This window comes from Callospermophilus lateralis, chromosome 3, assembly GCF_048772815.1.
Source record: "Callospermophilus lateralis isolate mCalLat2 chromosome 3, mCalLat2.hap1, whole genome shotgun sequence".
NCBI lineage: Eukaryota > Metazoa > Chordata > Mammalia > Rodentia > Sciuridae > Callospermophilus > Callospermophilus lateralis.
The window spans coordinates 100,489,444-100,561,532 of NC_135307.1; the positions used below are offsets into that span (position 1 = coordinate 100,489,444).

At 36.9% G+C, this 72,089-nt stretch overlaps 1 protein-coding gene and 2 pseudogenes across 2 annotated transcripts; 2 read left to right on the top strand and 1 right to left on the bottom strand.

Moving 5' to 3' along the window:
* Positions 1 to 22,021: 22,021 nt before the first annotated feature.
* Positions 22,022 to 53,607, bottom strand: Pygo1 (pygopus family PHD finger 1). 2 transcript variants are annotated; one of them, XM_076850810.2, is made up of 3 exons: positions 53,539 to 53,607; positions 24,311 to 24,396; positions 22,022 to 23,227 (listed from the first exon to the last, which is right to left on the bottom strand). In XM_076850810.2, the coding sequence occupies exons 1-3, from the start codon at positions 53,585 to 53,587 to the stop codon at positions 22,103 to 22,105; spliced, it is 1,260 nt and encodes a 419-aa protein (XP_076706925.1). In that variant the 5' UTR covers positions 53,588 to 53,607; the 3' UTR covers positions 22,022 to 22,102. The 2 variants fall into 2 exon arrangements, with proteins under 2 accessions (XP_076706925.1, XP_076706924.1); XM_076850809.2 differs by lacking the exon at positions 53,539 to 53,607 and adding an exon at positions 52,580 to 53,198.
* On the top strand, positions 41,640 to 41,953 carry LOC143394077 (small nuclear ribonucleoprotein E pseudogene; annotated as a pseudogene).
* Positions 53,608 to 58,633: 5,026 nt separating the features above from the next.
* On the top strand, positions 58,634 to 59,883 carry LOC143394078 (protein tyrosine phosphatase type IVA 1-like; annotated as a pseudogene).
* The last annotated feature ends 12,206 nt before the right edge of the window (positions 59,884 to 72,089 follow it).

Below are 72,089 nucleotides of genomic sequence, written 5' to 3' on the forward strand. Positions count from 1 at the left end.
GCAGCTTTTTCTGTTTTAGGATGCCCTATACAGATTAAAACAGATAATGCTCCAGCTTATGTGAGCTCTTCTTTTCAACAATTTTGTCAAAAATTTAAAATTAATCATAAAACAGAAATTCCTTATAACCCCCAAGGTCAAGCCATTGTAAAACGAGCTCATTTATCTATTAAACTTCAATTACAAAAATTAAAAAGGGGGGATAGGCTTATGACTCCCCAAAATAGCCTTAATCATGCCTTGTTTGTTTTAAATTTTTTAAACTGTGATGCAGAAGGTCACACTGCTGCTGAGAGACAAATGTCTCCCTCAGTAAGAGGCCCTTTAGGCAGAGTTTTGTGGAAAGATTTACAGACCGGTCAATGCAAGGGCCCAGATCCGGTGCTTATATGGGGCAGAGGGCATGCTTGTATTTTCCCAGAAAATTCTTCTCGTCCTATTTGGGTGCCTGAACGTGCTATCAGACATGGAAGAGATAGAACCCAGATTCAAGCGACTGAGGATCGACCCAGAGGAGCCCCCATCCAGAAGGAGGAGATATCGGAAAAGGATGAAGAAAGACCAGACTGACCCAGCCAAAAAGCTGATTTCATGGGAAGACGTAAAGAAGCTAACAACCCAGGCTTCCCAAATACTTCGAGACCTAGGAGAAAACAGGACCCCAATGATGATGGTAGCAACAGTAATTGCCCTACTGGGCTGTCAGGTAAAGGGGGATCAAGTAGACACTTACTGGACATATTTCCCAGATCCACCCCTGGTACACCCAGCTGTGTGGACTGGAGAATCTATTCCAGTATTTACTAATGACTCATTCATGATGGGAGGATTTACAGATACTCATATTACTCCCAATCATGTGACTAGATTTAATTATTCTGGCTATAGTGCCCAATTACCCTTGTGTTGGTCCCATGATAAACATGCTGGCTGTCTGAAAGTATCATTCGAAGAAAAGACAGCAATTGGTAGACCTAGACTGACAAATAATTCTATTTATGGAGATTTAAAACCTAATACTAGATCAGTAATTAAGATGGGACTTTCCCATAATAAGCCAGTCATTACTGCAAAACCTCCACAGATACACCACTGTCCAAATAGTTCTACAATTGAGATTGGCACCTTTCCTAAATGGATGGATTGTATAAATCCCTTTCCTGTACAACATAAGGTGTCTAGAGATAGTGGGTATATTTTAGACTGGTCTCCAAAAATTGATAAGAGACAATTACGAAGAAATTCTGCAATGACACCTGCAGGATTTGTTAGTAATATTTTGACTTATAGTAAAGGTGGTGTTCAAAAAGATATTTGGCGTTTAATTGCTGCCTCAGAATTCTTACATTTTACAGACAGACCCTTACCAAGATTTATTGGCAAGAACTGTAAAGAGGGACCTTGCTATGGCTTACGAGCTTGTGTCCAATCTCCTTATGTTTTAATTATTGGAAATGTAAAAGTTAAATGGATAGATGACAGATATATTGTTACTTGTAATAAATGTAACCTAACCAATTGTATTACTAGGTACAATGGAGGAAAAGGAGTGCTGATACTTCATCAGCCCTCTTCTGTTTTATTACCTGCTGATATTTCAGAGCCATGGTATGCTGATGCTGGTTTACAAGTCTTACAACACATTCATGCCCAGCTGGCAAGACCTAAACGTGCTATTGGAGTTATAATTGTTGGTGTTTTGGTGCTAGTCTCTTTTATTGCATCAACTGTCTCTGCGTCTCTGACATTGTCTCAGAATATTCAGCATGCAAAATTTCTTAATAATTTAGCTCAAAATACTTCCAAGGCTCTGCGTAATCAAGTAATATTGATGAAAAGATTGAAACTAAATTAAACGCCTTAGAGGCAACTGTTATTGACATAGGTAATGAACTTTCAGCCTTAAAATTTAAAGAAAGGCTTAAATGCCATGCTAATTATAAGTATGTGTGTGTTACAGCTGCCAAGTACAATGCTTCTCTCTGGGATTGGGAGAAGGTTAAAAACCATTTGTTAGGTATTTGGCAAAATAGTAATAATAGCTTGGATATTCTGGAACTTCATCACCATATCCAAGACATTCAAAATAATAGAGCTGATTTTTCAGATCCTTCTTCTTTGGCTAACCAAATATTGAAGGAGTTAATGGATTCAACCCTGGAAATATTCTCAAACACTCGGCCTGGTACATTATTGGATTATTCTCTTTGCTGCTAATTCTCTATTGCATTATAATTGTAGGATGGCGAGTCTTTAGAACAAGAATGCAGAAACTCCGGAGAGTGAACCGCCGCCTCATTTTTGCGAAAAGAAAGGGCGAATATGTCGGAAGCCATTCTCACACGTGACTGGGTGACTCCCGGTTAGGGTCTGAGGCGCTCTGGCTGTGTCGGAGCTTTCCCGGCCCTCTCCTGTTGAGAGAACCTGTCCGTGTGGGGGTGTAACTGACCACTGACCCCGGAGGCCCAATCACTGACCCTGACCTTGAAGTGCGGCCCCCCTTCAACCTTGCTCCCCAATAAAAGGCTACTCCCTGGCGTGCTCGCTCTCTCTCTCTCCTGCTAGCCCTGAGTAATCCTTGCTGCCCTGCCGGGCGGTTAGTGGAGGGAACCAGAGAGGGGAGCCGTCTCGGACCTGGTCATAGAAAAAGGTAACTGAGTCTGTGTGTTTATTTCGATCTCGCTAGCTAACTTTTATGCCAAGAACCTCATTAATGAAACCATTGCACTGGCCGCATGGTAGAATTCCTACAATTACAACGCCTGAATTTCTTGCTCCCCAATAAAAGGCTACTCCCTGGCGTGCTCGCTCTCTCTCTCTCTCCTGCTAGCCCTGAGTAATCCTTGCTGCCCTGCCGGGCGGTTAGTGGAGGGAACCAGAGAGGGGAGCCGTCTCGGACCTGGTCATAGAAAAAGGTAACTGAGTCTGTGTGTTTATTTCAATCTCACTAGCTAACTTTTATGCCAAGAACCTCATTAATGAAACCATTGCGCTGGCCGCATGGTAGAACCGGCTTCCCACAAGCCACACACCCCAACAACCTCTTCCTCCCACAATCCTCCTGCTCTTGAGGCCGATTGGCTGGGTCGCATGGGCGGAGCCAAAAAAGTCCCCCAATGAGCAGCTCCGTGGTCTGAAAGGGCAGGGAAACAGCCCAATGAGCATCACCGCAGAGGAGCCAATCAGCTAGATGTTGCTGGGGCCGCTGTGAGCCAATCATCAGCTGGCAGTCTGAAAGTTTGCTGGAGCCCATTCGGCTGTGGCTCTCAACAGTTCTTGATATATCATATTTCACACTTTGATTCAAGTGGAATATGAACTCCCATTTTTACCCTGTATACAGATTGCAGAATCACATCAGTTGCACATCCATTGATTTACATATTGCCATACTAGTGTCTGTTGTATTCTGCTGCCTTTCCTATCCTCTACTATCCCCCCTCCCCCCTCCCCTCCCCTCTTCTCTGTCTACCCCCTCTACTGTAATTCATTTCTCCCCCTTATATTTTTCCCCCTTTCCCCTCACTTCCTCTTGTATGTACTTTTGTATACCCCTGAGGGTCTCCTTCCATTTCCATGCAATTTCCCTTCTCTCTCCCTTTCCCTCCCACCTCTCATCCCTATTTAATGTTAATCTTCTTCTCATGCTCTTCGTCCCTACTCTGTTCTTACTCTCCTTGTATCAAAGAAGACATTTGGCATTTGTTTTTTAGGGATTGGCTAGCTTCACTTAGCATAATCTGCTCTAATGCCATCCATTTCCCTGCAAATTCTATGATGTTGTCATTTTTTAATGCAGAGTAATACTCCATTGTGTATAAATGCCACATTTTTTTTTATCCATTCGTCTATTGAAGGGCATCTAGGTTGGTTCCACAGTCTTGCTATTGTGAATTGTGCTGCTATGAACATGGATGTAGCAGTGTCCCTATAGTGTGCTTTTTTTAGGTCTTTAGGGAATAGACCGAGTAGGGGAATAGCTGGGTCAAATGGTGGTTCCATTCCGAGCTTTCCAAGAAATCTCCATACTGCTTTCCAAATTGGCCGCACCAATTTGCAGTCCCACCAGCAATGTATAAGTGAACCGTTTTCCCCACATCCTCGCCAGCACTTGTTGTTGTTTGACTTCCTAATGGCTGCCAATCTTACTGGAGTGAGATGGTATCTTAGGGTGGTTTTGATTTGCATTTCTCTGACTGCTAGAGATGGTGAGCATTTTTTCATGTACTTGTTGATGGATTGTATGTCCTCCTCTGAGAAATGTCTGTTCAGGTCCTTGGCCCATTTGTTGATTGGGTTATTTGTTATCTTATTGTCTAATTTTTTTAGTTCTTTGTATATTCTGGATATTTGGGCTCTGTCTAAAGTGTGAGGAGTAAAGATTTGTTCCCAGGATGTAGGCTCCCTATTTACCACTCTTATTGTTTCTTTTGCTGAGAAAAAACTTTTTAGTTTGAGTAAGTCCCATTTGTTGATTCTAGTTATTAACTCTTGTGCTATGGGTGTCCTATTGAGGAATTTGGAGCCCGATCCTACAGTATGTAGATCATAGCCAACTTTTTCTTCTATCAGACGCCATGTCTCTGATTTGATATCAAGTTCCTTGATCCACTTTGAGTTAACTTTTGTGCATGGCGAGAGAAAGGGATTCAGTTTCATTTTGTTGCATATGGATTTCCAGTTTTCCCAGCACCATTTGTTGAAGATGCTATCCTTCCTCCATTGCATGCTTTTAGCCCCTTTATCGAATATAAGATAGTTGTAGTTTTGTGGATTGGTTTCTGTGTCCTCTATTCTGTACCATTGGTCCACCCGCCTGTTTTGGTACCAGTACCATGCTGTTTTTGTTACTATTGCTCTGTAGTATAGTTTGAGTTCTGGTATTGTTATACCGCCTGATTCACACTTCCTGCTTAGTATTGTTTTTGCTATTCTGGGTCTTTTATTTTTCCATATGAATTTCATGATTGCTTTCTCTATTTCTACAAGAAATGCCGTTGGGATTTTGATCGGCATTGCATTAAACCTATAGAGAACTTTTGGTAATATCGCCATTTTGATGATGTTAGTTCTGCCTATCCATGAACAGGGTATATTTTTCCATCTTCTAAGATCTTCTTCTATTTCTCTCTTTAGGGTTCTGTAGTTTTCATTGTATAAGTCTTTCACCTCTTTTGCTAGGTTGATTCCCAAGTATTTTATTTTTTTTGAGGATATTGTGAATGGAGTGGTTGTCCTCATTTCCATTTCAGAGGATTTGTCGCTGATATACAGGAATGCCTTTGATTTATGCGTGTTGATTTTATATCCTGCCACTTTGCTGAATTCATTTATTAGCTCTAATAGTTTCTTTGTAGACCCTTTTGGGTCTGCTAGGTATAGAATCATGTCATCTGCAAATAGTGATAATTTGAGTTCTTCTTTTCCTATTTTTATGCCTTTAATTTCTTTCATCTGTCTAATTGCTCTGGCCAGTGATTCGAGAACTATGTTGAACAGAAGTGGTGAGAGAGGGCATCCCTGTCTTGTTCCAGATTTTAGAGGGAATGCCTTCAGTTTTTCTCCATTCAGAATGATGCTAGCCTGAGGCTTAGCATAGATTGCTTTTACAATATTGAGGTATGTTCCTGTTATCCCTAGTTTTTCTAGAGTTTTGAACATAAAGGGATGCTGTAGTTTGTCGAATACTTTTTCCGCATCTATCGAGATGATCATATGGTTCTTATCTTTAAGCCTATTGATGTGGTGAATAACATTTATTGATTTCCGTATATTGAACCAACCTTGCATCCCAGGGATAAATCCTACCTGATCATGGTGCACAATTTTTTTGATATGTTTTTGTATCCGGTTCGCCAGAATTTTATTGAGGATTTTTGCATCTAGGTTCATTAGAGATATTTGTCTATAGTTTTCTTTCTTTGAAGTGTCTTTGTCTGGTTTAGGAATCAGGGTGATGTTGGCCTTGTAGAATGAATTTGGAAGTTCACCCTCTTTTTCTATTTCCTGAAATAGCTTGAAAAGTATTGGTATTAGTTCCTCTTTAAAGGTTTTGTAAAACTCTGCTATATACCCATCCGGTCCTGGGCTTTTCTTAGTTGGTAGTCTTTTGATGGTTTCTTCTATTTCCTCAATTGATATTGGTCTGTTTAGGTTGTCAATATCCTCTTGACTCAATCTGGGCAGATCATATGACTTAAGAAATTTAGTAAATTAAGAAATTCACTATCTTCTATTTTATTGGAGTATAAGGTTTCAAAATAATTTCTGATAATCTTCTGTATTTCTGAAGTGTCTGTTGTGATATTGCCTTTTTCATCCCGTATGCTAGTAATTTGAGTTCTCTCTCTTCTTCTCTTCGTTAGCATGGCTAAGGGTCTGTCGATCTTATTTATTTTTTCAAAGAACCAACTTTTAGTTTTGTCAATTTTTTCAGTTGTTTCTTTTGTTTTGATTTCATTAATTTCAGCTCTGATTTTAATTATTTCTTGCCTTCTACTTCTTTTGCTGTTGTTTTGCTCTTCTTTTTCTAGGATTTTGAGATGAAGTGTGAGATCATTTATTTGTTGTTTTTTTCTTTTTTTAAGGAATGAACTCCAAGCAATAAATTTTCCTCTTAGAACTGCTTTCAATGTGTCCCATAGATTCCGATATGTTGTGTCTGTGTTTTCATTTATCTCTAAGAATTTTTTAATTTCCTCCTTGATGTCTTCTATAACCCATTGATCATTCAGTAACCTATTGTTCATTCTCCAAGTGATGCATGATTTTTCCTTACTTCTTTTATCGTTGATTTTCAATTTCATTCCATTATGATCAGATAAGATGCATGGTATTATCTCTACTCCTTTATATTGTCTAAGAGTTGCCCTGTGACATAATATATGATCTATTTTTGAGAAGGATCCATGTGCTGCTGAGAAAAAAGTGTAACTGCTTGATGTTGGGTGGTATATTCTATATATGTCAATTAAGTCTAGGTTATTAATTATGTTATTGAGTTCTATAGTTTCCTTATTCAACTTTTGTTTGGAAGATCTGTCCAGTGGTGAGAGAGGTGTGTTGAAGTCTCCCATGATTATTGTATGGTGGTCTATTAGACTCTTGAACTTGAGAAGAGTTTGTTTGATGAACATAGCTGCACCATTGTTTGGGGCATATATATTTATGATTGTTATGTCTTGTTGGTGTATGGTTCCCTTGAGCAGTATGTAGTGTCCCTCTTTATCCCTTTTGATTAACTTTGGCTTGAAATCTATTTTATTTGATATGAGTATGGACACTCCTGCTTGTTTCCGAAGTCCATATGAGTGATATGATTTTTCCCAACTTTTCACCTTCAGTCTATGTATGTCTTTTCCTATCAAATGAGTCTCCTGTAGGCAGCATATTGTTGGGTCTTGTTTTGTGATCCATTCTACTAGCCTGTGTCTCTTAATTGGTGAGTTTAAGCCATTAACATTTAGGGTTATTATTGAGATATGGGTTGTTCTTCCAGCCATATTTGTTTATTTATGTTACTAACATGGTTTGTTTTCCTCTTTGATTATTCCCCGCCCCTTTACTGTACTACCTCCCACTGTTGGTTTTCATTGATATTTTCCATTTCCTCTTCCTATAATATTTTGCCGAGGATGTTTTGAAGAGATGGTTTTCTAGCTGCAAATTCTTTTAACATTTGTTTATCATGGAAGGTTTTAATTTCATCTTCCATCCTGAAGCTTAATTTCGCTGGATACGCAATTCTTGGTTGGAACCCATTTTCTTTCAGTGTTTGAAATATGTTATTCTAGGATCTTCTAGCTTTCAGAGTCTGTGTTGAAAGATCAGCTGTTATCCTGATTGGTTTACCCCTAAATGTAATCTGCTTCCTTTCTCTTGTAGCTTTTAAAATTCTCTCCTTATTCTGTATGTTTGGCATCTTCATTATAATGTGTCTAGGTGTGGATCTCTTATGATTTTGTACATTCGGCGTCCTGTAGGCTTCTTGGATTTGGGATTCTGTCTCATTCTTCAAGTCTGGGAAGTTTTCTCGTATTATTTCATAGAATAGATTGCTCATTCCTTTGGTTTGGACCTCTATACCTTCCTGTATCCCAATGACTCTTAAGTTTGGTCTCTTTATGTTATTCCATATTTCTTGAATGTTCTGCTCATGGTTTCTTAACAGTTTTGCTGAGCTGTCTATGTTCTTCTCCAGTTGAAATACTTTGTCTTCATTGTCTGATGTTCTATCTTCTAAGTGTTCTACTCTGCTGGTAGTATTCTCAATTGAGTTTTTAAGTTGGTTTATTGCTTCCTGCATTTCTAGGATTTCTGTTTGTTTGTTTTTTATAACCTCTATCTCCCTGTATAATTGATCTTTTGCTTCTTGGATTTGTTTATGTAATTCGTTGTCGAAGTTTTCTTTCATTGTCTGATTTTGCTGTCTAATGTCTTCCTTGAGACACCAGATCATCTGAAGCATGTATATCCTGAATTCTTTATCTGACATTCCATCTGCTACAGATATTACCTCTTCTAAAGTTGAGTTGACCTGCATTGCTTGTGGTCCTTTCTTTCCTTGTCTTTTCATACTGATCGCGTTTCTTTCTGCTTGGTGAAACTGTTGTGTTATTGATTTTTCCCCCTATATATTTATATTGCTCTTGTATAGTTGCAAAGTCTCCCTCGCAGGCTTTGGCGGTGGTTCTGCCCCTCCTTCAATTGGGGCAAGGTGCCTACCACGCCGGCTGGCTACTGGGCCTGTTCTTTCGGTGGGCCTGTTCTTTCGGTGGTCACAGGTCCGCCTACCTTGCAGGCGAGGGGAGCGGCTCAGACCCTCTGCAGGCCGCTGGGCCTGTTCTTCCGGTGGGTTGCAGGTCCACCTACCTTGCAGGCGTGAGCAGCGGCTCTGCCCCTCCGCTGGCCGCTAGGCCTGTTCTATCTGTCGGTTGCAGGTCTGTCTACCTAGCAGGCTCTGGTGGCAGCTCTGCCCCTCCCCCAACCGGGGCTATGTGTCTGGCGGGCCACTGGGCCTGTTCTGTCGGTGGTCACGGTTCCGCCTACCTTGCAGGTGCGTGGGGCAGCTGTGCCCCTCCGCGGGTTGCTGGGCCTGACCTGCTAGTGGGTCGCAGGTCCGCCTACCTTGTAGGCCGGGGGGTGGCTCTGCCGCTCTGCGGATTGCTGTGCCTGTTCTGCTGGTGGGTCGCAGGTCCGCCTACCTTGCAGGCGCCCGGCGGCTCTGCCCCTCTCCCAACGGGGCGATGTGTCTGGCGGGCCACTGGGCCTGTTTTGTCGGTGGTCACGCTTGCGCCTACCTTGCAGGCGCGTGGAGCAGCTGTGCCCCTCCGAGGGTTGCTGGGCCAAACCTGCCAGTGGGTGGCAGATGCGCCTACCTTGCAGGCGCGGGGGTTGGCTCTGCCACTCTGCGGGTTGCTGGGCCTGATCTGCTGGTGAGTCGCAGGTCTGCCTACCTTGCAGGCCCGCGCGGCGGCTCTGCCCCTACCCCAACAGGGGCGATGTGTCTGGCAGGCCGCTGGGCTTGTCCTGTCGGTGGTCACAGTTCCACCTACCTTGCAGGCGCGTGGGGCAGCTGTGCCCCTCCGCAGTTTGCTGGGCCTGACCTGCCGGTGGGTTGCAAGCCCGCCTACCTTGCAGGCGCGAGCAGCGGCTCTGCCCCTCCGCTGGCCGCTAAGCCTGTTCTGTCTCTGGGTTGCAGGTCTGTCTACCTAGCAGGCGCTGGTGGCAGCTCTCTAATTTTTTATTTGATTCATTGTATCTTTCATTTCAATCTGGTTCTAACTTTTAGTTCTAACTGGTTTATTTTAATTACCATTTCTTTATTGAAATGTTCTTTCATCTCCTGTAGTTGTACATTTCATTCACTCCATAGATCTTCTTTTTACTTTACTGAATATTTTAACAATCAGTTTTTATAGTCTTTCTCCAGGATTTCATCCACTTTCTTATCTGTGTGTTCCTTTGTTGAGGAATTATATATATTTGTGGGGGGGCTTGCCTGTTTCTGCATGTTTTTAGAGGGCTTGGGCTTGCACATCTGTTGATATGAACTCCTTTTCCTCTTTTATGCATAGTGTCTTTGGTGTGTAGTTACCTTCTCCCCGCCCCCCCCCGCCTTGGAACTACTGTTTTTGTTGTGACTAAAATTTCCAGGAGTGGGACCTGAGGTTTCTCTCTTGCTATTCCTAACTGGGCCTGGTTTAGGGGTTTTGTCTCTTCTATGTGTTGAAGCTCAAGCAGGACTCTTTCATGCATGGAGTCTTCACTGTCACTTGGCTGAGTTGCTGGTGTACGTAGGTCAGCAGCAAGATCTCTACCCGATGAACTTGTAGTGTCCAAATCATTTCCCAGACCCTCTTATAAAATATAAAGAAGGATACATAAAAAAACTGAGAGTGATAAAAAAAGAGAGACAGGAAGTGGGAACAGGAGAATTTGGTTATTAGAGGAGGAAGAAAATGAAGGAGGAGTAAAAAGAGCAACAAAAATAAAGGTAAGAAAAAAACAAAGAAAATACAAACCAAAGCAAACCCAAATAAATTTTGCCTCTCCAAAATTGAACCTATTAGAACCATGAGAAAACACACACGCACACACACACACACACACACACACACACAAAGTTTAAAAAAAGGGGGGGGAATGAAGGGTTTGTTTCCGCTGAGTTATTCAAAACTGTTGGCAAGGATAGATGTTTGTTGCTTATACTGATACACCCTTCTTTGCATTTCTTTTTTAGTTATGTACCTCTTTGATCAAGGAGTAGGGGTTGTTAAATCTGACCTGTTTTTTCATTAAGCAGCTGGCTTTGAATTTACAATCCTCCTGCCTCAGCCTCTTGAGCTTTTGGGACATATTATCCCTTATTTTATGTACAAATCTTTTTAATCTGTTTCTTTGGATATTTCAACATCCAATGTTAAATTTCAGTAAATCCCCTCAGTCACCCACCTCACTGAGAAGCAAAACTTCAGCTGCATGAATCTGGAGTTGAAGAACAACTGGAGAGTGCACCTTTCCTCTAAGCCATCCTTTTCCCTCACTCACACACTCCTCCTCATACCATCAGTCTTGTTCTGAACATGAGAGCAAGCTGCAGGATGATGGCCCTAAATATATTACTCCTAATATTCCAGTATGTAATTTCCCCAACTCTTATATAGGTTGACAGTACAATCCTCCAAGTAAGGACTTATTAGTACATTATTCTCCAATCCACAGTCACCATTTATATTTTACCCATAATGACTCTTTTTCTACTTCAGAACCCATCTGGGAACATTCAGTGTGTTTAGTTATCATGTGTCTTCAGTTTTCTCCAATCTGGAGACTACAGGCCTTACCTTTTGTAAGACAACCCCCGAAGTGGATCTATCTAGTGTTTCCCTATACCATGAGAGGCAATTCATGTATTTTTGGCAGGGATATCACAGAAATGAGATTGTGCCTTCCTAAGTGAATCACTCATTTCAGGGGCATAAGATGTTGATTGGTCCCATGCATGGTGATGTTAACACTGATCACCACCTAGTCACATTAGTGTCTAGGGTTACACCAATATCCTATTCCTCAAATCTTCCTCCTAGCCTTAGTCTCCACTGACATAAGACTGTTCATAGCATTTTCTACTCTAAGACTATGTTCACATTTTTATTCCTAATATTTTAAATTTGTATAATCTCTTTCCCTATCACCCTTATTGCATGCTTGTTTTTGAGTCTTTTGAAAGACTAATAAAATTATCTTTAGTTTTGCTGATCTTCAGTTTTTCTTTTGCTTTTTATTTCACTAATTTCTGATTTTATATTTGTCTCTATTCTGCTTTCCTTAGAACGCCTAATATATCTTTCAATTCCTTGAGTTAAATATATATTTAAAAATATGTCATTTTTCATAAGTCCACTTAAGACTATAAATTTACATCTTAAATACTGATGTAGCTGCATTTCAATGAAGAAATCATTCCTTATTATAGGGAATATGTGAAAGTAAGCTCTGTTTCCTGGCCTCTAATCAATTTTTTTTAAAGGTAGGTTACTAATGTATAATTTACATGCAGTAAAAATCCACCCTTTTGGGGTCAGTTGTGGAGTACTTGCCTAGCATGCATGAGAACATATTTTCAATAACCAACACTTAAAAAATATCACCCTTTTGAGATATATAATTCTGAGTTTTGAGTCATATAACCTCAACCACAACCAAGATGAAGTGAACAGCAGGACATTCCCATTTCCCCAAAGAGTCCCCTCCTTCCACTCTTAGTTCCTATTCCTAGCAACCACTGAACTGAACTCTATGCCCATTCTTATGCTTTCAGAATGTTTATCAGTTCATTCTTCTTATATTACATGAATGTACAAAGATTTGTCCATTCTACAATTGGTGGATAAAGCCTCACATTATCTGGCCTACTCTAAAATTTCTGATTCCTTCTCCTGTCAATCCTCCGCCTGTTCACTTCATTCCAACCACATGAACTGAAAAATCTATAATACGCCAAGCATGATTCCGCCACAGGACCATATTACCTGCTGCAATTATGCTAATTGCAGTTCACTATGATGGTCTTCCTTACTCCTTCAACTCTTCATCTAAATGTTTTTTAAGTTATTAAAAACTATGAATTACTTTGTACTTCCTGCCCATTTGTGCCAACACACCCTATTCCATTACCTTTATTTCTTCATAGTACTTATCCTTTCTTTATAGTTTGTTGTCTGCATCACTAAATTAAAAACCTCATGAAATTTTTTTATTATTTAATTTTTTGTCTCATATACTGCTGTAGTTTTAGCACTAGAACAGAGCTTGACAATAAATGTTGAATAATGTCCAGTTATTTGGATTTCATAATTTCATTTTTATTTTTTTAGTTTACCTTTCACAATTCTAAGTATACTTACCTTAAGTTCTTTCTCAGGCTATTATTTTTATCTTGAGTGGATTGAAATTTCAAAAGGTATTGGTTAGTTGTTTTTTTACTATCAGATTTCTTCATGTCAAATTTCTTTGATATTTTTTCTGATAACTTTTTTCCTGTTTACTATTTAAAATTGTATTTCCTGCTTCCCAAAGGAATACATGTTTATTATTAAAATTTATCCAAGTCACGGCACCAATGAGAGAAAAGTTAAATTGACACTTTTTTTTTTTTTTTTTTTTTAGTCTGAGGCCTCTTATCAAGCCTGTTAAGTCTGCTGTTTGTATTTTAATGTTAGCTTCAGTGTGGCTTTGGCCAGGGAGATTGCTGCCTAGGGATTTACAATGAACTATGCCAATAGAAGAAATGAAGAGTGTTCTAGGTCCCTTGTTTGTCTAGAAGTAGAGTCTCTGGAGGAATCCAGAGTTTTAGTGGCAAGTAGAAGCTGGGCAGGGGAGTAAGAGGAACAAAGGGAAGGCTTAGAGTGCAGAAAGGAGAAAGCCTGCACATAAGGGATTTCCTTCCATTTTTCTGAGCACTTGCAAAAGTTATGAAGATCCCATAAAATAATGGAACTAAAGGTGCTGTTAGTGGCCTACTAGATCCATTGGCCAAGTCATAGAAGGGCATGACTGAGTGGAAAGTTGAATTAGTTGATGGGCCTTCAGATCTGGAGCCAAACGGAGAGGGGCTAAGTGGGCAAGGAGGTAGATGAGTCAGGTGAGTCAAATGGGATTTTAGATTGGGAGTTCCCCATGGCAAGTTGAAATAGTGGAGTGGCTAGAGGCAGGCATCCCTGGCTCTAGGGTAAACCAGAGTAGGAGAGAGGACAACAATGAAGGGGGGCCGTCACCACACAAATCACTGGTCCAGGGCTGAAGCCTTTCTGGGACTGAGAAGGGGGTAGTCTCCCGATACTTCCCTAATCCTGGGTTTTGCCATTCATCAGGTCTTAGTACCTGGCCAGGGCTTTTGTGAGCTCTGCTGAGGAGCTGAGAACTAAGACCCGAGAGTGAACTCGCCAAGGGGAAGGGATGAGAAGGTCAAGAATCTTGGTGTTGGGCCAAGATCTAAGTCTCCTCTAAAGAGGAGACTTGTCACTGCCGTCTCTAGAGAGTAGACTTGTGAGGAGGGGGGGGAAAGGTGAAGTCACTTACCCCAAAGAAGCTGGTGTGGGGATGCAGAAGAAGAGCACTCAGTGAATGGAAGAAGGTGTGTGGTGACTGTCCTGGGCCCTAAGGCCAGGATCCTAAAGCAGCTCAAATCCCTCCCGGGGGTGGGGGGCAAAGCTGATGGGAGAACCTGATAGAGTCATGGCATCAATGAAAGAAAAGTGGCACAGGACTAATCACACACACAGCTGGGATAAGAATGGAGTTTATTGTTAGGAGCCTGAAAAGGCTGCTGTGCACAAAAAGAGGGACAGTAGCAGCAAGGAGGGAGAGCAGCAGCAACTCACCTTGAATGTTACCTTTTATAGGCTAGAATCATGGGCTCATGCTAGGGGCAAGTATAGTCTTGACATAGTAAGCATCCCCAGATCTTGTGGAAGGCAAGATTATTTCTTGGGAACAGACAGGCAGCTTTCCTATCTCTCAGAGGGGAACAGGAAAACTGACATGTCCCTTTCTCTTCTCACAGAGAGAACAGGAAAACCAGTGCATCCCCATCTCAGGGTCCAATAAGTTGTCTCCTATCTATCTCTCAATGAGAGAACAGGGAGAGACCAGCACATCTCCAGACCAGTAGGTTTTATCTCGGGCTAGTTTCTATTTCTTGGGAACAGTATTCTTAAAGTGGGGGTGGGGAAAAGGAAGATGGCTGCAATTATGCTAACAGATCCCATTCTTATGGGTGTACCTGATGGTGGGATTCACTATGGTATATTCATATAAGTACATATGAAAATTATTTTGGATTTATCCCTTTCCTTTTCCTATCCCACACCCCTTCCCTAATACAATTAGAAAAATCATCTGTTCTTCTGTTACTCAAAGATAACCACAGCATTTTGTCATATGATCATTCCCAACTTTTTAGAAATGAATTATGATCATTCTGTACATAATCCACTGCAAGAAAAATAATGTATATAACAAGTCCTGGACAAAAATACTGGGTCTCAGTATGAAATTAATTTCCTGGTAAATTGATGACCTTAATCCTACTTGACGTTTTATTGGACATATCCCTCCCAAAGCCAAGATGCTCATACCTATTTGTCCTGATGAAAGATGAAAGTCAAATACTTAAAACAGGTCTTTTTCTCTTTAAAAACTAGCTTTATTTAAAAGAATCTTCAGCATAATAACACTATAGGAAACAAACTTACCATACACATTATTCAAGAAAGCCTGCTATACATCATTTCTACCAATAATAGGTCTATATACTGACATTCTTTGTACAATGCACAAATGACATTAGCATTATCCCTGAAAAGAATGGCCAACAATAACATGGACTGTCTTTGACAGTGGAACCTTTATTTGTTTTATTACTTTAGACTAAAAAACTGAAAAGTGGAAGGCAAAGTAAAATCCAGTTTTAAATTCTAGCATGGTGTTTAAGGAAGAAGGGAAAAGGATCAGAAGGAAGAAACTGTAAGAGTTAAACATATCAAAAAGAAAAGTAGAACTGGCTTACTACTATTTATAGTAATTGTTTAAAAGTATTTAGAACAGAGAATGTAATTAACACTTGGAAGCCTTTAAACAAATTACCCCAAGATTTACTATAATCTATCAGTTACCAAGACAATTTTATTTCTTTGAAAATTGTAATATATATATATATATATATATATATATATATATATATATCACATAAGGATAATAAGGAATTTGGAGTGATCTAGTAATCTCATACTTAAACTTTGCCACAAAACAGTTCATGATCATTTAATACTAATACTTCTTTAAATCTCTATAATTAAAACAGAAACACCCAGTTCTAAAAGATTGTATGTAAAAGTATTAGACACACACACACACACACACACACACACACACACAACCCCTAACATGTAATATTAAAATTTTTAACACAAAAAATAGACCTATGAAAATATGGGCACTCAAGTAAAATATAATGAGATTATGACACAGTATGTTAACTGGCATTTTAAAAAAATATTAAGACTAAGTCAGATTTATTGCTATATTAATCCTATCAAAAGTTGACAATCAAAAGTACAAAACATACCACAACTACCATGCCAAATATGATGCTGTACAGAAATGTTATTAACATAATATAGGTATACATTTATTTTCTAACATACTTACTGGTGTAGTAAAACATTCATTCAGGACAGTTTGAATTGATAAAAGTCTAATATCTTTAACACTTTTAAAAGATATGCAGTTTAAGCACTCAGGAGCAGGGTTTTTTCCTTTCAAGCATGTGATTTCAAATATACAAACGTGCACTGGCCAAGTATCATCTATTACAATTCTTTTGGTTGTTTTTTATGACAAAATAAGAATGATTTAAAACTAATTTTCTTAAATAAATGCCTCTAAAATTTAAAAATGTTTTAAATTTGCCTTCAAAATTAAACATTTTTCTTTAAATCTTGATTATGACTTTTATTAACAAGTCTTCCCATTAGATAATACAAAGTAAACTGCATTCAAGTCTTTGTATCAACAGTACAAATTCCATGTAAAGTAGAGGAGTTTTATGGTATCTTAATCACTTCTTAATAAGTGAAGATTAGTATTACTACTTATTTTGGTCATGGTGGAGAGAATGATACTACTTTTGGTTGGGAGATATTTGCTTAAGTTCAATGTCTATGGTATAATTTTAGTAGCATGGGCTAAAAGAATACTAATAAGCACTGTCAGTTAATTTCTTGGTAAATCATACCTATCTATAGAAGATCAAATTTAAAATTTTGTACAAATTTTAGTGTTTTATGAGTATCATAAATTGCTAACACCAATTTTACTCCTCTCTCACATTTCAAAGACATCAGACCATCTACTAATCCATAAATATTGATGTTTCACATACTTCATAGAGTAGCTTAAAACATACCAGCATAAGAAGTAATTAGTATTACATAGTAATTTCCTTTGCCATAGGAATAAATGTTGGACAAAGTCTGGAAACATTTTGTTTTCCAATTTGAATTACAGTAATTTTGTCACAGACCACAGCACTAGTGCATGTATTACTTTAGACATGCTCTAAGAACAAAACAAAAATTACTGCAAAAATACATGTCACCAATGTGGAACACATTCAGATTTGTATAAAAGTACTGAACTAATATCCCAAAAAGAGGTATATGTAAACAGTACATAAGGAAGAAATAGTTTTAATATGAAACAATCATTTAAGTCACATACATCATGATAAGAAGCAGGACTTTCTTTTATAAAAGATAACATTTTAACTAACAAGCAACATCATCTATATTATCTACAGAATAAGAAAGGTACCAATATTTAGAGTAAGTTTTAATATAATTGCAAGTAAATGTATTATTGATAAAATATGACAAAGATGAATCTTATCCATTGGATTTCATTTAAAGTTTTTAATAAGCACAGGCAGTTTGTGATATGTTAATGCCTGGCACACACCTGGCCATTTTCTTCCCTTCATTTCCCTTTAACCACTTGTCTTGGAAGATGTTACTGTTATCCCTAGCCTGCTCACTCCAGAGATGCCTGCAAACCTCTCTCTACCAAGAGCTCGAAAACGCAGTAGTGACTTTTATACTGCTCTACTGGATAAATGAAAAAGAAAGGGAAAGTTTCTCAGATTTGAAAATGAGGAAATCTTTTGAGTTCAGAATTAGAGGACAGCAAGTTATGAAAAGGCAAAACAACCTAAAGAAATTAGAAATAGTCTTAAGACAATACCAGTTAATTTGCTAAAAATACTGTTTTCCCTGATGCCTGAAATGTGGTCATACAGTCTCAAATGGTAATATTAAAGATTCATTTTGAAGATTTGTTTTTTTAAAAATTAAGTAACTTTCTCCATTATCTTTACTCATATGAGCAGAAAAATGCTTTTCTCTTAAATCTAGCCAACAGATAACCACACAAACATAATTTCTAATTAGAGGAAAGATGGGAAAATTTGAGAGACAGAGCATCCAGGAGGGGGAAAGACAAGCTTGTTTGTGCAGCATTACACCAGAGAGTTTAAAACCGTAAAAGAGCCACTGGGAAACAACTCACGGGACAGAACTTAACCTTCCTCAACACAGAAAAAAGGAAAGATCTCTGTTTTTTTCTCTTACATTGACTGGTTTCCTTAAGAAAACTGAAATCTCAGTATAACAGCAGTTAACTACATTATGGTTTAAATACACCTTTATGAGCTTCCCTAGGAATCTAATCATTTTATATAGAGTTCCAAGCCACTATTTACAAATGAACTTTGGGAGCCTGGATGCTTTTCAACTTTTTTAATTAAAAAAAAAAAAAGTCTAAAATAGCACAAATGCTCATGCATATGAAAACTCTGTACATTGCAAAAGAAATCCAAATACTTTCTAACTCCCTTTTAAAAAATCATCGCTTATGTTTTCTTACTATTAAATACAATTAGTATGCTGGATAATAAATACTAGCATTCTAATTTGTTCAAGACACAAAAGTTTGAAAGCATGTTAGATGAAAACTCTTGGTACTGATTTTATGTGGATGATTAAAGCCAGCAGATTTCATGGTGACCCATACTCTTAAAGAGGTTTTTTCTGCCACTAAGCAGAACTGGGAGTCTGGGCGGGGGGGTGGGGGGAGACCTACCAAAAAACCTGATTTACATTGTGCTTATCTATGAAGACTAAGAACTAGTACAAGAAAATCTTCAGTTTCATGTATATAACCTTCTAATTCGGGTAACAAGAATCATAATAGCAGTACTCTAAAGCATTTTACTCAAAAGGAAATCACTGATCACAAATCTAATTCTAAGCACTCTATCTGAAGAACAATTAATTTTCTATTATAAACTAAGCTGTTTCAGTATTAGCGTGTCCAGTAACATCTAGAAGCAAGTTGACCAGGAATCATGAATGAGCAAAGCAAGTCCTAAGAAAGAAACTGATGCTTGGAAACTGTTCATTAGTAACTTGGCATTGGTGAGTGAGCCTAGATGCTAATATTTAGCCATTTTGAACTTTAGTGAAACTTGAGAATGTAGGAGAAATTCTAATCCTACTTGGTTGTGTGTCCTTGTATATGTGTGCATGAGATGAGGCTTTTCAGGGAAGGAAATGGATAATACCTCAAAAGCTACAATTCCACCACCTATATCCATCACTGCATATTTCTGTAGTTGAGAGAAGCTCAACAATTTTCCTAAGAAAATAGTATCAATTTGTTTAACGGACTTTTTGTGACAAATTGGACAAATTTTCTGGCCATTCTCATAATTCATCATTTTTCCTACCCAAAAGCACCTACCATCTATATAATTTTAGAGTGTTGTAGAGACAAATGTAGAATTAGTAAAAAAATTAATTCAAACACATGAAAATATTCATCAGCAATGATTATAGTTTGGTTGATTTATGTCAGTATCAATCATAGGTTTTCCTTTAGAACCATTAGATTCTTAGAGTAAGGTGTTTTGAAAACCTAAACACTTGAATAAAAATTTATTTGTTTATATGGTTTTTTAAAAACCACTTAGAAAATGAAAGAAATACCTCATAAATATTTTAGATTAGCCTGGGAGAGGTTATTTCATTTTTACAAAAACAGGTAACTACTTAAAGTGTAAGCAATGAAGGTTTTAAGAAACTGCATACTCAATTTTAGCAATGAGGGGCTCAGTGGTAGAGCACTAGCCTAGCGCCTAAATAAAGTAAAGGTATTGTGTCCATCTACAACTAAAAAAATATTTTTAAAAAAATTTAGCAATGAGCACAACTCAAGTACACACTGCCACATCAAGTGTTAAATCCTGAGGGCATTGGAAGGTTCCATTAAAAATATCTATCTAATTCAACTCAGTCAAAAAAAGTCATGATCTGATGCTAGAAGTGGTGATATAGCATGTACTCTATCATTTCTTAAAAATCATGACTCAAGAAAATTTCAGGAAAAACAAAACTAGGTCCTTCAATGTTTAGAAAATTATCTCTCTTTAACAAAACTACAAAGTAAGCAAAATGGAATCTTCAGGTATGTACTGAACATCATCAAAATGCCAAAGTCAGCCCAAAACAATGCATTTTGACCTGCTTCAATTGGTAAAGTTTTCACACAAAAGAACACCTAGCGTTAGAGTTTATCTCATTTCATTTCATTTCCTAAAATTGTGAAGATATACAACTCTGAAAATATTTTGTACTCACCTCTAACTAGTTGAGGGTAGAAGGAGAAAACTATTACCTGTACCATATGAAATTGCTGTTTTGTGGGTCAAAATTAAAACACTATTTTTAAAAGTACGTTTTATTCCATTAAGATATGTATCAGAAGCATTAGCATTAGTTTTCTCCATTTTTATAGAATTCATCATTTTCTTAGGATGTATATATTGTTCAAATACTCTAGTTACTGATTCTCAGTTGGGGAACATGTTGTTTCTTAGAAAAAGCTCCAAATGATGAAAAAGATGGTAATCCATTGAAGGTCCAGGAACTATGATAAATAATGACAAAATTTCACCACCCAAGTCAATTAACTTTGCTTTAGTGACTTGCGAATTGTAAAGTCCTGTCATGTAGAAATGAGGGTTTATGTTTGTTAACCAAAGGATGTTGTTAAATCGAAATTTTTATACATAATTCAGATTTCTTGGCAACATGCTGCTGCTGTCATTGCTTCCCCAGGTTCAAATTGTAGTAATTATCTCCTTCAAGGATCACCATTGTCTTCCAAACTTTTTTGGTTGCAGTGATAATGGTGGTGAATTATTAGAGTTTCATCAACATTCAATCATTGTATAAATTACTATCAATTGTCATACTGTATCTTTTTATTTACTTATTTATTCATTTGTTCACCAGTTATGATCTGCTCTCAACATGTTTTGTTTTCTATTTGAGTCTGAGTGAGCATACCTTCAACTGTAACTGTTCTTTCTCTCTTTAGAGTGTACTCTGGGTTCCATTTTTACACATTATCCAGTCACAGCAAAAACTCCTTAGCCTTCAGCAAGGCCTCAAATTACTGATTGTTTGTAAGTTGGCTTTCACCTAAGCTCTTAATTGGTCTTTATTTAAATGGATTTTGATCTTCCCTGAGGTACATATTGGAAATTCAGATCCCCAGAACAAGAATTTTCAAACTAAGTAGTTAGTTCTTTTGCCAGCAGAGTCCTCTAAAGCCAAACCGGTGTTTCTACCTTCTTCATTTGCAATATGTCCAAGTTTAAAATCATAAAAAAGAAAGTGTTCACAATTCTTTGGAGGACACCATATCATTTATTTCTCTGGACAACAATAACAAAACAACTCAATAACCAAAGAAAATTAAGACCAAAATACTATCATAATTCTAAATAGTAATACTGGAAACATACTTTATGACAACTTTACTAAGTGCAGTCAATTTTCAACTGATCTAATATTAGCAATTTCATGTGATACAATCCACAAGTTAATAAACAAATGCTGAGAATCTATATGCTAAAATCTGTCTCTGTCTCATATCTGTATACATATCCTGGAAAGACTAATTTTAAAGTATGAAATTCACTTATTTCAAAGAGCCTAGTAGAGGAGGAATCTGGTGTCATACTCTTCTTATTTAAGATAAATCCATTAAAATGTATGCTTTCCCCCATGTTATACCTCCACATATTATGTTTGGAAATATTTAAATGGATCCTTCAGAAACTTTTTAATTAAATGTTTAATGTGATACAGCCAAAATTCACCACTGAAATACACATTTTAAAAGTTAAAACTTGCCTAGATTTGTTATATTATTTTGAAGCTTCAAGAGGCTTTTATGTTTATGATAAATAACTACTAACATTTATTTGTTTCTAAAGTACCCCACATACATTATCCTCATTTAAGAGAGCAAACAAAGACTTACAAAGTTGCACTAGTAATGAAGTGAAATATTAATAAAAACTAAAAGGTAAATGTTTTCTGTGTGTATTTAAAAAAATAATGTAAAACATTAAAATCCTGTGTCACCAAACCTCTGTAATACAGAGGGAAAACCCCACTTTAGTTAATGTTTGTGATTAAGCATCACTGCCCACTGCAGGTGGACCAAAAGTTTCTCTAGTGCGCATTAATTGGACATCTTTATCAGCCATACAGGTATCACAGCCCCATACTGCTGATGCTTCTGCTGTTAGTAGGCCATAAGCTGTTTCAGTCATTCCAGTACAGATCCGGTGAAACCATTTCTGACAAGAGGCCTCACATAAGATGGCATCCTGATCATCATTCACTTCATTTGTACAAATTCCACAAGGATACACTGGGTCAGAAGATGAATGGCCATGACGGCTTGGGTGGAGAGATGATTTATTGCTTTTTTCAGTGGTGCAGGCATCTGTTGCACCTCTAGGTTGTCGTGGCTTGTTCTGTGTCCCATTTGCATGGCTGTTGTTTGTAGCTTCAGTGCTACTTGAACGACTATTCTCTTGATTTACTGCATTGTTTCGATTAACATTTTTTAATTCAATATTGCTCTGATTCACTGTATCCTCCATATTTAAGTGAGGTGGATGAGCAGATGAATTTTGATTAGTGTTTTTAGTTGCTCCCTGACTAAAGTCTTGTTTCGGAGGTGGTGCTTTTGCTTGACCAAAAGTGTTTGGAGGTGGAATAAAAGAATGATTAGATTCTAATGGAGAAGTAAAACTTGAATTATTTCCAGGGACAAAATTAGATGCCAAATCAGGGTTAGATACTTGGCTAGTATTCTGTGGAGGAATCTGATTAAAGTTTTCAGCAGGATTTTGTCTAAAATGTTGATTAGGCATGTTAATGTTTTGATTTAGTACATTATTATAAGATGGATTTCCAAAACTTGAATTATCATGTGGCCCAAAGTTAAAAGCATGAGGTCGATTAAAACCCATGCCCAAAGGATTCTGAGGAAATGGGTGTGGCTGATTCCTGAGCGAATAAGGTCCACAATATGGGGAAGACATTCTTGGGGGAACGTGAGGTGGCATTCTGAATGTGCTATAGCCTCCAAAGCCAGGATAACCAGGGCCAAGATATGGATTTGATGAAGGTAGTGGTTTATAGGAAATAGTATTATAGTTGTCATCAAATGGATTAGCAGCCACTAGATGGTCAGAGTTTGGATTCGGTGGTGGAGCATACTCAGATAATGGAGGAAAAGAAGGTCCCTGAAAAGAAAATGTAAAGTTCATGTTCTTAACTAAAGAAGTCATTACAATTTTCCTGTTATCTTAATACCTATGAATTTGGTTTTAGTCAAGTTTCTCTTATGGTGTTATAAAAATTTAATTTCTTCACTTGACCTTTCAATTACAATTAATTTTAACATATAATTATGCTTAATGATAAAAATAGTCGTGTTTCATTTAGGAAAGGAAATAAGTATGCTTTTCTGAGCTCAAATCCATTGTTATTTCAAATCTCTCAAGTATTTAACCTTCAAAAGAAGTTTCATTATCATAATTTTCATTTAGTATGTTTTCCTGTAACTAAACTCTTTCACTTAAAACACTAAAGCCAAACTACCTTTTAAATCCCTCCAACCCAAAATACCTTTTAGATCCTTCAAAAATCATAAAATTAAATAACAATAAATTAGCTTAACTTCAGGGAGATACAACTAAAGCATTACCAAAACACTAAGCTCTAGACTTCACACTGGAAAAATAAACTGCCAGATTTAATCACATTGCAAGTTTATCAGATAGTGGTCAAAATGGAAAGGCAAAGTTATTTGTACAAATATCATACTTATTTATAGCCTTTACTATCAAAAGAGTGCTTCAAACTTAAAGAATAAAGCCATAAAAGCCTGTATATATAATCATTTATTATAACCACAAGTTTCAATAATGGATGCCTCCATCATAATTGCTATGTGAAAAATGCACATAACACTGAATTACTATAACAACTTAATATTACTTCAGGTTAAATTTGTTTGTACATATTTTTAAAATATTGTAATAGAACGCAGGCACTTTTGCCATTAAAAAATCTTTAAGTAAGATTTAAGAACAAGTATTTTAATTTGTCTGCCTATACTTACCTTGAACAATTTACTCTAGGCCTACAATCCAAAGTTAGTCATTGATTGAGGAATAAAAAACAAACAAAAAATCACTGAGGAATTCACTATTAGGTTCTGGATAAAGATAGAAAACAATGCCCATTGTCAAATTTAAAATTTGCTTTATTAGCCTGATCATACCAATAAGGGAAAACTATTACTAAAGAAAATGTCAATTTACCTGTGTATTCGCCTTTCGTTTTTTCTTATCTGGGCTTCCTAGTTGCACACCTGGTCCTCCTAACCCATCCAGTCCACTATCACCACCTAAAAAAAAAAAAAAAAAAAAAAATTTCCAATAATATTTCTATTTGTAAATGAAATAATTTTCTCTTATAGCAATACCTATTATATTTAACCTATTAATATGCTTTCTATTTTCATTAGATGAAAGCAATATTCAGCTTTTAGTATCTTTGGTCTTTAGAAAGTCTTTTCCATAGTTTCATACAGAAACAGTCATTCTTCTCTGCTTCCATATTTGTTATTGGGGTTTATATTTTGTTCCTAGAACCTCATTCTCTGTTTCCTGGCTGTCATGAACTGAGCAGTTTTCCTCTGCCATCTTTCAGCCATGATGTTCTGCCTCACCTCAGGTCCAAAGCAATGGAACTTTCGGCTGACCATGGGATGAACCTGTTAAATAGTAAGCCTTTACAATTTAACACTTCCTCCTCTAAGTTATTCTTGTCTCATATTAGTTACAGTAATGCAAAGCTGACTAAAACATTAATTTGTTTCCAAAGATAATTGGTATTTAGATCTAGACCAGAAGATGGTTTCTTCTTTCATCAAGGGACACAATATTTCTTGTTGCTTTTCTTTAGCACTTGTTTTAATTTTCTATTATATAAATTATCACACATTTGGGTACTTAAAACAATGTCCATTTGTGGGTAGATGTGTAGTTCAGTGGTAGAATGTATCCTTAGCATGTGAGGCCCTGGGTTCAATACCCAGAATAAATAAACAAACAAAAAAGCCCATTTAAACAGAAGTGGAGAAAATACTTTCTAACTCATTCATTCATTCATTCTATTAGGCCAGTATTACCTTAATACCAAAGACAGATAAGAAGAGAGTTTTCAAGATGGTGGATTAGAAACAACCAACATTCAACTGCTTATCTACAACTTGGAATCAAAACAACTAGAAAGCTGCTACTCTTCCAGGTTAGTGACTGTGGGAAAAAGCTTGAGTTCAATAGTGAACAGAGGCTTGGAGAAGCTCAGATACACTGGAGAGTGGAAGAGAGAATGAGAAAGAGTGCCCCAACACCGAGTATATGGCAGCAGGTAGGGAGAGTGGAGAAATAAGGGAGATCCACTACACACAAGCAAAGAAATTGGCACAATCAGAAGGGCATTGTGAACCCTGAACACAACTGATCTAAGATCTGCCTCACAGGCTGGGGCTGGAGAAGTTCTCTGCACCTGACAACTATAATGTTGGTTTTCATCTTGGAAGGCTAGCTTGCTATTCTGGGAAACAAAAAAACCAAAAAAACAAAACTTTTCCTATTTCTTAGACATTACTACACTGTCTCAGTGAGAAAGTTTATTTATTTATTTATTTATTTTTGGGTAGGACATCTTATTTTTATTAGCATAAGATCTCTGACATCATGTTCAGAGTTGTTAGGGTAGGAAAGAACAAGAGGAACCCTAAAGTCAGGGGGAAAATGAAGAAGAAACAGAGAAATAGGGACAAAGAACAATTCAGTGGTTTTATCTTGGAAGTCAAAGTCAGAGGGAAATCTAAAGTTTTTTTTCCCCCCAGTATTAAAATTCTTTTTTTTTTTAGAGAGAGAGAGAGAGAGAATTTTTAAATATTTATTGTTTAGTTTTTCGGCAGACACATCTTTATTTGTATGTGGTGCTGAGGATCGAACCCAGCGCCGCGCGCATGCCAGGCAAACACGCTACCGCTTGAGCCACATCCCCAGCCCAAAATTCTTTTTTTTAAAGCAAAAGTTTGCTTGCTTGCTTGCTTATTTATTTATTCATTAATTTATTCTTTTTAGTTATACATGACAATAGAATATATTTTGACATATTCTTGAGGTTGTACATGATGTTAAATTGATCATATATTCGTATGTGAACATAGGAAAGTTATGTCCAATGCAGTCTACTGTCTTTCCCAATCCCATCTCCTCCTCCTTTCCCTCCATTCCCCTCTGTCCAATGCAGTGAACCTCCACTCCTCCCTATCCACCAATTATTGTGAGTCAGCATCCGCATATCAGAGAGAACTTTTGGCCTTTGGTGTTTGGGGTTTGTCTTATTTCACATAGAATGACAGCCTCCAGTACCATCCATTTACTGGCAAACGCTGTAATTTCATTCTTCTTTATGGCTGAGTAATATTCCATTGTATATATGTACCACTCAGTGGGCATTTTTTTTTTAAGAGAAAGAGAGAGAGAGAGAGAGAGAGAGAGAGAGAGAATGTTTTTTTAATATTTATTTTTTAGTTTTCGGTGGACACGACATCTTTATTTGTATGTGGTGCTGAGGATCGAACCGGGTCACATGCATGCCAGGCAAGCGTGCTACCGCTTGAGCCACATCCCCAGCTCTCAGTGGGCATTTAACTTGAGACCCAGTTTGGCCTCAGGGAAATACCACTGAAATAAACCTCTAAAAACTCTATGCAATAGGAAACAGGTCATAGAAACTAGAGCAGAATACACTTCCCACTTAATACTATTAGCTCAGATGGCTAGCTGAGGAAGTTCAGGGGACCAAGCTGTTACGGATGATTATGTAAGTGAGCTGGATCCTGGAAGACCAGAATCATGGGTATCGGACTACACAGAAGCCACCATGCCCCTATGCCCAATGAAGATAGTTACCTTGTCTTCCAAATGGGCTTCACAAAGGGTTCTGGAGACCCAGATGTGCTGCCTGACCCTTGCAGTGTGATAAGCTAATCTCATTGGAGAAAATTTCTGCCAGGGGACTCTGCCTTCCATGCTAGCTTATACTGGTGAGCAGGACAGCTAAGAACTATTTCAAATGCTTCAGGTCACAAATCACTCCTGCTGGTTGCCTGGCAAGCAAAGCAAAAGTAAGAAGGAAGGGGTGAATAATCCTCAACCTTTTCTCTTTCCAGGGGCACATGGCCTAAGAATAATCAGAAAAAAGTGCTGATTGGAAATAGGTAGCAAACATCCACTACTTTTGCCTGCATGATCAACAACCTCAGCAAATAATGTTTTTGTTTTTAATTTTAGTACTGGGGATTGAATCCAGGGCCTCGTGAAGTGCTCTACCACTGAACTACATCCCAGTCCCTTTTATTTTCTTTTGAAACAAGATCTCATTAAGTTATCAAGGCTGGCCTCAAACTTGTGATCCTCCTGTCTCAGCTTCCCAAGTAGCTGAAATTATTGGGGGGCTGGGGGGGGTACCACCTTGTCAGGCTAACATTTTCATTTTTTTACTATTTGATTCATGTGTGTGTATAAATTTTTTTTTTCTAATTTCTCTCTCCTTCTTCTTGTTAAGTTGCTGAGGCTGGCCTCAAACTTGTAATCTTCCTGCCTCAGCCTCCAAAGTCTCTGGAATTATAGGCATCTGTAACCATGCCTGGCTCAAATTTTTTTCTTCTCTTTTTGGTTTTCTTTATTTTTTTAAAACTATTAATTTCATTTTATATTTTCTGCTAGTTTCATTCTTTTCTCTTTTTGAATTTTCTATTTTTTAAAAATTTTCCTGTCCCCTTTTATCTGTCTTAATTTTCTATCTTTTTTAAACTTTTCAATTTATTGTGTATTATTTTACCTCCATAATTTCTGTTGTTTGCAATGTGTTCATCATAGTCTTTGCTTGGTTTTTACTTTCTGTAATGCTCTGCTTCTATGTGTTGTTGTTATTGTTTTGTTTTGTTTTTTTTTTTCCCCTCTTCTTTCTACATGGTGCCAGGGATCAAGTCTGACACTTTGAGCATAGTGGATAGATGCTCTACTGCTAAGAGACACTTCCAGCCCAGCTAAGAGAAATTGCATTTTACTTTACCCAAAACACAGCTCTACTCAAACATTGCTGGATACTTCAGCTTAAAGAACAAGAGAGACAAAGTCCCCAGCTGAAGACTTGGCCCCAGGTAGGCATGGCTGGGAGAAACTTTAAAACTTTGCTTGCTTGCTTGCTTATTTATTTATTCATTAATTTATGAAATTCACCACCAAAGCAACAACAGAGAGAAATAACACAAAGATTGTAGAATACTGCACCTATCAAGGACCTTAGCATAGGATGCTCCCATACCCTTTCAGAACACGTTAAAAACTGGAGAGCTGGAGATATAGTCAATTGATAGAGTGTTTGCCTTGCATGCACAAGGCCCTGGTTTCAATCCCCAGCATCACCCATCCCCTCACAAAAAAGTAAAAAACTAAAGGAGTGACCACAGAATGCCTACCTAATATATTCCAGAGGGATCCCATTTTTCTGAGGCCTAAAGAAGAAGTGGAACCCTAAGGCTCTCACACTGCACATGTGTGTCAAATCCCACTAATCACAGCCATACTATAAAGTCTGGTTGGAATTAAACTCAACACTTCACAAGACTCTGATATTGCAGGACACGTTATCAAGAGAAGGATGTTCTCTAAGAAGGCCCTCACAGAAATCAACATGGGACACAAGAAGTGAACAAACAAAGCAGCATGACTCATCTAAAAGTTCACAATATTCTAGTAAATGATTCCTGATACTGAAGTTGATGAAATGCCAGACCAAAAATTCAAAAGAATGATGTTAAAAATGATCCATGAATTCAAAGAGGTTACAAATAAACAGCTGAATGAATTAAGAAAGACAATGCAGCATATGAAAGCAATTAATGAAGAGAAATTCTGGAAAAGACCCAAACATAAACCTTGCATATAAAAAACTCAGAAAGTCAAACACAGGGCTGGGGTTGTGGCTCAGTGGTAGAAAACTTGCCTAACATGTGTGAGACACTGGGTTCGAACCTCAGCACCACATAAAAAAGTAAATAAATAAAGGGATTGTGTCCATATACAACTAAAAATATATATATTTTTAAATCAAACACAAAACTCGGTTGAAAGCTTTACTAATAGATTAGATCAGGTAGAATAAAGAATATCACAGCTTGAAGACAAGGCTGATGAATTAATCACATTCAGATAGTAATAAAATAAGAAGGATCAGAACATACAATTTTATGAGAATGACATTATGTAGGGCATAGTTGATACATGCCTATAATCACAGTGATTTAGGAGGCTGAGGCAGAAAGATCACAAATTTGAGGCTAGCCTCAACAACTTAGTAACCCTGTCCCACAAGAAAAAATAAAAAGGGCTGGGGCTGTAACTCAAAGATAGAGCGCCCCGGGTTCAATCCTGAGTACAAAACAAACAAAAACACTAAACTTAATAATAATATGAATAGATGAGGGAGATGAGGTTCAGACTAAAGGCATAGTGAAATAATTCACTAAAGGCACAGTGAAATAATAGCAGAAATTTCACCAAATATAGGGAAAAATGGACATTCAAGTACAGGAAGCATTTATAACTCTAAGTACACAAAATCAGAAAACAACCTCTACATGACATATTATAGTTAAACCAGCCAAAGTACAAAGATTATTAAAAACTTTGAGAAGCTCCAAATCATATATGAAGACAAACCCATCAGAATAACAAATTCTTAGAAGAAACTCTAAAGGTCATAAGGGCACAGAATGATGTAATACTAAATGACATACCTAGCAAAAGTATCCTTCATAATTAAGAAATAAAAACCTTCTAAGGTAAGTACAAACTAAAGGAATTCATGACCAATAAACCAGTATTACAGAAGATACTTAAAGGAAGTCTACACCCAGAAGGGGAAAAGATAAATAAAATAACAAGAGTACAGGGAAAATAAATTGCTCTAGAAAACTGGGTAAGCAAAGGAGAATAGGAAAGAATCAAACATTAACAAAGTAGGCCATCAATATTCATCATTCATGAATAAGGAAGAAACAAATATAGGTTACTCAAAACAACCAGAAGAAAAAAAACAAAATGACAGTAGTATGTATCTTCCAAAAGCTCAGGAAATAAAAGCAAGAATTGACAAACTGGATTATATCAAATTTAAAAGCTTCTGCACAGCAAAAGATGAACAAGGTGAAGAAACAACCTACACAGAATGGGAGAAAATCTTTGCCAGATATTCATCTTACAAAGGTAATCAAATTAATAAATGGGCAAGTGATTTTAACTTAAACTTCTTATAAGAATTACAAATGGCCTGTAAATATATGAAAAAATTCTCAACATCTTTAGCTATGAAGGAAATGCAAATCAAAACTTGAGATTCCATCTTACCCTAGTCAGAATGACCACTATCAAAAACAAAAAATAACAAATGTTGGTAAGGATGCGGAGAAAAAAGAACCCTTATAAGCTAGGCATAGTGGCACACACCTGTAATCCCAGAAGTCCAGGAGGCTGAGGTAGGAGGATCACAAGTTCAAAGCTAGCATTAGCAATGGCCAGGCACTAAGCAACTCAGTGAGACCCTATGTCTAAATAAAACACAAAAAAGGGCTGGAGATGTGGCTCAGTGATCGAGTACCCCTGAGTTCAATCCCCAGTACCAAAAAAAAAAAAAAACCATCCTGATACACTACAGGTAGAAATGTCAATTAGTACGTCATTGTGTGTGTGTGTGTGTGTGTGTGTGTGTGTGTGTGTACATATACATGGCTTAGTTGTAGATGAACACATACCTATTTTTAATATTTTTTAGTTGTCAATGGACCTTTATTTTACTTATTTATACATGGTGCTGAGAATCGAACCCAGTGCCTCACACATGCTAGGCAAGAGCTTTACCACTGAGCTACAACCCCAGCTCCCTTTATTTTATTTATGTGGTGCTGAGGAGCAAACTCAGTGCCTCAACATGTGCTAGGCAAGTGGTCTACCACTAAGCCACAACCTCAGTCCTAGTAAAGCACTTTGAATAACAGTATGAAGCTTCCTCAAAAAAACCATACAATCTAGTCATAACACTCATGAGTATATACCTTAAGGAAATTAAGTAAGCATACAAAGAGATACTTGCCTGCCCATGTGTACTGCAACACTTTCACAACAGCCAAGTTTTGGAACCAACCTAGATGCTGTCAACAGATGGATTAAAAATATGTGTACACACACACACACACACACACACACACACACACAGTTTTATTCAACTATAAAGAAGAATGGAATCCCATCATATGCAGGAAAATGGATAGAAGTGAAGGCTATCATGTTAAGTAAAATTAGCCAGACTCAGAAAGATAAGTATCACATGTTTTCTCTCATTTGTGGAAACTAAAATAATAAAATAAAGAAGATGGCCTATAAGAGAAAGGGAAAGAAAAGGACAAGAAAAAGGAAGAGGGAGGCTGTATATGATCAAAGCACAGTATTTTTATGTATGAAAATGTCACAATATGATCCAATAATTTGTACAATTAATATGATTTATTTTTTAAATCCAAAGACAAAGAAAAAAATAACTACAGTCCAACATCTCTTAGAAATACAGATGTAAAAATTCTCAACAAAATACTAACAAACTGAATTCAGCAGCATATCTACAGAACACTATGACACTGAATTTTTCCCAGAAATGTAAAGTTGATTCAACATGAAAAATCAACCATTTATTATTCTATAGTAATAGAATACAGGGAGAAAACCCCATACTTCATAATCTCACTAGAATCAGAAAACCATTTCACAAAACTCAATATCTCTGCATAACAAAAAAAGAAAATCAATAAACTATGGAGAAGGGAACTTCCTCATGCTAATAAGGGGTATCCATGAAAAAACACAGTTAACATCACACTTGAGAGTAAAATACTGAAAGCTGTCCCCCTAAGGTCAGGAACAAGACAGGATGCCTGGTAGTAATAGAAGTTCTAGCTGGAACAATTAGTCAAGAAAAAGAATAAAGGGCTTCCAGATTGGAAAGAAAGAAATATATTATTCTGTTTGAGATAACATCCTTACATATTTATTTCTATAAACTAGCAATGAATAATTCAAAAATGAAATTAAGAAAATAATTCCATTTATAATATGATCAAAACTAATAAATTTCTTGGGAATAAATTTAACCAAGGTGGTAAAAGATTTCTATACTGCAATATAAAACATTGTTGAAAGAAATTAAAGACACTCTTAACTACAGAAAAAAAAAGATTCCGTGTTCATGACTGACTATGTTAAAATGGCAATACTCTCCAAACTGTTTTACAAAATTTTATCAAAATTCTACTGCCTTTTTTATAGAAATGGACAAGTTAATCCTAAAATTCAGAAGGAAAAGGCAAGATACCCAGAATAATTAAAACAATCTTGAGAAAAATTTAAAAAGGAACAAATGTGAAAGACTAACCTTCCTAATTTTAAAATTTATTAGAAAGCTTCAGCAATCAAAACAGCAAGGTACTGTCATAAAGAACAACATAGAGATCAATGTATAAATCTGAATCCAGAAGTAAACCCACAAAATTATGGACAATTGATTTGAATAAAGGAATCAAGATAATTCCATAGGGTAGAGTATTGTCTCTAAAAAAATGGTGCTGAGACACCTGGATATCTGTCATATGCAGAAATTATTTTCTGGCTAGCTGCAATGATGTGTGCCTATAGTCCCAATACTAGGTATGGTGACTTGAGCCTGCAAGTTTAAGATCAGTTTGGGCAACATGGCAAGATTCTGTCTCAAACAAACAATAAAACCCAAAAACAATTAATTTCAAATGGATCAAAGACCTAAATATAAGAGCTGAAAGTACAAAACACTTAGAAGGAACCAAATTATAAATCTTCATGTCCTTAAATTAGGCAACAATTTTTAATCATGATTCCCAAAGTATAGAAAACAAAAGAAAAAATAGAACAAATGAACTTTATCAAAGTTAAAAAAATTTGGTGCCAAGAGCACTATCAATAAAATGAAAAAACAACTCACACAATGGCAGAAAATATTTGCAAATTATATACCGGTTAGGAGTCCAGTATATACATAAAGAATTCTTACAACTCAATAAAATCTAATAACCCAATTAAAATTGGCCAAAGTATACGCATAGCCGTTTCTATAAAGAATATAAATGAATGGCTAATAAGCACACGAAAAGATTCTCAACATCATGGAAATCGAACACACTGTCTGTACTTTTGAGATGCCACTTCAAACCCAATGGGATGGATGGCTGTAATCAAAAAGATACAAGAGTTAGCAGGGATATGAAGAAGTTTATAAAGTTAAACGGTAAAGCTACCATATTACCCAGCAATTCCTCTCCTAAATGTATAACCAAGAGAATTAAAAACCTGTTTGAACAAAAACTTGCATAAAAATGTTCACCTTATAACTCATAATAGCCAAGAAAGTGGAAATACTTCTAATGTCTATCAACCAGTGATAAACAAAATGTGGTGCCTCTATACAACAGTTAATCAGTCATAAAAGGGAATGAAAATATTGATTGATACATGCCACAACATAACAAACCTAGAAAATGTTACCCTAGGGAGGGGGGATAGTAGAGGATAGGAAAGGTAGCAGAATACAACAGTAACTAATAGGGCATTATGTAAAATTGTGGATGTGTAACCGATGTGATTCTGCAATCTGTATTTGGGGTAAAAATGGGAGTTCATAACCCACTTGAATCTAATGTATGAAATATGATATGTCAAGAGCTTTGTAATGTTTTGAACAACCATTAAAAAAAAAAAAAAAGAAAATGTTACCCTAAATGAAAGAAAGCAGACACAAAAGACCACAAACCTTATGATTCCATTCATATGAAATGCTCAGAATAGGAAAATCTATAGAGACAGAAATAAATTAATGGTTGCCAGCCTTTGGGAAAAAGGGGAAATTTGGGCTGGGATTGTGGCTCGGCGGTAGAGCGCTTGCCTAGCACGTGCAGGGCCCTGGGTTTGATCCTCAGCACCACATAAAAATAAATAAATAAATAAAGGTATTGTGTCCAACTACAACTAAAACTTTAAAAAAGAAAGAAAGAAAGAAACCCAGTTTTTAAAAGGGGGGTGGGAATTAGGAGGTACAGGGTTTCTTTTTGAAGCAATGAAGTATTCTGGAATTAGAAAGTAATGATGGTTGTACAATATTGCAAATACACTAAGAACTACTGAATTGTATACTCTAAAATAGTGGTGAATTTTACATTATGTGAATTTTATCTCAATTAAAATTTAATCAGTAGAGGGAAGGGGTAGGAAGTGGGGAGGAAGGGGGAGAATGCTGGGGAGTGATATTGATCAAATTATATTGTTGTACTATGTACAAATATGTAACAACAAATCCCATCAATATGTACACTTATAATTCACCAATAAAAAATTGTGAGAATAGGACTGGGGTTGTGGCTCAGTGGTAGAGAGCTTGCCTAGCATGTGTGAGGCACTGGGTTCGATCTTTAGCACCACATAAAAATAAATGAATAAAATAAAGTTCCAACAACATCTTAAAAAAAGTTTTAAAAAGTGTGGGAAAAAATAAAAATTCAAACAACCATTATTATCTCTCAGTCTATAATTCAGAGATCAGAAATTAGAATGGGTGCTTTTGGTCAGAATATCAAACCAAATCAGGATGTCTGTATCCTTGAGTTTCTATCTGGAGGCTCTGGGGGAAATCTGTTCCCAAGCTCATTCTTGCTTATGATCAAATTCAGTTTCTTTTGGTTGTAGGACTAAGATTCTACTCTCCTTGTCTATCAGCTTTTAGTTCCTAGAGGCTACCCATTTCTTGACTTATGGCTCTCTCCACTTTTCAGCCAGAAATGGTGTATCAAAACCTTCATGTGTTTCATGAAGTAGTCTCTGAATTCCTCATCTCCAACCAGCTGTAGGTAATTCTCTACTCTTTTTTTTTTTTAATTTTATTTATTTATATGCGGTGCTAAGGATTGAACCCAGTGCTTCACACATGCCAGGCAAGTGGGCTGAGCCCCAGCCCCAGGCACTAATTCAATACTCTTATTGAGCTCATGTGATTAGGCCATATCTGCCCAGATAACCAATCTACCTTAAGGTCAACTGTGTCATTTGATGTAACCTAATCAAAAGATTAAAATCCATGATATTCACAATCCTGGGGCCTCTATATAGTATGCATACTAGCAGAATAAGACAGTTTAGCAGTCATCTTGACAACCACTGATAAAGTTCAGCTCCACTGATTCATTAGGAATGCAAAATGGTGATATTTGCATTCATTCATTCATTCTTTTGGTACTGGGGATTGAATCCAGGGGCACTCTACCACTGCATTAAACTCAAGTCCTTTTTATTTTGAGACAGGACATCTCTAAGTTGCCTTGGTTGGACTCAAACTTGCAATTCTCCAGCCTCAGTCTTCTAAGCATCTGAGATTATAGCTGTAACACCCCTGCACTCAAATGATATTTGCATGTATTTTAAGCTTTCATTTCCCTTATGTGTATTTAATTTACTATTTTTCTACTGTTTGATTCTTTCCTTAGTGATTTGTAAAAGTTCTGTATACACTACAAAAGTTCAATCTATGTGAACTATATTTTTATCCAATTATATCTTGATTTGTCATAGTTTTCAATACATTTAAAATTTTTAGAATAATTTTAGATTAACTAGAGTTGTGTAGATACTGTCCATAGACTCCCATACCCAGTTTCTCCTGTTACACTATCCAGAATTTTTTAAAAAGAATTTGATATAATAAAATGTATCAATATTTTATTTTTTGAATTCTGTGCTTTGTCTTGTGTTTAGAACTATTATCATTTTGAAAGAAAACATAGTTCCTGTTTTCTCCTATTTTTATTTTTAAAATAGACTTTTTTATTTTTAGTTATAGATGGATACAATATCTTTATTTTGTTTACTTATTTTTTAAAATATTTTTTTCAGTTGTAGGTGGACACAATACCTTTATTTTATTTATGTGGTGCTGAGGATCGAATCATGTGAGATGAGTGCTCTACAACTGAGCTCCAGCCCCAGCCCTTTGTTTACTTATTTTTATGTAGTGCTAAGGATCAAACCCAGTACCTCACAGGTGCAAGGCAAGCACTCTGCCACTGAGCCACAACCCCAGCCCTTCTCCTAATGTTTTACAGCTTTGCTTTTTCTTGTTTTAATTAGTTATACATGAATAGAATGCATTAGAATGCATTTTGACACATCATACATAAATGGAGTATAACTTCTCCATTTATGTATTCTTCTGGTTGTACACAAATAGCTTCACTTTTTAATCTTAATTTTGGGGGTAGGGGGTACTAGGATTGAACTCAGGGGCACTTAATCACTGTGGCACATCCCCAGCCCTATTTTGTATTTTATTTAGAGACAGGGTCTCACAAAGTTGCTTAGTGCCTCACTTTTGCTGAAGCTGGCTTTAAACTCTCAATCCTCCTGCCTTAGCCTCACAAACCATTAATCCATGGGGATTACAGGTGTGTATCACCATGCCCAGCTAATCTTAATTTTTAATTGTGACAAACCACATTACATAAAATTTATTCTCTTAACCATTTTAAAGTATACAGTTCAATAACATTAGCCATTATTCACATTATTGTGCAACCAATCTCAAGAAATTTCATCTTGCAAAAGTGAAATTCTATACCCATTAAGGAACAACTCCTGATACATTCTCCTTCACCCACTAGTAACCACAGTTCTACTTCCAATTTTTACAAACTTGACTACTATAGATATCTCAAAAATGAAAAAAACACTATTTTTCTTTTGTGACTGGCTTATTTCACCTATTTCATTTAGCAGAATGTCTTTCATGGACATCTGTGTTGCCTCCACATTTTGGCTATCATGAATAATGCTACTATGAATATGCATGTACAAACATCTCTTCAAAACTCTACTTTCAATTCTTCTGGCTACATACATAGCAGTGGAATTGCTAAGATTATATGGTAATTCTATTTTTAATTTTCCTATTTAACTTTTAATTTTCCACAATATGGCTTCATTTTTGTCATATCTTTGCTCCATGTGGAATTTATTTGGGGGAAATAAGTAAAAACAATATTATTTTGTTCTGGATGGCAAGCTGGACAGAGACTACCTTTCATTTGTTAGAAGTCTTCCTCTGTGTTCCTCAATAAGGTGTTTTAAAGACTTTATACATATAATATATATATATATATATATATATAAAAATTCGATGACATTTCTCATAGGAAAAAAAAATCCCCAAATTTATATGGAACTACAAAAGACCATGAGTAGTCAAAGCAATCTTGAGAAAGAATAACAAAACGGAGGCATCACATTTGTTGATTTCAAACTATATTACAAAACTAAAGTGATAAAAACAGTATGGTACTAGCATAAAACAGATGTATGGACCAATAAGCAGAATTGAGAGGCCAAAAATAACCCCACACATATACATTCAACTAATATTTGACAAGAGCAACAAGAACACATCACGGGGAAAGAACAGTCTGTTCAACAAATAGTGCTGGAAAAACTGGATATCAACATGCAAAAGAATGAAATCTTATACCACTCATAAAAAATTAATTCAAAATGAATTAAGAAGCCAGGCAGGGTGGCACACACCTGTAATCCCAGCAATTTGGGAAGTTGATGAAAGAGGATTAAGAGTTCAAAGTCACCCTCAGCAATTTAGTGAGGCCCTTAGCAACCCAGCAAGACCCTATCTCTAAATAAAATACAAAAAAGCTCTGGGGATGTGGCTCAGTGATTGAGCACCCCTTGGTTCAATCACCCATACCGCACCCCCCCCACACCAAAAAACAAAAAACTTAAGGACTTAAACATAAAATCAGAAACTTTAAAACTCCTAGAAGAAAACACAAGGAAAAAATTCCCTGACACTGGTCTTGGAAATAATTTTTTGTATATGACACTCAAAGCATAAAGCAACAAAAGTAAAAATAAACAAGTGGGAGTACATCAAACTAAAAAGATTCTGGACAGCAAAGAAAACAACAAAATGAAAAAGCAACCTATGAAATGGAAGAAAATATTTGCAAATCATATGCCTGATAAGGAGTCATTATCCAAAATATATAAGGTATTCATACAACTCAATAGCAAAAATAATCTGATTTTAAAATGGTACTTAAATAAACATTTTCCTAAAAAATGGGAAATTAAAAATAGAAGTATCATAAGATGCAGAAGCCAATTTCTGCATAAATATCTGAAAGAAATGAAATCATTATCTTGAAGAGGTATTTGCATCCCCATATTTATTGCAGCATTATTTTTAAAAACCCAGACATGGAAAAAATCTAAGTGTCGACTGATGGATGAATGGATAAAAAAGTTCATATATATGAAACAATCATATGTGTGTATATATAATAAAGGTGTGTGTGTAGCAAATATGTCTCATTTATTTTATAGCTGCATAGTATATAACCTTATTCACAGCCTTCAATAAATGACGGTTGAATTGAGTCAAAGCTATAAAATTGTTACAAAATTGAAGGGAGAAAAATTACCATTTAATATTTCTTTAAAATACTTTCTAGTTGTAGATGGATACAATATCTCTATCTATTTTTATGTATTGCTGAGGATCGAACCCAGTGCCCTGCAGTGCAAGGCAAGCGCTCTACTGCTGAGCTACAGGCCCAGCCTCACCATTTGATAATATCAACAGTGAATGTTTACTGTGTCAGATATTGTGATAAGCATCTTATATATGCTAGCATTTGATTCCCAAAGAATCTTTGGTTCCATCCATTTTATAGATGAGGAAACAGAGGCTCAAATTTTATTAACTAACTAGGTCAAGGTCACATAGTTGCATCTTTCTGACCAAAAAAAAAAAAAAAAAAAAACCTACCCCTAAAATTTTAAACTATGCATCAGTGATTCTCAAATGTTAATGTGCATAAAATCACCAGGATGTTTGTTTAAACATATTCCTGAACCTCATTCCCCATGATTCTGATTCAACAGTTCTGGGATAAAGCCCAGATATCTCTAATAATCCCTCAGGTAATATAGATGTTAATCCATCAACCACATATTGAATAACAATGCACAATTCTATCTTTTAGATTCCACTACCTTCCTTTTTAAAAAATTTTTTTTTTAGTTGTAGTTGAACACAATATCTTTATTTATTTTTATGTGGTGTGAGGATGGAACTCAGGACATCACATGTGCTGGGTGAGTGCTCTACCCCTGAGGCACAACCCAGCCCCGCCCCCCACTACCTTCCTCTTTTGAGCTATATGATAAACACTATGGTAGGTACTCCTTTAAAAATCACTTTTGTTGGAAATCAACATTGCTTATTGTAAAGAAGTATAAGCAATACATATAAAGAAAAAAAATCACCCTGTGTCAATTCAAACATACTATTCTATACAATGCTGGATACTTGTTAGGTTGTACCAACAAAGGTTGCTACAAGGAAACAGGAAGGCTGGAGGAGAAAAATGGAATATGCTCTTTCTGTTCTTCTCAATGGCCTGGCTTCATTTCTACTCACCTGCGGTGGTAGTTTGTTCCCAGCACACCAATTTCAATAGTTAAATACTATTTGCAGTATTTCCAACACTTACAGAAACAGCTTTATGTGCTTTTTAAGAGACACCAGCATTAGGTATCTGAGTCCTAAGCCGGCAGGGCCTCTCCTACAAGCCCAAGACATTAAACTCAGAAATCTGAGTTTAAACTCCATGAGCCCACCCACCTTAGTTTATGTATTTAAATAATTTCAACATATTTTCCTTTGTCTCATAACCTTAGGGATTGGTAACTGTTTCCCACAGTTGCTACATCCATGAAAACTTTAATATCCTATTTTTGGCATTTCAATATGTGTTAACAATAATTTATATTAAATTCTTTGTTAAAGAAAATGGTGTGGGGTTTGTCTCCTGACCAGATTCTGATTGACATACATCCCACCAGACTTGATTATTACTATTAACACCATTCCAGGCATCTAGCTTGTTATCTACCTATTTTCCCTTTTGTATAGATAGATGGGTATACTATTTTACAAAAATATGATAGTACTTTTCTAAATAAAAGCATTAAAACTTTAACTTTATTAGAATTTAATAAAACTAAAAGAAATTAATTAAACTGAAGAATATGCTAAATGTTTCTTCACCCAGAGAAATTTTCTAAAATAATCCTCTAAGGTGAAGAAAAGACATCATGTAAAACATTATGTTGGGCTGGGGTTGTAGCTCAATGGCAGAGCACTTGCCTAGCATGAGTGAGGCACTGGGTTTGATTTTTAACACCACATAAACAAATAAAATAAAGGCATTCTGTACATCTACAACTACAAAAAAATTTCACTCACTGCTTTGAAAATTAAGGATAATGTAATCTCACATATGATCCTATACATTGTCCCTATTCAGGAGGGTATTTTTCATTCTAGATTCAATTCTTTATTTCAGGTATTCTTTGATTACTATTTTGTTGAGAGCTCTACTTCAGGGGCACCCCTTCTCATTATGCTACAAATTTTTAGCTCCATGTCTATTAGCTAGCTATTCTGACTTTACTGTGTCTCTTTCATCTGCACTTAATATGATTATCTGAATTTTTTCTATCCTGTAACCCTCTCTATTCTGTCCCTTATTTCTAATTTATTTATTTACATATTTTCTTTGGAGAAATGTCTATTAAAATCCTTGGCCATTTTCTAACTGAAAGATTGTTTATTTGATTTTGTTACCTTCTAAGAATTCTTTATGCATTCTAAATATTAGACTCTGAACAGAGAAATGATTTGCAAAGATGCCTGCCATGCATGGGGCCCTGAGTTCAATTCCCAGAAATGCAAAAATAATAATAATAATAAAGTTTCTTAATATTTTCTCCCATTTTGTGGGTTGCCTTTTTACTTTGATAATGTTCTTTGACACGTACAATTTTTAAATTTTGATAAAGTCCAATTTATCTATTTTTTTCTTTGGCTACTTGAGTAAAACAAGGTTTATCTACTTCTAAGATACTAGCCTGCCTCAAAATCTTTTGCTATACTAAGTCTTCCTTTACAGACCACAGAAGACAAAAATGGACACTCATGGTTCAAACTAAAAGAACTTTCATGATTTAATTCCATTTCAACATGGCAATACCATCTAGGTAGATGGTAAATAAAGAACTGACAGTGAAATCCAGTTCATTCCTTCAGGTCATTCATTTATTCAAATCAGATTTAACCAAATGTAATTCAAACATATATATTCAGTAGCCATATAAAATAAATTGATAATTAGAGGCTAATAATTTGTATGGAAAGAGTATTAGCAAGTCTTCAGAGGTCAAAGAATAAAGCAGTTATATAAACAAATGTGCCAAACTTCAAAAAACTATTTTTCTTAACATCTGTCAGAGATATTCCATTTTAATGAGTAGAAAAAGGTAATTCCTAAAGATAAAAACAACTATTAATAAATTAGTCTTGGCTGGTTGGTGTGGTCTTTGTGAGATTCCACCATGGCATACCGTGGCCAAGGCTAGAAGGTCCAGAAGGTGATGGTGCAGCCCATTAACCTCATCTTCAGATACTTACAAAACAGATCCCGGATTCAGGTGTGGCTCTATGAGCTAGAGAATATGCAGATAGAGGGCTGTATTATTGGTTTCGATGAAAACATGAACCTTGTATTAGATGATGCAGAAGAGATTCATTCTAAGACAAAGTCAAGAAAACAGCTGGGTTGGATCATGCTAAAAGGAGATAATATTACTCTGCTACAAAGTGTCTCCAACTAGAAATGATCAATGAAGTGAGAAATAACAGAGAAAGCTACAATAGTTTTTTAATTTAGGTGTCCTTTGCTGGGAATATAGTTCTAAAACATTTGTTCATATTGTTTTGATGACCCTTATATTATTACCAGATGAAAATAAATGCTGTGGGACTCTTTTTATTAAAAAAATTTGCATTGTTTCTTCCTAATTCAGTGGTAAAGACTATTTACACAGTGCCATTATTAGCTGTTGGTATTTATTTTAAAGTTTCTAAAGGGTTAGCAGTTGCTCAGGGCATTCGCTTTTCTCAGAGCATGAACCTATATATTCTTGAGTAATCGATCTGACAGGCAATGTTCCAATATTCCGTGGCAGAGAAAATGAGGGTTTACAAAAATAAATTTATAAATAAATAAATATATAATAAAAAAATTTATAAATAAATATTTAAATAAATTAGTCTCCAGGATATCTGAATTATCATTCACAGTATAACTATAATTTTATAATTAAAATTATAAAGACTAGTGAATAACTATAATTTTATAATTAAAATGCTGTAATTTAATAATGGACAAAAGGTACTTTTGCATGTGTGTGTGGTATGGGATTGAATCCAGGGCCTCATGCATGCGGAGCAAACACTATACCACTGCTACATCCCCAGCCCCCAAAATGCACTCTTAATGGAATTTACCATCTATGCTTACTTTCCAAAAATCAAAGAATTGCTTGTAAATACTACATGCAAAATTCTGACATTTAAAATCATTTCAGGGGCTAGGGCCGTGGCTCAGCGGTAGCATACTTGCTTAGCATGTGTAAGGCACTGGGTTTGATTCTCAGCTCACATACAAATAAAAATAAATAAAGCCCTATCAACAACTAAAAAATAAAAATTTAAAAAAATAGTTTAAGAGAGGCACTAAGTAACTCAGTGAGACCCTATCTTTAAATAAAATACAAAAAATAATGCTGGGGATGTGGCTCAGTGGTCAAGTGCTCCTGAGTTCAATATTTACTTTAGGTCTTTCAGTTCAATATTTACTTTAGGTCTTTTATTTATTTTAAGTATTCATCTTTTAATCTCACTTTTTATACTAATGGTCTGGTTTATCATATTGACTACACAAGCAGAATGTTTTTCCTCAAAATTCATATATTGAAGGCTTAACCCCAATGTCATGCTATTTAGAGGTAGGACTTTTTGAGAGGTAATTAGGTTTAGATTATGCCATGAGGATGGCACAGTAGCCATGAATATGCCTGATGGAATTAGTAGCCCTATAAGATGAGAGCACTCTCTCTCCATACACACACAGCCTCCCCCACCCCCACTCCACACACATACAGAGGAAAGGCCATATGAGAAAGCAGCAGTCTATAATCCAAAAAGAGGTCCTCAGGAACTCAATCTAATGTCACCTTAATTTCAGACTTCCCAGGTACCAGAACTGTGAAAAATAAATATCTATGGTTTAAGTCACTAGCCTATGGTATTTGCTATAGTAGTCTAAGTTAAGACACTTATAAGTAATAATATTATTTTAGAAATACTTTATAAATATTTTTTTCTTTTAAGTAGAATTTCTTCATTATTCCAAATCAGCTTAGCTTTTTTTTTTTTCAGCTTAGCTTAATTATGCATTTTACGTCAATTAAATACACTAACCATGCAAAGTGCCTGGCACACAGTACACTCAAACATTAGTCCTCATTTTGCTTTCCTTGAGACTCAACAATACCAAAACCTCACTCACTGTAGTTGCATAGCATTTAAATCCTACTAAAATATCTAATATCCAGAAATATCAACATATGTGTTGGATACTCAAATACCAGTTTTTCATTACTGCACACAAGTCTGAAATCTGATGTCAGTTTATTCTGTCATTTACTATGGGAACGGACATCTTATCTAACAGCTTTATCTTCATCTGAAACATGTACTTTTCTAATGTTAATCTCTATAATGGAATGTAGGAGCTGGGATTGTGGCTCGGCTGGCAGAGCCTCGCCTAGCACGGGTGGTACCAGGGTTTGATCCTCAGCACCACATAAAAATAAAGACATTGTGTTGTGTCCATCTACACCTAAAAAATAAATATTTTATATATATATATATAATGGAATGTAAACATTATGAATCAACCTGTGAAAACGATATTATACAAATTTCAGCAAGCATTTGGCAAAATGGCCATATGTAACTAAAATCAAAGTGCCACTAATTTCTTTTAAAATGCATGGTAGTAAAAACAAAACAATAAAATAAAATGCTTGGTAATATCTACTATGTGATACCCAGAATCTAGATCAATCTGGGCATGTAATATTAAATTCAGAAACCCCTAAACATCAGTGAGTAAAGGTTTCAAATACTTATGGTTCCTGTGCTGTTCTCCCCAAAGTAATGTTGCTGAGTAAAATGGAGTTTAAGGTTGCTTACACAGGTAAAGTTTAGGAGGATGGGTACTCATGTGTGTTAGTATTCACATGTGAAGCTGACTATGCAATAATACCTTTGATAATAAATTTCTATTAAATAAAACCTCATTTTATTACAAGATTAGCCTACTTCTTAGACAAAAAAAAATCTTCATAAATCATGGGAAACAAAGCTGCAGTACTCACACGTATTCAATATTTGTCTTTTCCTGCAAAATTGTGAAATCTTGAGGTTTCTGTTAAATTTTTTTTCACTGTTTTCTTCCTAAAGGGAGGAAAGAACTAATTTCTAGTCTCTTCATGTCCACCCTGATCAAAATAAAAATCTGCTATAGGTCACTTATACTTATTGACTGATTGATTAAATATATCTAAAAAATGGATGTTGGTCACATTACTGAAAGTGTCTTTTAGACCTTTATGTGTAATTTTAATGAAACACTGAAAACTTACAATGTACCAGACAATATTCTAATTCTCATTTAATCCTTCAGACAGCTCCACAAAATAAGAACCATTATTCTCATTTTGTAGCTGAGGAAACTGACACAGAGAAGTTAAGGACCAAGGACCACATATCTAAAAAAAAAAAAAATGCAATAACTTTGGCAGTCAGGCTCAGGGTCAAAATACTGTACTATTCTTCATTATTGCAACTAGACCTGAAATCATTCTTGACCATGCTTTAAGACTAACCTTGATGGTAAAGGTGGTTTAGACCCATGGTTGTCTGGAATAAAAGTGAGTGAATTTTATCATCTTCCCAAGAGGTAAGTTCTCTCTACCATTGGAAAAAGCAAACCTTTTTGTTAATGTTCATCAAATTAGATTTCAGAAACATTTGTTGATCTTCTAAATGTAGGAAAGAAATCCTCCCTGTAAGGATCTCATAGGATATAATAATTTTCCTTTCTTTTTTTTTTTTTTTTGAAACTCTTAACTTTAATATGATAAATATTGTAAGATAAGCATAGGATATTGAGGGAACACAAGGCCTGCCTGCCTGCCTGTCCTCATCTTGAGGAAGAGTTTAGAGAAGACATTCTGGGAGGATTCACCTGAGCTAAAGTTTGAAAATGAATACCTTATCAAAAGTGGGGTAAAAAAAGAGGGCACACCTAACAGAAGGAGTGCAAAGATAGTTTTAAAGGCAAGACAGACCATGACAACATCTAGAAAGGAAGTATGAATATTCCGGGAATAAAGCATAGGAGCCAAGGGACAGCATTTCATGGAATGTGAAGAATGAAGAACTAAATAGTAGGCCTGGGCCAAATAAAAAATGGCCAATATGAGAAAGCTGGAATTTTATCCTCAAAGTAATGAGGAACCACTGAATAATTTTACAAAAGAGTAAGATGATTGAATTGTGGTTTTAGAGTACTATGGCAATGAAACATAGTAGTTAAGATCTCGGGCCCTAGGATTTGAGTTCTTCACCACTTACTAGCTGGGCAAATTGAATATGTTACCAAAGCACATGTTATTTAACCTCTCTGATGATCAATTCATTTAATGTAAAGCTAGAATGTTAATAACATCTAATTCATACGATTACTAAGAAAATTAAGGCAGGTGATTCATTTAAACCACTTAGAAAAGTACTTGATAAGTACTTAGCAGATGATAGTTATTTATCATTAGAAGTGACAATGTGGATGGATTAAGAGGGAAAAAAGAAGAGGCCAGGAAACTAGGAAGAGGGTTACTATAAGAATCAAAAAGAAGGGCTGGGATTGTAGCTCAATGGTAAAGCACTCATCTTGCACGTTCAAGGTCCTGGGTTCCATCCTCAGCACCACATAAAAATAAAAAATAAAATAAAGGTATTGTGTTCAACTACCATGAAAAAAAAAAATCAAAGAGGTAAGGAAAAAAAAAAACCTAAACTAAAGATTGACTATGGAAAGGTCAAGAAAGCAGTGGGCTTAAAACATTAAGGAGACAGATATTCCAGGACTTTGAGACAGTGTTGGGGAATGAGTTTAGACCACTCGACAAATGATAGTCATGTTCATTGGCAGAGGATACTGGAGAGAGTATACTGGTCATCTCAGAGTTAGATACCTTTTGTTCAACATGTTAAAAGCAAAATTCATTTATGTATCCCTCATAAATCCACTCCTATCTATTATTCCCTTGTATCTGTGACACTATTTTCTTGTGATTTTGCTCCTACCTCTCAGACAACTCCTTTTACATTCTGCTTTTCAGGGTCTTCATTTCCCTTTTGTTGGATAGATGTTAGTATTTCCAAAGTTCATGGTTTTGATTGTTTTCTCACTTTTCTCTGTCTCCTGGGTGAGCTCATGTGCTCCCAAGACATTAATTAGTATTTACCTGTTTACTGATGACTTCCAAATCTATTTCTGGCCTCAGTTCCAAACCTCAGTGTATCCATTGCGTACACTGGAATATCCCAGAGGGATATCAATCCTAAGTGTTTAAAACAAACTCACTTTCCTGATAATCTGCTTACCCTTTCCATGAACCAACCTTAAAAACAAAAATAAAAACTAAACCTTTCCTTCGACTTCCTCTCACTAGCTCTTCCTCCCTGATTCTGTGACTACATAAATTATGTTCCATCTAAGCTTAATCCAAATCCTCCATAGACTCATCCCATTAAGACAGTCTGTATTTTATAGTAAAGTCTAATTTTAGTACTTTCATGACATTTCTGTTAAAATCCCATTCTAAACTACATCCTTATCTCTCCTATGTTATTTCTAACTCCAGTTTAAAGCATTCCATATGAGATGAAATGCTCTCAAACTCCTTCTGCATCTCTAAATTTCTGTTTCTTTCTCTATTCTTTTTCTTTAAGACCAATCCTCTATAAGTATCCTTAATGCTAACCTTACTCTTCTCTAAGCTTCAGAGACCCAGTTTATGAAAATAGGATCCTTGTCAGTCTCATCCCAAACTACTGGAACAGTGAGTGCCTAGCACATGATAGGTATTAGAAAATATGTACTGAATGCTTCACTAATTAATGAGTAATCCTTTCTGCTACCATTTCAGTTTTTCCCTCTCCTTCCACATTATCTACAAATAGTTTTAAATTTCCCCCCCCAAATGGAGAAAAGAAGAAGCCAGGAAACTAGGGGGGAAAAAAACACTCCTAGAAGCTTTCTTTTGACTCTTTTCAAACTATTTGTTACATCTTTCTACCACACATCTTTTTAGCCACATCTATATCATTTAATTTTTGGCACATTAATCATCAATGCTTTATACTGTGGTTTTCTACCAAAAGTGCCTTCTCGAAATCTCCAGGGACCATTTCTCATTCCTTTTCATCCTTTTTAAAAAACATTTATTTTTTAGTTGTAATTGGACACAATACCTTTATTTATTTATTTTTATGTGGTGCTGAGGATCAAACTCAGTGCCTCACACATGCTAGGCAAGTGCTCTACCACTGAGCCACAACCCCAGCCCCATCTTTTTTTTTTTTTTTTAATATTTTCAGTTGTTGATGGACATAATACCTTTATTTATTTATTTTTATGTGGTGCTAGGATCCAACCCAGTGTCTCAAACATACTAGGCAAGCATTCTACCTCTGAGCAACCCCTTCCTTCTATATCACTTAATACAAAAGAACACAAACCATATCTAAAACTTTTCTCTAGGAGGTTTTTCTTGACTGCCTTATAGATAGTAATTATATTTTAAGGAAATAAAGGAACATATAACCTAACACTCAAAATTTCTATTTGTGTTTTTAACTTTTCTCCATTGGGAAAACAAAAAACAAAAAACAAAACTTAAAACAATTTGTAAGGGGGCTGGGGCTGTAGCTCAGTGGTAGAGTGCTTGCCTAGCACGTGTGAGGACTGGCTTTGATCCTCAGCACAACATATAAATAAATAAATAAAGGTATTGTGTTCATGCATGATTAAATAAAATATTTTTTAAAAGGACAAAAAAAATCACTTTTAGGGCGGGGGCTGGGGCTCAGTAGTAGAGTGCTCACCTAGCAGGTACGAGGCCCTGGGTTCGATCCTTAGCACCACATGAAATAAATAAATAAAATAAAGATGATATTGTGTCCAACTAAAAAAATAAATATTAAAAAAAAAACCACTTGTAGATTTACAGAAAAAAATCCAATGTAGAAGGAGTAGGGGAAACTGAAAAGGTAACAGAAAGGATAATTCATTCAGTAATGAAGAATTCAGTATGTTTTCTAATGCCTACCATGTGTTAGGCATTTATTCCACAGTGTCAAGTGTCCTGTACTAAGTTGATCATTTCTTGAGGATAGGTGTCAAGTCTTCTTTTTAATTTTGGTACTGGGGATTGAACCCTGGGATGCTTTGCTACTAAGCTATATCCCCAGCCATTTTTAGTTTTTATTTGAAGCAGGGTCTTGATAAGTTGCTAATGCTGGCCTTGAACATGTGATCCTCCTGCCTCAGCCTCCCCAGTCACTAGGATTACAGGCATATACCACCACACCTGGCTGTGTCATTGTCTTCTTAATGTATTCCCACAATCTGGCACTGTGACTACTTAATACATGCTGAATAAAGAAATGAATAATGCCTACACATCAATATCTAAATGAGTTCCAAGAATACTACAGAATGGGAATGTTTATTTAAAAATAAGGATTACAGGTGACATTCTAAGAGAAAAGGGCAAGCTTTTGCAGTTTGAGGGGCTGTGGACAATTAGAATGCAACATAAAGATATTACTGAATTAATGTATTTACTCCTCCACTAATTAATCTGACATTTACTACTGCCAAGGCAACTAAAAAGATAATTAAGATATAGTATGTCTTTATGGATTTATCTTGTAATTAAGAGCTCAGAGTTAAAGGGTGGTAAGTACTGGGGGGGGGGAGGAATATGAATAAGACATTGTGTCACTAAATAGTGATTCAGACTCTAATGTTATAACATCAGGAAAAGTTTGGAAAACCACAAATCAACTTTTTCTGGTCCACTCTCCTTTGAAATTAGGTCCACAAACCACAGTTTTCAAACTTTTGCATATAAGGATCACCTGGGAATCTCATTAAAGATGCAAGGAAACTTTCCTTGATGTCTTGATTCTGTGGATCTAGGATTTTACAGTTACTAAGTACAACAGGTGAATATGATGCTTTTAGTTTAGGGAGCATATTATGATAAAGTCCTCAATCATTAATGTTGTCATAATTGGGTCAAATCTGAGTTCCACCTAAAATATTACTCTTTAAATAATTAATTTAAATTGAAATATGTATATGCATAAGCAAGGAGTTTCAAGGGTTTTTTTGTTTGTTTTTGGTAATACACATGAAATAAAGAACCATTTAAAAAGATCTGTCTGGGCTGGGGATGTGGCTCAAGCGGTAGCACACTTGGCTGGCATGCTTGCAGCACTGGGTTCAATCCTCAGCACCACATAAAAATAAAGATGTTGTGTCCACTAAAAACTAAAAAATAAATATTAAAAAATTCTCTCTCTCTCTCTCTCTCTCTCTCTCTCTCTTTAAAAAAAAAAAAAGATCTGTCTATATACATCAGTGGGTGAGAAGAAGTTTGAGAAGTACTGCTCAAGAGTTTATGCTCTATAAACACAACTTGCATTTGCAGTTAATGATGCAAATAACAAAAAGTTCCAGGGCAGTGAAGTTCAACAGAACTGTGTTTCAGAATATTCTAGTACATTTTGTGGATTATGAAATAACCTACAAAATCTCTCTTAAACTGTTGATTATTAGAAAATGACTTATAAAAACCCTCTCCATGAAACAAAAATTGACTTAAAAAAAGTGTTTTGTCTTTTATTCTGGTACTTAACTCTCAGAATATTCTTGATCTGACATCTGAGTCAAATCCCAACAGGTAAGGCATGAGACTTAAAAGCAGCAATTGGTACAAAATGATGATATATCTGTACTCTTGACCCACAATAAAATACTCATCCATTTTATTTAGAATTAAATTTGATTTAAGACTGATAATTGAATTCAAAGGTATAAACTTCATAGCTCTTTTCCTTAAACTTCAAAGCAATTTATAATAATAGGCAAAATAATACAGCAAAAATCTCAGGAGAAATATTGTAGTTCAGAAATGCCTACTTTTTAAGAGCTTTGGCAACTTATTTATTTATTTTGGTACTGGGGATTGAACTCAGGGCACTTAACCACCAAGATCCATTCCAGCTGTTTATTTTGAGATAGAGTTCACTAAGTTGCTGAGGCTGGCTTTGAACTTGTGATCCTACTGCCTCGGCCTCCTGTGCTGCTGGAATTATAGGCATGCAACACTGCATCTGGCTTTGGCAACTCTTAACTACAAATAGAAGGATGAAACATTTCACCAAATGAAAGGCTGTGATATTAAGCCTTTAAAAACAATACTCTAAATTATGTTTTTTTTAATATTTATTTTTTAGTTTTCGATGGACACAACATCTTTATTTTATTTTTATGTGGTGCTGAGGATCGAACCCAGCGCCCCGAGCATGCCAGGCGAGCATGCTACAGCTTGAGCCATATCCCCAGCCCTTGTTTTTGTTTTTAATGGCTGAGAAAATCAGTTCTACCTAAAGACCCATGAGTGGATGTCTTGGAGATCACATTGTCAGTGAGTCTCACACCAGTTCTATGTATGTTTAATCTGCAGTTGCACTCTATAAAAAGATCAATGAATGACTGTAGTTCTTGATCTCTGTATTACCTAAGTCAAATTAAATTTACCTTATTACTTACTGATTTATAAAGCAATTTACCCTTTTTTTGGATGAAAGGATTATTTCAATAGCCTCCTAACTAATCTCCCGCTTTAGCACTTGTTCTCTACAGTCTATTTTCTGTAAAACCACTAGAGAAGCCCTATTAAAAATGTCAGATTGCTCTTCTGCACAAAACTGTCCAGTCCCTATCAGAGTAAAAGCCTGTTTTAAATGGTTCACAAGGCCTTCCAATACACAATAATCCCACCCCTTTGCCCATCTCATACAACTCTTCACTTGCTAACTTCACTACAGTTACAATAGCTTCTTTGCTGTTGCTTGAATACTGCCTAGGTATATTTCAGACCCAGAGTCTTTGCATTTGCTGTTCCTTTTGCTGAGAGTGCTTTTCTCACAGTTATCACAAGGATCTACCATACAGTTTCCTTTAGGTCTTGGATCAAACAAATATCACCTTCCCATATAAACCCTTCTTCCTCACCCATACGTTCTATCCTTTTTCTCTGTTTTGTTTTTTTTTTTTTTTTTTTTTTTTGGTATGTTTGTTGGTTTTGGTTTTGTTTTTACCATTTGACATTCTATCCTTTTTGTTTATCAAGTGTTTAACCCATAACCCACAAGAGTGTGAACACATTCTGGGTGAAGATCATCTATTTTTTTTTTTTTTAATTCAGCACCAAGAACAATGTCTAGTACGTAGTAGATGTTCAATAAATATTTGCTTAACAAACAAACATTACTCAGATTTGGAGACTTTCAGTCTGAACCCTATTGAGAGCTGGGCATAAGAGCTGGAAAGTATTCACAAATTTCCAAATGGTATTTGGCGTTTGTAAACTTGCATGCAGCATCTTTTGTCTAATACCTGGTTCTGATTTTTCTTAGTAAGACGGCAGTACAACTCTTAACTAGTTTGCAAGAAAGAGGAAACCCTATCATGCCTGATTAGATGATTGTTCATAAAGCAATAAAGAAAACGCCTTGTGAATTTATATAGTTTCTTCTCTTAATCTTAAGGAAAACAAAAATGAGTATCTGTTGCCTTGGGAGGGGGACGGGAGGGGTGAAGGGCTGGGAGGGACGCGAAAGCCTGAAGACCTTCAAGAGTCAACTCTCCTGCAATCCAACTTACTTTTATGGGGGGTTGGGCATCCTTCGAGGTCTCTGCCAGGGGTGCCTCTTTCTCACCCTCTGAGGTGCCTATTGTGCTGAGTGTTAAGGATGAGGTGAGGCGGGAGAGGAGAGGGTATGAAGGGATGCTGAGTGCGGCTCCAACTGCCTCCCAACACAAAGTCGCTAGGCGAGGGCTCGGCGCGAGTGTCTACGGGCGAGCGGGCGCCGGGGCCGCGCGTCTCGGACCGCAGCTCGGCCCTGGGGCGCGGGCGGGACGCGGGCTGCGCGGAGTTAGGCCCGGACCGAGCCCCGTGGCCTCCCGGCTGCCCGGCACGCGGCCCCGCGCACCGCACTCACCCCGGCCCCCCCAGTCCGGCGCCCTTCTCGGTTACCTCGAACTCTCTTCAGCGAAATAGGATCCTTCTCCTGTTCTGCTGACATTACAGACCGCCAAGCATGACTCCCCCCCAGGCCGCGGGAATTCGGTCTCTTTGATGCGGCGAAGGCGGCTCCTCCTCCTCGCGGGGCCGCTGCGGCTGTGAGGCGAGCCTCCGAGCCCAGGCGCAGCCGAGGGCGGCGGGGACGCGGGCCGACTTTGCAAAGTTTGGGAGGAGGACGAGGCCTCGGGGCGGCGGGGCAGCGTGCGGGGACTCCCCCGGCTCAGTGGCAGCGGCCGGGAGCGCGGCCTGGGGGCGGCCCCCAGCCCAGGGCCGGCATGTGCGAGGACGAAGCCTCCGCCACCGCCGATGCCACCTCCCACTCCTTCTTCTTCGCCGCCGCCGCCTCGGGAGCCGCTGACAGGGGAGGCAGGAGGCGGGCGGCGCGGCCCTGGCGGCGCACTCACAGCGCCCTCTGAGGAGGAGGTCTGCGCTCTCGCCGCTCCCGAGTCGCAGACACAAAAGCCCCCAGCCTGGAGCCGCCTGCAAAACCCGCTCCGGGGCGGGCGAGGGACGTGGCGCGGCCCCGCGGCTTCCCCGCCCTGCGCTCCCAGCCCCGCGCGGGGACGGGCTTCGGGGGGGCGGGGGCCACTGCCTCGTCCCGCGGCGCCTCCCGCCGCCGCCGCCGCCTCGCGCTCCGCCTCGGCCCAGCCCCCACGGCCCGCGCGCGCCTCTCACTCCGCGCCGGGGCTCGCGGGCCCGCGGCCCTGGCAGCCCGGGCGGGCAGCGCGCGCCGAGGGGCCGCCCCGCCCCGCGCCCCGCGCTCCCTCGCCGGCCGCCGGGCCCAAGGACGCCCGGCTCAGCGGCCAGCGCGCCCGACCGAGCTTCGGGGAGGAAGTGGCATCTCCCAACTTCTTCGGAAGCCACAGCAGGCATCTCGGCCTCGCAGCCAAGGATATGAAAGAGGAACGTACGAGGCGAGAAAACTTTGTAAGCGGGAGCTGTAGAGTTCTCTGCCGGCATGTGGAACGCCAGATTCCCCGACTCGGTGTCCGTGGTCTGGACACCTGTTTCTGCAGTGCCCCAACCTGATGTTTTAACGACTTACCTCCTGCAGAAAGAGCGACGTAGGGTAGAAGCGATGCGCCGGCTGGACCTCACGTAGACGTTAAATATTAGGAGGGCGCTCGGTGACATTGTAGGTTAGATTTGACCACAGGTCCACATTCGTCGTCTGGGCTCTGTGACCTGAGACGATTCAGGGAGCATCTCTGGATCTCAGTTTTCTCATCTATGAAAGGCAGTGAGGCTTCATCTCCAAGGTCCCTTTTAGCTGTGACATTCTTGATATACTTTCATGAAACAGGTCCCTGTTTCTTTGTTTTCTAGTTATCCTACTAACGAGAATTTGTAGGTGCAGATTCTAATCTCCAGTCAGGTAAAACACGGCTTATTTTGATGTCAAAGTAACTGAAAAGGACTCATTAAGCATGTGAGAACCTAAAACTAACAGGACAAGACTCAGAACTTATTCAGTTACCCAGACCATAATGTCAAAGAGAATGGATGTAAACATAGAGCCAGTGTATAGTCCTATAGACTTACCCGCTAGACAACAGACCCACAGCACAGCATAGGAACCTGCTTTTTAAAGGCAAACACCACTCTTATCTAATGGAGCCGGTAGGGTTGGAATTCCTAATTAGAAGGAATACAAGAGACACAACAGAGGAGAAGGGGTTTCCCCAACTAGAATATAAGCTCTACGAAGGCAGAAATTTTGTCCCATCCGCTGCTGTGTTTTTGGTACCTAACCGGCACATAGTAGGTGTTCAAAACGTACTTGTTGAATGACTATATGAATAAATAGACTAGAACTGGCCCTGTGACAAATGGGATTGTCATGGTGTGATAAAGTCAAAGCAAATGGCAAATATGATAAAGCAAATTGGATCTAACATCCTACTTCAAAGGATTGTTGAGGGCAGATGTGAAAGCTCTTTGGAAAAGTCAATATAAAAACATACATTTATATCAGTCAATATGAAAACATAAATAAACCTTAGTGCAAATAGAACAGTTGAGAAAAAAAATCATTGCTAAGAGATTTTAAATTCTTTATTATAACTTCCTAAGGCTAGAGACTAAAAAGTAAGTCAAAAGAAACTGGCCTCTTTTCAATGGTTGATCAAGAATAAAAAGACCATCCTACTTGGACATCATTTTTTTAAGATCAATTTAATTTCAAAATCCTGGCTTCTGGTTTGCACATATCAAAATTATCTGGAAAACATTCCTAAACTTAAGATTCCCAAACTCCCCTCCAGATTTACTGAATCAGGATCTCTGGGAATGAGGTCTGGAAATGTCTTTAAATGCTCTCTAAGGTGATTCAAAAGCAATAAACAGTTTTTATGAATGGTATGAAATGAAGCATTGTTACTCAAAGATGTAGAAAAGTTATTGAGACAATAGTTCTTCTCCTTAAAGAGTTCACAGTGCAAAGGATAAAATAGAGGTTTAAACTAACATTGACAATGCACACGGCCAAGCACTACACTCGACTACCAAGTCAGCACAGGAGAGAAACCCTCTACCCAGTTCTAGAGGCAGAGGGCTGGTGATCTTTAAAAAATGTATAGGGAGACTGGGGTTGTGGCTCAGTAGTAGAGTGCTTGCCTCACACGTGTGAGGCCCTGGGTTTGATCCTGAGCACTACATAAAAATAAACAAATAAAATAAAGGTATTGTGTCCACCCACAACTAATAAATATATATATATATGTATATGTATATATATATATAATATATATAAAGAATGTGTATGAATAATTACTAGGAGCTGGGGCAAGGATCGATAATGGGGAATTATTGTTAAATAGGTAAGAAGTTTCAGTTTGGAATGATAAATATTTTCTGGAGATGGATAGTGGTGATGGTTGCACAATAGTGTAATTAATACCACTGAATTGTACTTTTCAATTTTTATGTTCATGTATTTTAACCACAAAAAAGAGGACGGGGAGAACTTAAAATTAGCTAAACAGATTAGAAGAGCAAATGGAGTCTTATGATTAGTGGGAATCAAATTTCCAAAGGAAAAGAGGGGGTGAAAAAGTATGAATCTTTTAGAGACCTTAAGTTGTTAACAGTGGCTAGAACATAAGGTACCTTTTGAGAAGTGGCAGGAGCTGATTTCCAGAAAGTATACAGGGACCAGATCTCTGAAAGTCATTGCAAGTCATACTAAATTTTTTTTTTCACGAAAGCAATAGGGAAACACTGAAGAGTTTAACTAGGTAAGTGACATATTTAGTTCTGCAATTGAGATCATTCTCCCTACAAGGTAAAGGACAGATTGGATCAGCACAAAACATTCCTGTCTACCAGGCATGGTGGTGCACACCAGTAGTCCCAGCTATTCAGGACACTAAGGCAGGAGAATCACTTTAGCCCATAAGTTCAAGACCAACCTGGGCAACATAGCAAAATCCCTGTCTCCAAAAACATGTATATGTGTGCTGCTATAGCATATAACAAAATACCACAAGCTGGTTTATTTATTAAGAAAATAAATTTGGTTTTCTCACAGTTCTGAGAATTAAATTTTCTTGGGTAGGAAGCTCAGCATCTGGTGCCAGCATCTGGCGGGGGCTGCTCGGCTGCTCTCCACTTTGAATATAGCGTCTTGAATGCTGCATCCAGAGTGCAACAGTGCATTCTCACATGGCAAAAGGTGAAAAGGCAAAAAGTGTCTGAACTCCCTCCATCAAGCCCTTTTATAAGGACACCTTATCCTGTTCATGAGAGTTTAATGACCTCTTAAAAGTCCCACTTCCTAATCTGATCACATTAATAGCACCTAAGTTGTGAAGAAGGTACATTCAAACCATAGCAATTAAGAAATAATATATAAAATGAGACAAAAGATCAGCGAGGGTCTTATACACTAAAGTAGAGTAGTGGAGAGGGATTACAGAGAATGGTGGCAAAAACTGACATCATGGTCAGTTTGGATGTGGAGGATGAGGGACAAATCAGGAATTTGCTCCCAGACTTATTTCAGCTGACAGAGAATACGAAAAGATTTGTTAGCAATGAGTGGTGAGGTCAAGATGAGGTCAGTTTTGAACACCTTGAGTCTGAAGCGGGGAAGTCTTGCAGACAGATATACTAATGAATAATTTCCAAAGCCATACATATACCAACACATGAAATTACATAGTTATGAGTTAACTTATATCAGTTTCACTTAAACAGTTATAATAACCTTATGCTGCATAACAAACAACCCCCAAACTTGATGGCTTAAAGAAAAATTTATTTGCTCATGATCCTATGGATAAGCAATTTGTGCTGAGCTAGAGTGGTTTTTCTCAACACCACATAGTGATGGCTGGGCGGACTCAAGAATTTGTGGTCAGCTAGTGGCCTTACTTTCATGTCTGGTGGTTGGCTGTTCGTCAGCAGGAGCAATAAAGGAAACCGAACTATTAGGATCCAGCCAGCTAGTCTGGGCTCTTTCATATGGTAGTGGTTATGGGATTTCCAAATGCACCAAGAGGGCAAATCCTAACTTGTGAGTACTTTTCAAGGCTTTGCTTATGTCTCATTGGCTAAAGCAATTAATTTGGCCAAACCTAAAGTCACTAAGGGACTGGATTACTCAAGGATTTGGATACAAAAGAAGCAGAACAAATTGAGATCATTACTGCATCAATCTATCACATATGTCCTTATTCTTGTGGCTCCTGAGGATGAGGGGGGTGGAAGAGGGAGACAGGAACACATGGTGCTCTTAAACAAATACTTTTACTCCCTCACAACATCTGTCATGTTCTTATACTCTTGTTCAATTTTGGAAATGTCAGAGTCCCATGAAGACCCATCAATATGCCTCACCACTGGTATTGATACCTAATATCCTGGATATTACATGACTTGGCCAGATACCAATCCTTAAGTATCAAAATAAAATAAAGCTGAAGTCTCACTGTGTTGAAGTGTGGCTCCAGTCCATGCAGAAGTGAGGCAAATTAAGCTCTCTGCCCAGCCTAAATACTCTCCTTATGTCCCCAATATGACAGAATTCCTACTAAAAATATCCTTTCACCTTGCTGTCGTCATATCCATGGGACTTGGTTATGAGTTCCAGACTTGATCTTTATATCTTTATAAGATGCAGCTAAGTATTCTTGTGGGCCCACTCAACGGTTTAGAAACCATGCTTAATCATGCATAAAGCTCAATAGAATGTAAAAATGAGGTTAGAGCAAGGATAGGCAAACTTTTGTGAAGGGCCAGATAATGAAGCTCATAGGCTTTTCGGGTCATATGTCCTCTGCCACAGCTATTCAGCAGTATAAAAGCAACCATAGATAATCTGTAAACAAGTAGGTATAGTTGTGTTCTAATAATTTATTTATCAATGAGATTGTCTCCCATTTGGCCACTCTCCTGTGTGTGCCACTCACTGCATGATAGTCTGGTGCCCTTTTTGCAGCCTTAATCAGCCTCCTCTGCCACACAACAAACCTGACCTACAGCCACAGTTCCCACTGCCACTGCCTTGGGACCTGCTCTATGATTAGGCCGCAATCATCAATGAGCAAACATATTTCTCAGTTCTGTGGTTATAGATTTATGGAGTTTCTGAAGGACATGGAGATTACTGCCAGACACAATGCGACCTCTATGCAGACAAGTAAACTATAGAAATTCATTACTATGCCACCAAGAAGACCCCATAAGGGTAGTTAACTTGGACAAAAAGTGTTGGATTGAAATCCACAGAGCATTTTATAAAAGTTCTGACTTGGATGGGGTAAACCTCAAGGCATTTCTGTTTTATTGTCTCAGTATTACTGGATGGGAGAATTACTGCTGCCTCTTAGCTGGTTCATTTCATTTCCCATTCCTCCCAACTTCATACTCAAAGCATTGAGAATATCAAATGGAATATGTTGACATTGACATCAGTTACTTTGCATCATTTCTGTACTTATTTTTTTTAATTTTTTCAAAACCCTATTGAGTGTTTTGTTGTTGTTATTGTTTAACTAAATTAACATGGCTCAAATAAACTGTCCTGCTCCTGTTGGAAGTCAAGTAGACAAACTTAAGAGTACTTATTACACACAATCTAACCAATGCAACCTTAAACAAACTTATATAGGAACTTAAGAAATATGGTATTGAATAGCTAGACTGTGGAACCAACCTAGATGCCCTTCAATAGATGAATGGATAAAAAAAAATGTGGCATTTATACACAATGGAGTATTATTCAGCACTAAAAAATGACAAAATCATGGCATTTGCAGGGAAATGGTTGGCATTAGAGCAGATTATGCTAAGTGAAGCTAGCCAACCCCTAGAAAACAAATGCCAAATGTCTTCTTTGATATAAGGAGGGCAACTCAAAACAGAGCAGGGAAGAAGAGCATGAGAAGAAGATTAACATTAAACAGGGACGAGAGGTGGGAGGGAAAGGGATAGAGAAGGGAAATTGCATGGAAATGGAAGGAGACCCTCATTATTATACAAAATTACATATAAGAGGAGGTGAGGGGAAAGGGAAAAAAAAAACAAGAGAGAGAAATGAATTACAGTAGATGGGTAGAGAGAAAAGATGGGAGGGCAGTGGAGGGGAGATAGTAGGGGATAGGAAAGGCAGCAAAATACAGCAGACACTAGTATGGCAGTATGTATAAACGTGGATGTGTAACTGATGTGATTCTGCAATCTGTATACGGGGTAAAAATGGGAGTTCATAACCCACTTGAATCAAATGAATGAAATATGATATGTCAAGAGCTTTGTAATGTTTTGAACAACTAATTAAAAAAAAGAAATATGATATTGCCATAATAGTAAGAGTAAGTGAAGCAACCTGTGACACTACTCATGTTTTGTTTTTTGGTAGTGTTGAGAATTGAACACAAGGGTGTCATTCTTTCTAGGCAAGCACTCTACCATTTAGCCACATCTCCAGCCCCATACTTGTGTTCTTGGTTGGCCTCTTGATGATGGTTCACCACAGTTCAACCAGATTGTTGATAACTGGTTAAGTCTTGTAAAAATTAAGTTTCATGAAGAACCTAGTTGTTGTATCACTGTCCATTGTATTGCAGACCTTGGAAGAGCTCCAGTGCTTGTTGCCCTAGCATTAATTGAAGGTGGAATGAAATATGAAGGTGCAACATAATTCATAAGACAAAAGCAGCGAGCAACTTTTGTAGCTGGAGAAGTACAGTCAGAAAATGTAGATGTGCTTTAAAGACTCAAGAGGTATTAGAAACAACTGTTGCGTTCAATAAAACTCAGGCAACTGATGCTTCTGCATTGTAAGTGGAACTTGAGAAGGGACCTTTGATGTGCATATTGGGCCAACATGTTGGTGTGGTGAATAAGTCTAATGGAAGCTTCCATAGAAGTACTGGAAAGCAGTTTTAGCAGGCTACAAGCTTGACAGAATTTCAACCTCTATGTTTGGGTTATAATCAACATATTTAAACACTTAGCAAAAGATTCCTTGCTGTTCAGCATTTAAAATGTGGTTATTATTTGTTCAATTGACCTTTCCTGAACTCATGTGGTATTGAATTAATGAATTTAAATTTCTTTCTATGCCAGAATCTTAATATATATATATATCTTAATCTTAATCTTAATCTTAATATATCTTAATATATAAGAGATTTAGAAAGATTAGGTGCCAAAATACCCAGTGCAATAATTTTCAGTATCAAACAAACCAAAAACTCTAGAAACTAAGAACACTCTAGACCTTAGTAATTTATTTTTTCAGTCATTTCAAACATTGCAGGGCCTATGTAGTTATTTGCCTGCTTGCTTTATGTTTACATTATGTTTACATCGCTCACATTTGTACCAGTTTGCATCATGTTTGCTTTTTTTTTTTTTTTTTAACTTTTTATTTGTTCTTTTCAGGTTTGCTTTTAACCACTGTTTTTTTTTTTTTTTTTTTTTTAAGCTTTTTATTAAGTCTTATGGTGATTTTTAAAATGTCTTTCTATGAGTCTTATTTTACGCTGTTATGGGAAAACTCCAGTTTGAAAGCCTAAGCTGTTATAGAAGTACATGTCTTTAATATCTCCAGACCAAAATAAAAAAGGCCTTACAGTTAATTTAATATTTGCACTCAGAGGTGCAACTGAACAGGGAGGGCCTGAAAAACTAATGAGAAGGATTATTAAATATTTTTAGTAAAATGTTGCCTGCATCTCTTGCAGAACCTATAAAATATGTTCTTTAATTTAGTAAATCTTTTTTAAAAGATAGATGCTTTTTATTGTATCTAAAACAATTCTTAATAACATTTCTGAAATACTTGTAAATTTTTCATAATTATCAGAAGTTGTTTACCAACTTATTTTTTGTTTAAAGTATGATTTTTTTTCCTTTCCTTCTCAGCTTCTTGCAAAAAAAATATGAGGTTTTTGCTAATGAATCAAGCAGACATCTAATATCTTATATTCCTTTTGAACTGTGTAACTTAATATTTGGATTCTTGATAATTTTGTTTTATTATGTAATTGATAAAATGGTGATGTGTATTAATGTTTGTTTAACCATATATTTAAACTTTCTGGGAATATGTGGTTGCTCCGTGGGAGAAATAATTTGTCTGTGTTCATCAGTTTGTAAATACTTCATGTGAGAACTTAAATATCTAAATAAACATTGAAATGCACATGTTAAAAACAAACAAGGCTGGGGTTGTGGCTCAGTGGTAGAGCGCTTGCCTCACACATGTGAGACCCTGGGTTTGATCCTCAGCACCACATAAAAATAAATGAATAAAATAAAGATACTGTATCCAACTACAACTAAAAAATAAATATTTAAAAAAAAAAAACAGGTAATGGGCTGGATTTGACCAACAGCCTATATAGTTTGCTTACTCTCAGATTAGAGCTTGGACCACTTAAAGGACCCTGGAGCTCAGGGGACAGACTTAGGCTGTGGACAAATGAAAGACACATTACCTAACAATGGATAAACTCATCCAGGACCAATGGAAAATAAGAGCCAAGAACAGAATATAGGGAAACAATGCATTTTAAAGTTTAGACAGAGATAGAAGAGCTTGTAAAAAAAAATTAAGAAAATAAAAAAATCAGAAAACAGAAATAATAAGGCAATCGAGAAAAGGAAGAAATGATCAACAGTATCATATGCAGCAGAATGAAGTATTCATTTCTATCATCAGTCATCCTTGGCCTGGAATCTACTTCTTTATTTTCCTACACCTATTTTGAAGTGTGGATTTTGTAGTATTTGTTTTTAATACTTTAAAGTCAGAAACATTATAGTGTGTGTGTGTGGTGCTGAGGATCAAACCTAGGGCTTCGCACAGTTAAGTGTTTTATCACTGAGCTACATCCCCAGCCCTGCTTTTAATATTTTACATTTCAGATTTTGTCTGTTTGTACAATGGTAGAGTATTTAAACCTCTAAAGTAAACTGGTTTAGATTAACATGTAGATTTGTTTGGGAGAGGCAAGAAAATATTTCTATCACTTTTATTTTAAAAACACTTGAAATATGAAAATCATAAATTTATTTAAAATTGAATAGAAAAAAAAAGTTAAGCCCAATCTAGGCATTCAGAATCGTGAAACTTTAATTTGAAAACTTTCATGTTATAATTAAAATTGTGGCCAGTTTAGCAATCTTCATACATGGGTCAATTATACCTCGGATACCTTTTTTTAGCAAATGTTATAGGCTGTCAGCATCTCAAAGATGAAGGGAATCGCAACAGCAAACTTTGGGAAATGATTTGTAAGAGTCAGAATTCAATCAGGGCACAAAGACCATATAGCAATTTAAATAGGGAAAACTTAATAAAAAAGGATTAACAATAGCAGGAGATCACAGTAAGAGGGAAGATAACTTAAGGAATAAGAACAGGGAAATAGTTACTGTAAAAGGGGAGAGAGAGTTGATTAGATAATAAGATGTATAGAGAATGCTAAAGTACATGAGAAAAGCTGATGTAAGGAGCAGCCACCAACCTGAAAGCTGAGACAGACCATCCAAAGAAGGGGCTGCCTCCTTCCCCAGGCTGAGAGTACAGCAGTGGCTCACTGAATGTGAGAGAGGTTTCTGGGGTGCTAATCTCCAAGGGACATGCCAGAGGAAGATGCCCCTGGAGCTACTGGCATTGCATCATCTGCTACTGGTAAGCTACCAGCACTGCAGGAGCTGAATGCTTAAAAAAGTCATGCACCCTGCAGGAGCCCACTCAGAGGAGCAACAGAACAGGAAGGAAAACCCCTTCCTTCTACAGTGTCTCTCCTGACAAAGTTTAATATCACACCAGCTGCCAAAGGCAAAATATTTAGAGTCCAGCTCCATTTTTACAAAGCAGGCAATGAAAACCAAATTTGGAGTTGAGAGTTAATAAATTGATTATCAACACAATGATAGTGTGTCCTTCAGACTAGCAAAGCTTCCTAAATGACCTCCTATCAATAGCATCTTTGGTTCTAGAATATGCTCTGTCATAAAATGGTGCCTTCCAATTTTTTGCTGTCATATTCCAAAGTGTCTATTTTCTATAATATGAAATATCAGGGAGAATTCGTACTTCAAAATACCCTTAACCTTGTTCTCTTCAAACTCTTAAGTCCCATCCATCACCATGAATTTCACCTCCTAAATATTTCTCAGGTGTCCATTTTTCTCTGTCCTACTGCCACCACTCAAGTCCAGCTATGATAGTTTATTTCTTTTCTAGGCTTATGCAGTAATCACCCAACAGTTTTCCTCACATTGCCTTAAATATTCATTTTCCACTTGGTAACTAAAGGGCTCTTTTTCAAAACTTTTTTATTTGGGGTTGTGGCTCTGAGGAAGAGCACTCGCTTAGCATGCATTGAGGCACTGGGTTTGATCCTCAGCACCACATAAAAATAAAATAAAGGTATTGTGTCCACCTACAACCTAAAAAAATGTTAAAAATTTTGAAATAATTGTAGCTTCACAGAAAGTTTCAAAGAAATGTATAAGGAAGTTCTTTGCATCCTTTCCTTAGGTTTCCCTGATTTTAACATAATATACAACTGTTGAACAATATTAAAATCAAGAAATTGACAAATTGGGCAAGGCGGCACAGACCTGTAATCCCAGCAACTCTTTGTATTTTGAAGATTAAAAACCCCAAAATGTGATTGCTGGGTCATATGGTAAGCCCATTTTTACTTTTGCAAGAACTGCCAAACTATTATCCAGAATACAGAGTGCTCTTTTTAATAAATCTCATCATTTCATTCCTTTACATAAAATTTCTCAATAGCTTCCCACTGCTTTTATAATAAAGGCTAGGTTATTTAAAAACATGAATTACAAGGCTTATATAACATAAATTTCAATACCACTCCCTTTGCTCTTTATGCTCACAGGCCTTTACATTTTTTCGCAATTCATCATCATTTTCTGCCACAGGGTCTTTGCAAATGCAGTTTTCCCTTTCTGGGATGATTAACTGCTTTTCCTAGTCAAATTAACTCAAATTCTACCTCTCATCCTTATTCCAGTACATCCATCTGGTAGTCTAAGTCAGATTCCATTTTTCATGATTTTTTTCATCACTTCCTTCAGTTTGATACTACACATTAATTTCTCTGAATATCAGATTAAATTCTATCTCTACCTCCAGATTAAAATTGGTATAAGCAAGAATTAAAGCAATTCTTGCTCCTTATTGTCTGGAACATAGTAAGTTCTTAATAAATATATTTGAATGAACGAATGAATTGTATATTGGCAAAGAATTCAGTGTCAAAGCCTTAACATTCTACAATTTTATTTATCCATTATTCACTTAATATATATTAACTACTAATTATGTTAAAAATGGTCTGTAAGCAATACATTATTATGGCCAAATTGCAGGTACAGAGTTTACATTAAATACATCCTGAAGTATATATTATTTCAGGAAAAAAACTTTCTAAATACTTTTAGTATATAAACATTATTGAAAATAAAATATTAGGGCTGGGGATGTAGTTCAGTGGCAGAGCACTTGCCTCACACGTGGGTTCAATTCTCAGCACCACATTAAAAAAAAAAAAAAACAGATAAAAGAAAGGTATGCTGTCCATCTACGACTCCAAAAATTTTTTTTAAAAAAAGCAAATACACACCTGTAATCTCAGCCACTTGGGGGGCTGAGACAGGAGGATTATAAATTCAAGGCCAAACTTAGCAATTTAGCAAGACACTGTCTTAAAAAAAAAAAAAAAAAAAAGGCTGCGGGTGTAGCTCAGCAGTTAACACCCCTTGGCCAAAAAAATAAAAATAAAAAATTGAGGAGGTTTACAAGGAAGAGATATATGTCTATGTAGCTTTCCTTCTTGATCACTGTCATAAGACTTGACATAACCTCTTCAATCAATAACCAAAGACTTGAATTTAATATAACCATCACCAGAAGGTCCCTGGTATTTTCCCTGGTCAACATGATTTAAAACATTCATGAACTTAGCATCATACTTTAAGTGACATAGCTCTAGGCATCTGTCTGATCTTTGATCCCCAAGGCAGAGTGAGTGAGCCACACACTTAGGTGACAGCTGATGAAACCAATATAGCAAAGTAGTGTGGGATTTTTGCCTTTTTCTTTTTTTAACAGCAATAGGAAAAGAGGCAATTTTTGTTGTTGTTGTTTGCTTGTTTTCTCGGAATATAAATACTGCCAACATAGGCAGACTGAAACACTGTGGGTGCCTGAGAAATATTTTAAGAACATGTAGGGATGAGGAAGATGTGTACATATTTGTGAACGAAACTACCTGAGAAACATGGCAAATCTTGGTGTTAAAACAACAAACTAAATAAGGAACAATTGACATTTAAAAAATTGTCTTTTAAGAGACAGTAAAAATGCCAATTTAAGTTTTCTGGGTTTGTATGTGTTTGGAGGGTAACAGTGGGGACAGGGAGGCAAAATAATGACAACTTTGTACAATAATATCCTTTGAGTACCCCACTGTTTCTACATTCACTTTTTTCATGGAGATGTAATTACATACCATATAAAATTCACCATTCTTGTGGGTACGATTTAGTATTTAGTACATTCAACTTTTACTTTATTTTAGTACATCTGTGGTATCATTTAACTATCACCACTAACTTAGAACATCTTCACCACACCAAAGAGAAACCCTACAATGGTTAGCAATCACTCCTTCCCTAACCCCTCCCCATTCCACCAACACAAATCTGTTTTCTATTTCTATGGATTTGCCTGTTCTGAACATTTTCTTTCACGTAAATTAAATTGTAGGATATATGTCCTTTAATAGTTGGCTTCTTTCACTTAGTGTAATGTTATCAAGATTCATCTACGTTGTATACATAACATACATCATTCCTTTTATGACTGAACAATATTCCACCATATAAGCTATACCAGTACATTCACTACTCAATTTCTAAAATTTTGAACCATTTTCAAAGTTACAGAAGAGACACAAGAAAAATTAAAATTCTAACATATCCTTCAGTCAGATAAATAAATGCTTTGCCTCAATTTCTTATTCACTTTCTTTCTCTTTCTCTGTCTGCACACTCACACATTATTACTATTGCTATTTTCTGTACAATTTTCTGAACCATCTTTCCTCTTTACCCTTAATACTTTAGTGTATATTTCTTTTTTAAAAAAATTTTTTAGTTGTCAATGGACCTTTATTTTATTTATTTTTATGCAGTACTGAGAATCAAACCCAGTGCCTCACACATGGCAGGCAAGTGGTCTACCAATGAGTCACAATCCCAACCCTTCAATGTATATATCTTAAGAACAACATAGCTTCTTATATAATTAGAGAATAGGAATCAAATTAACAACATTTAACACTAGTAAAATAATATTGTCTAATAAAGTAATGCATTACTTAACAGTGGGGATATGCTCTGAGAAATACCTCATTAGGAGGTTCCATCATTCTGAGAATCTCATAGAGTGGAGTTATACTAAGTTGGCTACAATGTCACTAGGTGATATAATCTCATGGGATCACTGTCATATATGTGGTCTGCCATTGAAAAATTATTATGTGGCACATGACTATATTTAAATTCCACTAATAGTTCCAATAATGTCCTTTATGCCAATTTTGTGAACTGTATGCCTTAATTCCTGATCAAGGATCCATATTGTATTTAACTTCCATGCTGCTTTTTTTTTTTTTTTAAGAGAGAGAGAGAATCTTTTTTGTAGATGGACACAACACAATGCCTTTATTTTTTTATGTGGTGCTGAGAATCGAACCCGGGTCCCGCCCGTGCTAAGCGAGTGTTCTACCTCTGAGCCACAATCCCAGCCCCCATGCTGCTCTTTAATCTGGAACAGTTCCCTCAATCTTCTCTTGCCTTTCATTATTCTGATTTATTTATTGATTGATTGATTGTATTTCAACAATATTTATTTAGGAAAACTCGATCTTAATTTTTTTCTTTGGGTGAATGTGTATAGACTGTATTATTGAATGGCCTCCTAAGAAACCTAACATGCAAAGCTGAAACCTCTCAGCAACTCCCATAAGTTTCTGCATATGACCATGGAGCAGAGTTCTCAAGTCTAGAAAAGGGACTTCCAGCCTTTTCATATCACAGAGAACTTTGTTTTCTTTATTTTTTAAATTTGTTCTTTTTAGATATACATGACAGTAGAACGTATATTGACATATCATACATACATGGAGTATACCTCATTCTAATTAGGATCCCATTCTGTAGTTGTACATCATGTGGAGTTACATTGGTCATGTATTCATACATGATCATAGGGAAGTTATGTCCAATTCATTCTGCTGTCATTTCTATTCCTATGCCCTCTCCTTTCCCTTCATTCCCCTTTGTTTAATCCAATGAACTTTTATTCTGCCCCTCCCCCAACACACTTATTGTGGATTAGCATCCAGATATCAGAAAGAACATTCACCCTTTAGTTTTTTGGGGATTGACTTACTTCATTTAGCATGATAGTCTCTAGTTCCATCAGTTTACTGGCAAATGCCAAAATTTCATTCTTCTTTATAACTGAGTAATGTTTAATTGTGTATATATATCACATTTTCTTAATCCATCTATTGAAAAGCACCTAGGTTGGTTTCATAGCTTAGCTATTGCGAATTGAATTGCTATAAACATTGATGTGGCTGCATCACTATAGTATGCTGACTTTAAGTCCTTTGGGTACGTACATACTGAGGAACAGGATACCTGGATCAAATGGGGGTTTCATTCCATATTTTCTGAAGAATCTCCAAACTACTTTCCAGAGTGATTGCACCAATTTTCAGTCCCACCAGCAATGTATGAGTGCACATTTTTCCCCACATCCTCACCAACATTTATTGTTACTTGTATTCTTGATAATTGCCATTCTGACTGCAGTGAGGTGGAGTCTCAGTGTAGTTTTAATTTTCAATTCTCTAATTGCTAGAGATATTGAACTTTTTTTCATATATTTGGCAATCATTCATATTTCTTCTTTTGTGAAGTGTCTGTCCAGTTCTTTTCCCATTTATTGGTTGGATTATTTATTTTATTGGTGTTAAGTTTTTTTGAGTTTTTTATATATCCTTAAGATTAGTGGTCTATCTGAAGTGCAGGTGGCAAATATTTTCTCCCATTCTGTAGGCTCTCTCTTCATATTCTTGATTGTTTCTTTTTTAAAAAAAAAATATTTATTTTTTAGTTGTAGTTGGACACAATACTTTATTTTATTTATTTATTTTTTAATGTTGTGCTGAGGATTGAACCCAGGACCTTGCACATGCTAGGCAAGCACTCTTCCGCTGAGCCACAACCCCAGCCCTCTTGATTGTTTCTTTTGCTGTGAAGAAACTTTTTTGTTTGATACCATCCCATTTATTGATTCTTGATTTTACTTCTTGTGCTTTGGGAGTCTTGTTGAGGAAGTCTGTTTCTAAGGCAACACGGAGGAGAGTTGGGCCTACTTTTTCTTCTAGTAAGAGCAGGGTTTCTGGTCTAATTCCTAGGTCCTTGATCCACTTTGAGTTTTGGGCAGGGTGAGAGAGAGTGGTTCAATTTCATTTTGCTACATGTGGATTTCCAGTTTTCCCAGTACCATTTGCTGAAGAGGCCATCTTTTCTCCAATGTAAGTTTTTGGCATCTTTGTCTAGTATAAGATAACTGTATTTATGTGGGTTTGTCTCTATGTCTTCTCTTCTGTACCACTGATTTTCATGTCTGTTTTGGTGCCAATACCATGTCATTTTTGTTACTATAACTCTGTAGTATAATTTAAGGTCTGGTACTATGATGCCTCTTACTTCACTTTTCTCCCCAAGAATTGCTTTGGCTATCCTGGGCCTTTTATTTTTCCAAATGAATTTCATGACTGCTTTTTCTGTCTCTATTAAAAATGTCATTGGCACATCAAGAAAAGAAAACTTCAGACCAATATCTCTAATGAACATAGATGCAAAAATTCTCAATAAAATTCTGGCAAATTGAATACAAAAACATATTGAAAAGATCATGTACTCCAATCAAATGGGATTTATCTCAGGGATGGAAGGTTGGTTCAACATATGGAAATCAATAAATGTAATTCACCACATCAATAGACTTAAAGATAAGAATCATATGATGGGGCTGGGGAAATAGCTCAGTTGGTAGAGTATTTGCCTTGCATGCCCAAGGCCCTGGGTTTGATCCCCAGCACCACCACCAAAAAAAAAAAAAAAAAAAAAAAAGGAATCATATGATCATCTCAATAGATACAGAAAAAGCATTTGACAAATACAGCACCCATACATGTTCAACACACTAGAAAAACTAGGGATAACAGAAACATATCTCCACATTATAAAAGCTGTCTATGCTAAGCCCCAGGCCAACATCATTCTAAATGGAGAAAAATTTGAAAGCATTCCCTCTAAAAACTGGAACAAGACAGGGATGCCCTCTTTCACCACTTCTATTTAACATAGTTCTTGAAACACTGGCCAGAACAATTAGACAAAAGAAATTAAAGGATACAGATAGGAAAAGAAGAATTCAAATTAGCACTATTTGCCAACGATATGATTCTATATTTAAAAGACCCAAAAAATTTCACCAGAAAACTTCTAGAAGTAGTAAATGAATTCAGCAAAGTAGCAGGATACAAAATCAACACCCATAAATCAAAGGCATTTCTGAATATCAGTGACAAATCCTCTGAAAGAGAAATAAGTAAAACTACCCCATTTACAACAGCCTCAAAAAAAAAAAAAAAAAAAAAAACTTGGGGGGCTGAGGTTGTGGCTCAGTGGGAGATCACGTGCCTAGCACCAGGTTTGATCTTCCGCACCACATATAAATAAATAAATAATAAATGTACATAAGAAACTAAAAAATATTTTAAAAAATAAAATACTTGGGAATCAACCTAATGAAAGAAGAGAAAGACCTCTATAACTAAACTAGAGAACACTAAAGAAAGAAATTAAAGACCTTAGAAGATGAAAAGGTCTACCTAGTTCTTGGATAGGTAGAATCAAAATTGTCAAAATGACCTTAAACTATATTACACAGCAATAATAACAAAAACAGGATGGTATTGGCACCAAAATAGACTGGTAGGCCAATGGTACAGAATAGAGGGCATAGAGACTAACCCACATAATTACAGTTATATTGAAAAACCAGCCTCTATCTCAGAGCAAAGCCTGTCCAAGGAAGAGACATGACCTTAGTCCTTGGAAAGACCCACAGAGCACTCCTAAGCACATTCCCACCCTGCTGAGTTGTTTATCTACAAATAACAGGAGAGATCTGCTGCACCAGGTGTCCCTGACTCAGGCTAGGTGGGGATCCATAGCAGCCCCCTAGCAGCCACTAATCAGCATGAGACAGGGAAATACCTGGGATGCCAGTGGTTTATGGTGGTTGATAACAAGTTGGGAAATCTTGCAGTTCAGCACGAACACCCTCTTGGCTTTAACCAATAAGTTCAAATGAATACCCCTTTTGTACTGACCCCTACCCAACTTGTTCCCGCCAGTGAATGTGCTAATCATGTTTTAGAGTTGTTATTTGATTTTCCCGCGGTGTGTGATGATTTGCTATGATGTATGTCAAGTCCCTGCCTTCTCCAAAAAATGTATAAAACTGCTGCAAACCCTGGGCTCGGGGACTCTCAGTGTCACCATTTGCTGTGTGTGTGCGCGGAGGACCGAGCTAGCTCTCAATAAACACCTCTTTGCTGCTTACATCGATCTTGGGTCTCTGGTGGTCTTTGGGGGTCCCGAATTCGAGCATAACAATATTATATTAGACAAAGGTGCCAAAAACATATATTGGAGAAAAGATAGCCTCTTCAATAAATGATGCTGGGAAAACTGGAAATCCATATGCAACAAAATAAAATTAAACTTCTATCTCTTACTATGCACAAAACTCAACTCAAAGTGGATCAAGGACCTAGGAATTAAACCAGAAACCCTTTGTCTAATAGAAGAAAAAGTAGGCCCTAATCTTCATCATGTTGGATTAGATCCCAACTTCCTTAATACAACACCTATAGAGCAAGAATTAAAATCAAGAATCAATAAGTGTGATAGATTCAAACTAAAAAAGCTTCTTCTTAGCAAGAGAAACAATCAGTGAGGTGAATAGAGAGCCTACAGAATGGGTACAAATTTTAACAAACACACATCAGGTAGAGCACTAATCACTAGGGTATATAAAGAACTCAAAAAGTTAAACACCAACAAAACAAATAACCCAATCAATAAATGGGCCAAGGAACTGAACAGATACTTCTCAGAAGATGATATACAATCAATCAACAAATATATGAAAAAATGTTCAACATCTCTAGCAATTAGAGAAATGCAATTCAAAACTACCCTAAGATTCCATTCCAGTCAGAATGGCAGTTATTATGAAGACAAACAACAATAAGTGTTGGCAAGGATGTGGGGAAAAGGTACACTCATACACTGCTGGTGGGACTGCAAATTGGTGCAGCCAATATGGAAAGCAGTATGGAGATTTCTTGGAAAATTGGGAATGGAACCACTTTTTGACCCAGCTATCCCTCTCCTTGGTCTGTACACAAAGGACTTAAAAAACAGCATACTACAGGGACACAGACACATCAATGTTTATAGCAGCTCAATTCACAATAGCTAAATTGTGGAACCAACCTAGATGCCCTTCAATAGATAAATGCTTTAAAAAAAAGTGACATATAGACACAATGGAATATTACTTAGCAATAAAGAGAATAAAATCATGGCATTTGCAGGTAAATGGATGGAGTTAGAGAAGATAATGCTAAGTGAAGTTAGCCAATCCCCAAAAACCAAATGCCTAATGTTTTCTCTGATATAAGGAGGCTGATTCATAGTGAGGTAGGTGTCCCGACCAGCAGGACACATCAACGTGGGCAGTGAACCTAGGTGGGGAGGAATGAAGGGACAAGAGACAGGAGAGATGACAGCAAGACAGTAGTTCTGATCA

Bases quoted from the DNA above. Each gene is read 5' to 3' on its own strand.
- Pygo1 (XM_076850810.2), bottom strand. From the start codon at position 53,587: ATGCCGGCAGAGAACTCTACAGCTCCCGCTTACAAAGTTTTCTCGCCT. The intron at 24,397-53,538 runs GTACGTTCCTCT...TTTTTTTTTTAG, and splicing joins TTACAAAGTTTTCTCGCCTC to GTGGTGATAGTGGACTGGAT. The intron at 23,228-24,310 runs GTAAATTGACAT...TTTTCTTTTCAG, and splicing joins AACGAAAGGCGAATACACAG to GGACCTTCTTTTCCTCCATT.